A 72,089-nucleotide genomic window follows, 5' to 3' on the forward strand; every position below is an offset into this window, starting at 1 on the left:
AAAATGTCAAATGGATGGTGCCTCATGTTGAATAACCACTTTTTAAACCCTCACCGTGACCAACATTGCCATTTTTACAGAGTTTTCCTTATTCAAAAGATTCAATTTTGACCAATTTCAGGCACAGAAATGACTTCAAACACTATTATTTTAGTTGAAAAAGTCATAATTCACATCCAACAGTCATTTACAGTCCAAAAATTAAATGTTAAAATTTCATCCATATTGACCATTTTGGGAACGTTCGACAGGTCAGGAGTCATCGTTTTTCATCAGAAAAATGATTTTTTGGACTGTTCCAAAAAAGATTCAAAATGTCAATTGGATCGTGCCTCATGTTGAATAACAACTTTTTAAACCCTCACAGTGACCAAAATTGCCATTTGTACAGGGTTGTGCTTACTCAAAAGCTTAAATTTTGACCAATTTCAGGCACAGAAATGACTTTAAACACACTTATTATAGTTGAAAAAGTCATAATTCGCACCCAACAGTCATTTAGATTCAAAATATTAAATGTTAAAATTTTAACCATATTGACCATTTTGGGAACGTTCGACAGGTCCGGAGTCATTGTTTTTCATCAGAAAATTGAGTTTTTTGGACTGTACCAAAAATGATTCAAAATGTCAATTGGATCGTCCCTATTGTTGAATAATGACAGCAGGCAAGAGGTGGTGAGAAGCATTATTGTAAGTCATTTGGACTACTGTAATGCCCTTTTTCTCGGAGCACCAGCTACCCTGATAGGAAAATTGCAACGGGTGCAAAATCTTGCAGCCAAATTAGCGCTAGACCGTCGTCGTTTTGACTCCTCATCCCAGGCACTAAGGGACCTCCACTGGTTACCGGTCCTTCAGCGGATTGATTATAAATCGTTATGTATTGTATTCAGGGCTCTTCATGGACAAGGCCCAATGCCATTACAGAATATGTTTCATTGGTATACTCCGTCCAGATCCCTTCGCTCGGCTTCTGCCTACCTTGCTGTGGTGCCTAAAGTTCTGAGATCACGATTGGGTGGCCGATCTTGTAGCTTTACGGCAGCTAGGCTATGGAATGCTCTTCCACTGGGATTGAGAAGCACGAATGATCTCAATTCTTTTAAGAAAAACTTAAAAACCCATCTGTTTCCTAAGGCTGCGATACATTAGTTTCTTTTAATCAGCACGATGTGAAGCAGGTTCCTTTAAGTCAAAGCGCCAGGATACCCGTTGGGTGACAGACACCACTATAAAAGTATACCAATACCAATACATAACCACTTTTTAAACCCTCACAGTGACCAAAATTTCCATTTTACAGAGTTTTGCTTACTCAAAAGCTTCAATTTTGACCAATTTCAGGCACAGAAATGACTTTAAACACACTTATTTTAGTTGAAAAAGTCATAATTCACATCCAATTGTCATTTAGAGTCAAAAGATTAAATGTAAAAATGTCATCCATATTGACCATTTTGGGAACGTTCGACAGGTCCGAAGTCATCGTTTTTCATCAGAAAATAGATTTTTTGGACTGTATCAAAAATGATTCAAAATGTCAATTGGATCGTGCCTCATGTTGAATAACCACATTTAAACCCTCACAGTGACAAAAATTGCCATTTTAGAGGGTTGTGCTTACTCAAAAGCTTCAATTTTGACCAATTTCAGGCACAGAAATGACTTTAAACACACTTATTTTAGTTGAAAAAGTCATCATTTGCACCAACAGTCATTTACAGTCAAAAAAATTAATGTTAAAATTTTATCCATATTGACCATTTTGGGAACGTTCGACAGGTCCGGAGTCATCGTTTTTCATCAGAAAAATGATTTTTTGGACTGTACGAAAAATTATTCAAAATGTAAATTGGATCGTGCCTCATGTTGAATAACCACTTTTTAAACGCTCACAGTGACCAAAATTGCCATTTTTACAGAGTTTTGCTTACTCAAAAGCTTCAATTTTGACCAATTTCAGGCACAGAAATGACTTTAAACACACTTATTTTAGTTGAAAAAGTCATAATTTGCACCCAACAGTCATTTAGAGTCAAAAAATTAAATGTTAAAATTTCATCCATATTGACCATTTTGGGAACGTTCGACAGGTCCGGAGTCATCGTTTTTCATCAGAAAATTGATTTTTTGGACTGTACCAAAAATGATTCAAAATGTCAATTGGATTGTGCCTCATGTTGAATAACCACTTTTTAAACCCTCACCGTGACCAAAATTGCCATTTTTACAGAGTTTTCCTTATTCAAAAGCTTCAATTTTGACCAATTTCAGGCACAGAAATGACTTTAAACACACTTTTTTAGTTGAAAAAGTCATAATTTGCACCCAACAGTCATTTACAGTCCAAAAATTAAATGTTAAAATTAAATCCTTATTGACCATTTTGGGAACGTTCGACAGGTCCGGAGTCATCGTTTTTCATCAGAAATAGATTTTTGGGACTGTATCAAAAATGAATCAAAATGTAAATTGGATCGTGCCTCATGTTGAATAACCATTTTTTAAATGCTCACAGTGACCAAAATTGCCATTTTTACAGAGTTTTGCTTACTCAAAAGCTTCAATTTTGACCAATTTCAGGCACTGAAATGACCTTAAACACACTTATTTCAGTTGAAAAAGTTATTATGCGGATCAAACAGTCATTTACAGTCAAAAAAATTAATGTTAAAATTTTATCCATATTGACCATTTTGGGAACGTTCGACAGGTCCGGAGTCATCGTTTTTCATCAGAAAAAGGATTTTTTGGACTGTACGAAAAATTATTCAAAATGTAAATTGGATCGTGCCTTATGTTGAATAACCACTTTTTAAACGCTCACAGTGACCAAAATTGCCATTTTTACAGAGTTTTGCTTACTCAAAAGCTTCAATTTTGACCAATTTCAGGCACAGAAATGACTTTAAACACACTTATTTTAGTTGAAAAAGTCATAATTTGCACCCAACAGTCATTTAGAGTCAAAAAATTAAATGTTAAAATTTCATCCATATTGACCATTTTGGGAACGTTCGACAGGTCCGGAGTCATCGTTTTTCATCAGAAAATTGATTTTTTGGACTGTACCAAAAATGATTCAAAATGTAAATTGGGTCGTGCCTCATGTTGAATAACCACTTTTTAAACCCTCACAGTGACCAAAATTGCCATTTGTACAGAGTTGTGCTTCAATTTTGACCAATTTCAGGCACAAAAATGACTTTAAACACACTTTTTTAGTTGAAAAAGTCATAATTTGCACCCAACAGTCATTTACAGTCCAAAAATTAAATGTTAAAATTTCATCCATATTGACCATTTTGGGAACGTTCGACTGGTCCGGAGTCATCGTTTTTCATCAGAAAATTGATTTTTTGGACTGTACCAAAAATTAATCAAAATATCAATTGGATCGTACCTCATGTTGAATAACTACTTTTTAAACCTTCACACTGACCAAAATTTCCAATTTTTACAGAGTTGTCTTTACTCAAAAGCTTCAATTTCGACAAATTTCAGGCACAGAAATGACTTCAAACACACTTATTTTAGCTGAAAAAGTCATAATTTACACCCAACAGTCATTTACAGTTCAAAAATTAATTGTTAACATTTCATCCATATTGACCATTTTGGGAACGTTCGACAGATCCGGAGTCATCGTTTTTCATCAGAAAATTGATTTTTTGGACTGTACCAAAAATGATTCAAAATGTCAATTGGATCGTGCCTCGTGTTGAATAACCACTTTTTAAACCCTCACAGTGACCAAAATTGCCATTTTTACAGAGTTGTCCTTCCTCAAAAGCTTTAATTATGACCAATTTCAGGCACAGAAATGACTTTAAACACACTTTTTTAGTTGAAAAAGTCATAATTCACATCCAACAGTCATTTACAGTCCAAAAATTAAATGTTAAAATTAAATCCTTATTGACCATTTTGGGAACGTTCCACAGGTCAGGAGTCATCGTTTTTCATCTGAAATTGATTTTTGGGACTGTATAAAAAATGATTCAAAATGTAAATTGGATCGTGCCTCATGTTGAATAACCACTTTTTAAACGCTCACAGTGACCAAAATTGCCATTTTTACAGAGTTTTGCTTACTCAAAAGCTTCAATTTTGACCAATTTCAGGCACTGAAATGACTTTAAACACACGTATTTCAGTTGAAAAAGTTATAATTCGGATCAAACAGTCATTTACAGTCAAAAAAATTAATGTTAAAATGTTATCCATATTGACCATTTTGGGAACGTTCGACAGGTCCGGAGTCATCGTTTTTCATCAGAAAAATGATTTTTTGGACTGTACCAAAAATGATTCAAAATGTAAATTGGATCGTGCCTCATGTTGAATAACCACATTTTAAACCCTCACAGTGACACAAATTGACATTTTACAGGGTTGTGCTTACTCAAAAGCTTCAATTTTGACCAATTTCAGACACAGAAATGACTTTAAACACACTTATTTTAGTTGAAAAAGTCATAATTCACATCCAACAGTCATTTACAGTCCAAAAATTAAATGTTAAAATTTCATCCATATTGACCATTTTGGGAAAATTTGACAGGTCAGGAGTCCTCGTTTTTCATCAGAAAATTGATTTTTTTGGACTGTACGAAAAATGATTCAAAATGTAAATTGGATCGTGCCTCATGTTGAATAACCACTTTTTAAACGCTCACAGTGACCCCAATTGCCATTTTTACAGAGTTTTGCTTACTCAAAAGCTTCAATTTTGACCAATTTCAGGCACTGAAATGACTTTAAACACACTTATTTTAGTTGAAAAAGTTATAATTCGGATCCAACAGTCATTTACAGTCAAAAAATTAAATGTTAAAATTTCATCCATATTGACCATTTTGGGAACGTTCGACAGGTCCGGAGTCATCGTTTTTCATCAGAAAAATGATTTTTTGGACTGTACCAAAAATGATTCAAAATGTCAATTGGATCGTGCCTTATGTTGAATAACCACTTTTTAAACCCTCACAGTGACCAAAATTGCCATTTTTACAGAGTTGTCCTTACTCAAAAGCTTCAATTTCGACCAATTTCAGGCACAGAAATGACTTTAAACACACTTATTTTAGTTGAAAAAGTCATAATTCGCATCCAACAGTCATTTAGAGTCAAAAGATTAAATGTTAGAATTTCAACCATATTGACCATTTTGGGAACGTTCGACAGGTCCGGAGTCATCGTTTTTCATCAGAAAATTTATTTTTTTGGACTGTACCAAAAATGATTCAAAATGTCAAATGGATGGTGCCTCATGTTGAATAACCACTTTTTAAACCCTCACCGTGACCAAAATTGCCATTTTTACAGAGTTTTCCTTATTCAAAAGATTCAATTTTGACCAATTTCAGGCACAGAAATGACTTCAAACACTATTATTTTAGTTGAAAAAGTCATAATTCACATCCAACAGTCATTTACAGTCCAAAAATTAAATGTTAAAATTTCATCCATATTGACCATTTTGGGAACGTTCGACAGGTCAGGAGTCATCGTTTTTCATCAGAAAAATGATTTTTTGGACTGTTCCAAAAAAGATTCAAAATGTCAATTGGATCGTGCCTCATGTTGAATAACAACTTTTTAAACCCTCACAGTGACCAAAATTGCCATTTGTACAGGGTTGTGCTTACTCAAAAGCTTAAATTTTGACCAATTTCAGGCACAGAAATGACTTTAAACACACTTATTATAGTTGAAAAAGTCATAATTCGCACCCAACAGTCATTTAGATTCAAAATATTAAATGTTAAAATTTTAACCATATTGACCATTTTGGGAACGTTCGACAGGTCCGGAGTCATTGTTTTTCATCAGAAAATTGAGTTTTTTGGACTGTACCAAAAATGATTCAAAATGTCAATTGGATCGTCCCTATTGTTGAATAATGACAGCAGGCAAGAGGTGGTGAGAAGCATTATTGTAAGTCATTTGGACTACTGTAATGCCCTTTTTCTCGGAGCACCAGCTACCCTGATAGGAAAATTGCAACGGGTGCAAAATCTTGCAGCCAAATTAGCGCTAGACCGTCGTCGTTTTGACTCCTCATCCCAGGCACTAAGGGACCTCCACTGGTTACCGGTCCTTCAGCGGATTGATTATAAATCGTTATGTATTGTATTCAGGGCTCTTCATGGACAAGGCCCAATGCCATTACAGAATATGTTTCATTGGTATACTCCGTCCAGATCCCTTCGCTCGGCTTCTGCCTACCTTGCTGTGGTGCCTAAAGTTCTGAGATCACGATTGGGTGGCCGATCTTTTAGCTTTACGGCAGCTAGGCTATGGAATGCTCTTCCACTGGGATTGAGAAGCACGAATGATCTCAATTCTTTTAAGAAAAACTTAAAAACCCATCTGTTTCCTAAGGCTGCGATACATTAGTTTCTTTTAATCAGCACGATGTGAAGCAGGTTCCTTTAAGTCAAAGCGCCAGGATACCCGTTGGGTGACAGACACCACTATAAAAGTATACCAATACCAATACATAACCACTTTTTAAACCCTCACAGTGACCAAAATTTCCATTTTACAGAGTTTTGCTTACTCAAAAGCTTCAATTTTGACCAATTTCAGGCACAGAAATGACTTTAAACACACTTATTTTAGTTGAAAAAGTCATAATTCACATCCAATTGTCATTTAGAGTCAAAAGATTAAATGTAAAAATGTCATCCATATTGACCATTTTGGGAACGTTCGACAGGTCCGAAGTCATCGTTTTTCATCAGAAAATAGATTTTTTGGACTGTATCAAAAATGATTCAAAATGTCAATTGGATCGTGCCTCATGTTGAATAACCACATTTAAACCCTCACAGTGACAAAAATTGCCATTTTAGAGGGTTGTGCTTACTCAAAAGCTTCAATTTTGACCAATTTCAGGCACAGAAATGACTTTAAACACACTTATTTTAGTTGAAAAAGTCATCATTTGCACCAACAGTCATTTACAGTCAAAAAAATTAATGTTAAAATTTTATCCATATTGACCATTTTGGGAACGTTCGACAGGTCCGGAGTCATCGTTTTTCATCAGAAAAATGATTTTTTGGACTGTACGAAAAATTATTCAAAATGTAAATTGGATCGTGCCTCATGTTGAATAACCACTTTTTAAACGCTCACAGTGACCAAAATTGCCATTTTTACAGAGTTTTGCTTACTCAAAAGCTTCAATTTTGACCAATTTCAGGCACAGAAATGACTTTAAACACACTTATTTTAGTTGAAAAAGTCATAATTTGCACCCAACAGTCATTTAGAGTCAAAAAATTAAATGTTAAAATTTCATCCATATTGACCATTTTGGGAACGTTCGACAGGTCCGGAGTCATCGTTTTTCATCAGAAAATTGATTTTTTGGACTGTACCAAAAATGATTCAAAATGTCAATTGGATTGTGCCTCATGTTGAATAACCACTTTTTAAACCCTCACCGTGACCAAAATTGCCATTTTTACAGAGTTTTCCTTATTCAAAAGCTTCAATTTTGACCAATTTCAGGCACAGAAATGACTTTAAACACACTTTTTTAGTTGAAAAAGTCATAATTTGCACCCAACAGTCATTTACAGTCCAAAAATTAAATGTTAAAATTAAATCCTTATTGACCATTTTGGGAACGTTCGACAGGTCCGGAGTCATCGTTTTTCATCAGAAATTGATTTTTGGGACTGTATCAAAAATGAATCAAAATGTAAATTGGATCGTGCCTCATGTTGAATAACGATTTTTTAAATGCTCACAGTGACCAAAATTGCCATTTTTACAGAGTTTTGCTTACTCAAAAGCTTCAATTTTGACCAATTTCAGGCACTGAAATGACCTTAAACACACTTATTTCAGTTGAAAAAGTTATTATGCGGATCAAACAGTCATTTACAGTCAAAAAAATTAATGTTAAAATTTTATCCATATTGACCATTTTGGGAACGTTCGACAGGTCCGGAGTCATCGTTTTTCATCAGAAAAAGGATTTTTTGGACTGTACGAAAAATTATTCAAAATGTAAATTGGATCGTGCCTTATGTTGAATAACCACTTTTTAAACGCTCACAGTGACCAAAATTGCCATTTTTACAGAGTTTTGCTTACTCAAAAGCTTCAATTTTGACCAATTTCAGGCACAGAAATGACTTTAAACACACTTATTTTAGTTGAAAAAGTCATAATTTGCACCCAACAGTCATTTAGAGTCAAAAAATTAAATGTTAAAATTTCATCCATATTGACCATTTTGGGAACGTTCGACAGGTCCGGAGTCATCGTTTTTCATCAGAAAATTGATTTTTTGGACTGTACCAAAAATGATTCAAAATGTAAATTGGGTCGTGCCTCATGTTGAATAACCACTTTTTAAACCCTCACAGTGACCAAAATTGCCATTTGTACAGAGTTGTGCTTCAATTTTGACCAATTTCAGGCACAAAAATGACTTTAAACACACTTTTTTAGTTGAAAAAGTCATAATTTGCACCCAACAGTCATTTACAGTCCAAAAATTAAATGTTAAAATTTCATCCATATTGACCATTTTGGGAACGTTCGACTGGTCCGGAGTCATCGTTTTTCATCAGAAAATTGATTTTTTGGACTGTACCAAAAATTAATCAAAATATCAATTGGATCGTACCTCATGTTGAATAACTACTTTTTAAACCTTCACAGTGACCAAAATTTCCAATTTTTACAGAGTTGTCTTTACTCAAAAGCTTCAATTTCGACAAATTTCAGGCACAGAAATGACTTCAAACACACTTATTTTAGCTGAAAAAGTCATAATTTACACCCAACAGTCATTTACAGTTCAAAAATTAATTGTTAACATTTCATCCATATTGACCATTTTGGGAACGTTCGACAGATCCGGAGTCATCGTTTTTCATCAGAAAATTGATTTTTTGGACTGTACCAAAAATGATTCAAAATGTCAATTGGATCGTGCCTCGTGTTGAATAACCACTTTTTAAACCCTCACAGTGACCAAAATTGCCATTTTTACAGAGTTGTCCTTCCTCAAAAGCTTTAATTATGACCAATTTCAGGCACAGAAATGACTTTAAACACACTTTTTTAGTTGAAAAAGTCATAATTCACATCCAACAGTCATTTACAGTCCAAAAATTAAATGTTAAAATTAAATCCTTATTGACCATTTTGGGAACGTTCCACAGGTCAGGAGTCATCGTTTTTCATCTGAAATTGATTTTTGGGACTGTATAAAAAATGATTCAAAATGTAAATTGGATCGTGCCTCATGTTGAATAACCACTTTTTAAACGCTCACAGTGACCAAAATTGCCATTTTTACAGAGTTTTGCTTACTCAAAAGCTTCAATTTTGACCAATTTCAGGCACTGAAATGACTTTAAACACACGTATTTCAGTTGAAAAAGTTATAATTCGGATCAAACAGTCATTTACAGTCAAAAAAATTAATGTTAAAATGTTATCCATATTGACCATTTTGGGAACGTTCGACAGGTCCGGAGTCATCGTTTTTCATCAGAAAAATGATTTTTTGGACTGTACCAAAAATGATTCAAAATGTAAATTGGATCGTGCCTCATGTTGAATAACCACATTTTAAACCCTCACAGTGACACAAATTGACATTTTACAGGGTTGTGCTTACTCAAAAGCTTCAATTTTGACCAATTTCAGACACAGAAATGACTTTAAACACACTTATTTTAGTTGAAAAAGTCATAATTCACATCCAACAGTCATTTACAGTCCAAAAATTAAATGTTAAAATTTCATCCATATTGACCATTTTGGGAAAATTTGACAGGTCAGGAGTCCTCGTTTTTCATCAGAAAATTGATTTTTTTGGACTGTACGAAAAATGATTCAAAATGTAAATTGGATCGTGCCTCATGTTGAATAACCACTTTTTAAACGCTCACAGTGACCCCAATTGCCATTTTTACAGAGTTTTGCTTACTCAAAAGCTTCAATTTTGACCAATTTCAGGCACTGAAATGACTTTAAACACACTTATTTTAGTTGAAAAAGTTATAATTCGGATCCAACAGTCATTTACAGTCAAAAAATTAAATGTTAAAATTTCATCCATATCGACCATTTTGGGAACGTTCGACAGGTCCGGAGTCATCGTTTTTCATCAGAAAATTTATTTTTTGGACTGTACCAAAAATGATTCAAAATGTCAATTGGATCGTGCCTTATGTTGAATAACCACTTTTTAAACCCTCACAGTGACCAAAATTGCCATTTTTACAGAGTTGTCCTTACTCAAAAGCTTCAATTTCGACCAATTTCAGGCACAGAAATGACTTTAAACACACTTATTTTAGTTGAAAAAGTCATAATTCGCATCCAACAGTCATTTACAGTCCAAAAATTAAATGTTAAAATTTCATCCATATTGACCATTTTGGGAACGTTCGACAGGTCAGGAGTCATCGTTTTTCATCAGAAAAATGATTTTTTGGACTGTTCCAAAAAAGATTCAAAATGTCAATTGGATCGTGCCTCATGTTGAATAACAACTTTTTAAACCCTCACAGTGACCAAAATTGCCATTTGTACAGGGTTGTGCTTACTCAAAAGCTTAAATGTTGACCAATTTCAGGCACAGAAATGACTTTAAACACACTTATTATAGTTGAAAAAGTCATAATTCGCACCCAACAGTCATTTAGATTCAAAATATTAAATGTTAAAATTTTAACCATATTGACCATTTTGGGAACGTTCGACAGGTCCGGAGTCATTGTTTTTCATCAGAAAATTGAGTTTTTTGGACTGTACCAAAAATGATTCAAAATGTCAATTGGATCGTCCCTATTGTTGAATAATGACAGCAGGCCAGAGGTGGTGAGAAGCATTATTGTAAGTCATTTGGACTACTGTAATGCCCTTTTTCTCGGAGCACCAGCTACCCTGATAGGAAAATTGCAACGGGTGCAAAATCTTGCAGCCAAATTAGCGCTAGACCGTCGTCGTTTTGACTCCTCATCCCAGGCACTAAGGGACCTCCACTGGTTACCGGTCCTTCAGCGGATTGATTATAAATCGTTATGTATTGTATTCAGGGCTCTTCATGGACAAGGCCCAATGCCATTACAGAATATGTTTCATTGGTATACTCCGTCCAGATCCCTTCGCTCGGCTTCTGCCTACCTTGCTGTGGTGCCTAAAGTTCTGAGATCACGATTGGGTGGCCGATCTTTTAGCTTTACGGCAGCTAGGCTATGGAATGCTCTTCCACTGGGATTGAGAAGCACGAATAATCTCAATTCTTTTAAGAAAAACTTAAAAACCCATCTGTTTCCTAAGGCTGCGATACATTAGTTTCTTTTAATCAGCACGATGTGAAGCAGGTTCCTTTAAGTCAAAGCGCCAGGATACCCGTTGGGTGACAGACACCGCTATAAAATTATACCAATACCAATACATAACCACTTTTTAAACCCTCACAGTGACCAAAATTTCCATTTTACAGAGTTTTGCTTACTCAAAAGCTTCAATTTTGACCAATTTCAGGCACAGAAATGACTTTAAACACACTTATTTTAGTTGAAAAAGTCATAATTCACATCCAATTGTCATTTAGAGTCAAAAGATTAAATGTAAAAATGTCATCCATATTGACCATTTTGGGAACGTTCGACAGGTCCGGAGTCATCGTTTTTCATCAGAAAATAGATTTTTTGGACTGTATCAAAAATGATTAAAAATGTCAATTGGATCGTGCCTCATGTTGAATAACCACTTTTTAAACCCTCACAGTGACAAAAATTGCCATTTTAGAGGGTTGTGCTTACTCAAAAGCTTCAATTTTGACCAATTTCAGGCACAGAAATGACTTTAAACACACTTATTTTAGTTGAAAAAGTCATCATTTGCACCAACAGTCATTTACAGTCAAAAAAATTAATGTTAAAATTTTATCCATATTGACCATTTTGGGAACGTTCGACAGGTCCGGAGTCATCGTTTTTCATCAGAAAAATGATTTTTTGGACTGTACGAAAAATTATTCAAAATGTAAATTGGATCGTGCCTCATGTTGAATAACCACTTTTTAAACGCTCACAGTGACCAAAATTGCCATTTTTACAGAGTTTTGCTTACTCAAAAGCTTCAATTTTGACCAATTTCAGGCACAGAAATGACTTTAAACACACTTATTTTAGTTGAAAAAGTCATAATTTGCACCCAACAGTCATTTAGAGTCAAAAAATTAAATGTTAAAATTTCATCCATATTGACCATTTTGGGAACGTTCGACAGGTCCAGAGTCATCGTTTTTCATCAGAAAATTGATTTTTTGGACTGTACCAAAAATGATTCAAAATGTCAATTGGATTGTGCCTCATGTTGAATAACCACTTTTTAAACCCTCACCGTGACCAAAATTGCCTTTTTGACAGAGTTTTCCTTATTCAAAAGCTTCAATTTTGACCAATTTCAGGCACAGAAATGACTTTAAACACACTTTTTCAGTTGAAAAAGTCATAATTTGCACCCAACAGTCATTTACAGTCCAAAAATTAAATGTTAAAATTAATTCCTTATTGACCATTTTGGGAACGTTCGACAGGTCCAGAGTCATCGTTTTTCATCAGAAATTGATTTTTGGGACTGTATCAAAAATGAATCAAAATGTAAATTGGATCGTGCCTCATGTTGAATAACCATTTTTTAAATGCTCACAGTGACCAAAATTGCCATTTTTACAGAGTTTTGCTTACTCAAAAGCTTCAATTTTGACCAATTTCAGGCACTGAAATGACCTTAAACACACTTATTTCAGTTGAAAAAGTTATTATTCGGATCAAACAGTCATTTACAGTCAAAAAAATTAATGTTAAAATTGTATCCATATTGACCATTTTGGGAACGTTCGACAGGTCCGGAGTCATCGTTTTTCATCAGAAAAAGGATTTTTTGGACTGTACGAAAAATTATTCAAAATGTAAATTGGATCGTGCCTCATGTTGAATAATCACTTTTTAAACGCTCACAGTGACCAAAATTGCCATTTTTACAGAGTTTTGCTTACTCAAAAGCTTCAATTTTGACCAATTTCAGGCACAGAAATGACTTTAAACACACTTATTTTAGTTGAAAAAGTCATAATTTGCACCCAACAGTCATTTAGAGTCAAAAAATTAAATGTTAAAATTTCATCCATATTGACCATTTTGGGAACGTTCGACAGGTCCGGAGTCATCGTTTTTCATCAGAAAATAGATTTTTTGGACTGTACCAAAAATGATTCAAAATGTCAATTGGATCGTGTCTATTGTTGAATAATGACAGCAGGCCAGAGGTGGTGAGAAGCATTATTGTAAGTCATTTGGACTACTGTAATGCCCTTTTTCTCGGAGCACCAGCTACCCTGATAGGAAAATTGCAACGGGTGCAAAATCTTGCAGCCAAATTAGCGCTAGACCGTCGTCGTTTTGACTCCTCATCCCAGGCACTAAGGGACCTCCACTGGTTACCGGTCCTTCAGCGGATTGATTTTAAATCGTTATGTATTGTATTCAGGGCTCTTCATGGACAAGGCCCAATGCCATTACAGAATATGTTTCATTGGTATACTCCGTCCAGATCCCTTCGCTCGGCTTCTGCCTACCTTGCTGTGGTGCCTAAAGTTCTGAGATCACGATTGGGTGGCCGATCTTTTAGCTTTACGGCAGCTAGGCTATGGAATGCTCTTCCACTGGGATTGAGAAGCACGAATGATCTCAATTCTTTTAAGAAAAACTTAAAAACCCATCTGTTTCCTAAGGCTGGGATACATTGGTTTCTTTTAATCAGCACGATGTGAAGCAGGTTCCTTTTAGTCAAAGCGCCAGGATACCCGTTGGGTGACAGACATGCGCTATAAAAGTATACCAATACCAATACATAACCACATTTTAAACCCTCACAGTGACCAAAATTTCCATTTTACAGAGTTTTGCTTACTCAAAAGCGTCAATTTTGAACAATTTCAGGCACAGAAATGACTTTAAACACAGTTATTTTAGTTGAAAAAGTCATAATTCACATCCACCAGTCATTTAGAGTCAAAAGATTAAATGTTAAAATTTCACCCATATTGACCATTTTGGGAACTTCGACAGGTCCGGAGTCATCGTTTTTTATCAGAAAATTGATTTTTTGGACTGTACCAAAAATGATTTAAAATGTAAATTGGATCGTGCCTCATGTTGATTAACCACTTTTTAAACCCTCACAGTGACAAAAATTGCCATTTTACAGGGTTGTGCTTACTCAAAAGCTTCAATTTTGACCAATTTCAGACACATAATTGACTTTAAACACACTTATTTTAGTTGAAAAAGTCATAATTCACATCCAACAGTCATTTACAGTCCAAACATTAAATGTTAAAATTTCATCCATATTGACCATTTTAAGAACGTTCGACAGGTCAGGAGTCATCGTTTTTCATCAGAAAATTGATTTTTTTGGACTGCACGACAAATGATTCAAAATGTAAATTGGATCATGCCTCATGTTGAATAACCACTTTTTAAACGCTCACAGTGACCAAAATTGCCATTTTTACAGAGTTTTGCTTACTCAAAAGCTTCAATTTTGACAAATTTCAGGCACTGAAATGACTTTAAACACACTTATTTTAGTTGAAAAAGTTATAATTCGGATCCAACAGTCATTTACAGTCAAAAAATTAAATGTTAAAATTTCATCCATATTGACCATTTTGGGAACGTTCGACAGGTCCGGAGTCATCGTTTTTCATCAGAAAAATGATTTTTTTGAATGTTTCGAAAAAGATTCAAAATGTCAATTGGATCGTGCCTCATTTTGAATAACCACTTTTTCAAATCTCACAGTAACCAAAATTGCCAAGTTTTTACAGAGTTATCCTTACTCAAAAGCTTCAATTTTGACCAATTTCAGGCACAGAAATGACTTTAAACACACTTATTTTAGTTAAAAAAGTCATAATTTGCACCCAACAGTCATTTACAGTCAAAAAATTAAATGTTAAAATTTCATCCATATTGACCATTTTGGGAACGTTCGACAGGTCCGGAGTCATCGTTTTTCATCAGAAAATTGATTTTTTGGACTGTACCAAAAATGATTCAAAATGTAAATTGGGTCATGCCTCATGTTGAATAACCACTTTTTAAACCCTCACAGTGACCAAAATTGCCATTTGTACAGGGTTGTGCTTACTCAAAAGCTTCAATTTTGACCAATTTCAGGCACAGAAATGACTTTAAACACACTTATTTTAGTTGAAAAAGTCATAATTCACATCCAACTGTCATTTAGAGTCAAAAGATTAAATGTAAAAATGTCATCCATATTGACCATTTTGGGAACGTTCGACAGGTCCGGAGTCATCGTTTTTCATCAGAAAATAGATTTTTTGGACTGTACCAAAAATTATTCAAAATGTAAATTGGATCGTGCCTCATGTTGAATAAACACTTTTTAAACCCTCACAGTGACCAAAATTGCCATTTTTACAGAGTTGTGCTTACTCAAAAGCTTCAATTTTGACCAATTTCAGGCACAGAAATGAATTTTAAAACACTTATTTTAGTTGAAAAAGTCATAATTCACATCCAACAGTCATTTACAGTCAAAAAATTAAATGTTAAAATTTCATCCATATTGACCATTTTGGGAACGTTCGGCAGATCCGGAGTCATCGTTTTTCATCAGAAAATTGATTTTTTGGACTGTACCAAAAATTATTCAAAATGTCAATTGGATCGTGCCTCATGTTAAATAACCACTTTTTTAACCCTCACAGTGACCAAAATTGCCATTTTTACAGAGTTGTGCTTACTCAAACGCTTCAATTTTGACCAATTTCAGGCACAGAAATGACTTTAAACACACTTATTTTAGTTGAAAAAGTCATAATTCGCATCCAACAGTCATTTAGAGTCAAAAGATTAAATGTTAAAATTTCACCCATATTGACCATTTTGGGAACGTTCGACAGGTCCGGAGTCATTGTTTTTCATCAGAAAATTTATTTTTTTGGACTGTACCAAAAATGATTCAAAATGTTAATTGGATCGTGCCTCATGTTGAATAACCACTTTTTAAACCCTCACCCTGACCAAAATTGCCATTTTTACAGAGTTTTGCTTACTCAAAAGCTTCCATTTTGACCAATTTCAGGCACAGAAATGTCTTTAAACACATTTATTTTAGTTGAGAAAGTCATAATTCACATCCAACAGTCATTTAGAGTCAAAAGATTAAATGTTAAAATTTCAACCATATTGACCATTTTGGGAACGTTCTAAAGGTCCGGAGTCATCGTTTTTCATCAGAAAATTGATTTTTTGGACTGTACCAAAAATGATTCAAAATGTCAATTGGATTGTGCCTCATGTTGAATAACCACTTTTTAAACCCTCACAGTGACCAAAATTTCCATTTTTACAGAGTTTTGCTTACTCAAAAGCTTCAATTTTGACCAATTTCAGACACAGAAATGACTTTAAACACACTTATTTTAGTTGAAAAAGTCATAATTCACATCCAACAGTCATTTAGAGTCAAAAGATCAAATGTTAAAATTTCATCCATATTGACCATTTTGGGAACGTTCGAGAGGTCCGAAGTCATCGTTTTTCATCAGAAAATTGATTTTTTGGACTGTACCAAAAATGATTCAAAATGTCAATTGGATCGTGCCTCATGTTGAATAACCACTTTTTAAACCCTCACAGTGACCAAAATTGCCATTTTTACAGAGTTGTCCTTACTCAAAAGCTTCAATTTTGACCAATTTCAGGCACAGAAATGACTTCAAACACTCTTATTGTAGTTGAAAAAGTCATAATTGGCATCCAACAGTCATTTACAGTCAAAAAATAAAATGCTAAAATTTCATCCATATTGACCATTTTGGGAACGTTCGACAGGTCCGGAGTCATCGTTTTTCATCAGAGAATTGATTTTTTGGACTGTACCAAAAAGGATTCAAAATGTCAATTGGATCGTGCCTCATGTTGAATAACCACTTTTTAAACCCTCACAGTGACCAAAATTGCCATTTTTACAGAGTTGTCCTTACTCAAAAGCTTCAATTTTGACCAATTTCAGGCACAGAAATGACTTTAAACACACTTATTTTAGTTGACAAAGTCATAATTCGCATCCAACAGTCATTTACAGTCAAAAAATTAAATGTAAAAATTTCATCGATATTGATCATTTTGGGAACGTTGGACAGGTCCGGAGTCATCGTTTTTCATCAGAAAATTGATTTTTTGGACTGTACCAAAAATGATTCAAAATGTAAATTGGATCGTGCCTCATGTTGAATAACCACTTTTTAAACCCTCACAGTAACCAAAATTGCCATTTTTACAGAGTTTTGCTTACTCAAAAGCGTCAATTTTGAACAATTTCAGGCACAGAAATGACTTTAAACACAGTTATTTTAGTTGAAAAAGTCATAATTCACATCCAACAGTCATTTAGAGTCAAAAGATTAAATGTTAAAATTTCACCCATATTGACCATTTTGAGAACTTCGACAGGTCCGGAGTCATCGTTTTTCATCAGAAAATTGATTTTTTTGGACTGTCCCAAAAATGATTCAAAATGTCAAATGGATTGTGCCTCATGTTGAATAACCACTTTTTAAACCCTCACGTGACCAAAATTGCCATTTTTACAGAGTTTTGCTTACTCAAAAGCTTCAATTTTGACCAATTTCAGGCACAGAAATGACTTCAAACACTCTTATTTTAGTTGAAAAAGTCATAATTCGCATCCAACAGTCATTTACAGTCAAAAAATAAAATGCTAAAATTGTATCCATATTGACCATTTTGGGAACGTTCGACAGGTCCGGAGTCATCGTTTTTTATCAGAAAATTGATTTTTTGGACTGTATCAAAAATGATTCAAAATGTCAATTGGATCGTGCCTCATGTTGAATAACCACTTTTTAAACCCTCACATGACCAAAATTGCCATTTTTACAGAGTTTTGCTTAGTCAAAAGCTTCCATTTTGACCAATTTCAGGCACAGAAATGACTATAAACACACTTATTTTAGTTGAAAAAGTCATAATTCACATCCAACAGTCATTTACAGTCAAAAAATTAAATGTTAAAATTTCATCCATATTGACCATTTTGGGAACGTTCGACAGATCCGGAGTCATGGTTTTTCATCAGAAAATTGATTTTTTGGACTGTACCAAAAATTATTCAAAATGTCAATTGGATCGTGCCTCATGTTAAATAACCACTTTTTTAACCCTCACAGTGACCAAAATTGCCATTTTTACAGAGTTGTGCTTACTCAAAAGCTTCAATTTTGACCAATTTCAGGCACAGAAATGACTTTAAACACACTTATTTTAGTTGAAAAAGTCATAATTCGCATCCAACAGTCATTTAGAGTCAAAAGATTAAATGTTAAAATTTCACCCATATTGACCATTTTGGGAACGTTCGACAGGTCCGGAGTCATTGTTTTTCATCAGAAAATTTATTTTTTTGGACTGTACCAAAAATGATTCAAAATGTTAATTGGATCGTGCCTCATGTTGAATAACCACTTTTTAAACCCTCACCCTGAACAAAATTGCCATTTTTACAGAGTTTTGCTTACTCAAAAGCTTCCATTTTGACCAATTTCAGGCACAGAAATGTCTTTAAACACACTTATTTTAGTTGAGAAAGTCATAATTCACATCCAACAGTCATTTAGAGTCAAAAGATTAAATGTTAAAATTTCAACCATATTGACCATTTTGGAACGTTCTAAAGGTCCGGAGTCATCGTTTTTCATCAGAAAATTGATTTTTTGGACTGTACCAAAAATGATTCAAAATGTCAATTGGATTGTGCCTCATGTTGAATAACCACTTTTTAAACCCTCACAGTGACCAAAATTTCCATTTTTACAGAGTTTTGCTTACTCAAAAGCTTCAATTTTGACCAATTTCAGACACAGAAATGACTTTAAACACACTTATTTTAGTTGAAAAAGTCATAATTCACATCCAACAGTCATTTAGAGTCAAAAGATCAAATGGTAAAATTTCATCCATATTGACCATTTTGGGAACGTTCGAGAGGTCCGGAGTCATCGTTTTTCATCAGAAAATGGATTTTTTGGACTGTACCAAAAATGATTCAAAATGTCAATTGAATCGTGCCTCATGTTGAATAACCACTTTTTAAACCCTCACAGTGACCAAAATTGCCATTTTTACAGAGTTGTCCTTACTCAAAAGCTTCAATTTTGACCAATTTCAGGCACAGAAATGACTTCAAACACTCTTATTGTAGTTGAAAAAGTCATAATTCGCATCCAACAGTCATTTACAGTCAAAAAATAAAATGCTAAAATTTCATCCATATTGACCATTTTGGGAACGTTCGACAGGTCCGAGTCATCGTTTTTCATCAGAGAATTGATTTTTTGGACTGTACCAAAAAGAATTCAAAATGTCAATTGGATCGTGCCTCATGTTGAATAACCACTTTTTAAACCCTCACAGTGACCAAAATTGCCATTTTTACAGAGTTGACCTTACTCAAAAGCTTCAATTTTGACCAATTTCAGGCACAGAAATGACTTTAAACACAGTTATTTTAGTTGAAAAAGTCATTATTCACATCCAACAGTCATTTAGAGTCAAAAGATTAAATGTTAAAATTTCACCCATATTGACCATTTTGGGAACTTCGACAGGTCCGGAGTCATCGTTTTTCATCAGAAAATTGATTTTTTTGGACTGTCCCAAAAATGATTCAAAATGTCAAATGGATTGTGCCTCATGTTGAATAACCACTTTTTAAACCCTCACGTGACCAAAATTGCCATTTTTACAGAGTTTTGCTTACTCAAAAGCTTCAATTTTGACCAATTTCAGGCACAGAAATGACTTCAAACACTCTTATTTTAGTTGAAAAAGTCATAATTCGCATCCAACAGTCATTTACAGTCAAAAAATAAAATGTTAAAATTGTATCCATATTGACCATTTTGGGAACGTTCGACAGGTCCGGAGTCATCGTTTTTTATCAGAAAATTGATTTTTTGGACTGTATCAAAAATGATTCAAAATGTCAATTGGATCCTGCCTCATGTTAAATAACCACTTTTTAAACCCTCACATGACCAAAATTGCCATTTTTACAGAGTATTGCTTACTCAAAAGCTTCAATTTTGACCAATTTCAGGCACAGAAATGACTTTAAACACACTTATTTTAGTTGAAAAATTCATAATTCACACCCAACAGTCATTTACAGTCAAAAAATTAAATGTTAAAATTTCATCCATATTGACCATTTTGGGAACGTTCGACAGGTCCGGAGTCATCATTTTTCATCAGAAAAAAGATTTTTTTTGACTGTTTCAAAAAAGATTCAAAATGTCAATTGGATCGTGCCTCATTTTGAATAACCACTTTTTCAAATCTCACAGTAACCAAAATTGCCAATTTTTACAGAGTTATCCTTACTCAAAAGCTTTAATTTTGACCAATTTCAGGCACAGAAATGACATTAAACACACTTATTTTAGTTAAAAAAGTCATAATTTGCACCCAACAGTCATTTACAGTCAAAAAATTAAATGTTAAAATTTCATCCATATTGACCATTTTGGGAACGTTCGACAGGTCCGGAGTCATCGTTTTTCATCAGAAAATTGATTTTTTGGACTGTACCAAAAATGATTCAAAATGTAAATTGGGTCATGCCTCATGTTGAATAACCACTTTTTAAACCCTCACAGTGACCAAAATTGCCATTTGTACAGGGTTGTGCTTACTCAAAAGCTTCAATTTTGACCAATTTCAGGCACAGAAATGACTTTAAACACACTTATTTTAGTTGAAAAAGTCATAATTCACATCCAACTGTCATTTAGAGTCAAAAGATTAAATGTAAAAATGTCATCCATATTGACCATTTTGGGAACGTTCGACAGGTCCGGAGTCATCGTTTTTCATCAGTAAATAGATTTTTTGGACTGTACCAAAAATTATTAAAAATTTAAATTGGATCGTGCCTCATGTTGAATAACCACTTTTTAAACCCTCACAGTGACCAAAATTGCCATTTTTACAGAGTTGTGCTTACTCAAAAGCTTCAATTTTGACCAATTTCAGGCACAGAAATGACTTTAAACACACTTTTTTAGTTGAAAAAGTCATAATTTGCACCCAACAGTCATTTACAGTCCAAAAATTAAATGTTAAAATTTCATCCATATTGACCATTTTGGGAACGTTCGACAGGTCCGGAGTCATCGTTTTTCATCAGAAATTGATTTTTTCGGACTGTATCAAAAATGATTCAAAATGTAAATTGGATCGTGCCTCATGTTGAATAACCACTTTTTAAACCCTCACAGTAACCGAAATTGCCATTTTTACAGAGTTTTGCTTACTCAAAAGCGTCAATTTTGAACAATTTCAGGCACAGTAATGACTTTAAACACAGTTATTGTAGTTGAAAAAGTCTTAATTCACATCCACCAGTCATTTACAGTGCAAAAATTAAATGTTAAAATTTCATCCATATTGACCATTTTGGGAATGTTCGACAGGTCCGGAGTCATCGTTTTTCATCAGAAATTGATTTTTTCGGACTGTATCAAAAATGATTCAAAATGTAAATTGGATCGTGCCTCATGTTGAATAACCACTTTTTAAACCCTCACAGTAACCAAAATTGCCATTTTTACAGAGTTTTGCTTACTCAAAAGCTTCAATTTTGAACAATTTCAGGCACAGAAATGACTTTAAACACAGTTATTTTAGTTGAAAAAGTCATAATTCACATCCAACAGTCATTTAGAGTCAAAAGATTAAATGTAAAAATGTCACCCATATTGACCATTTTGGGAACTTCGACAGGTCCGGAGTCATCGTTTTTCATCAGAAAATTGATTTTTTGGTACTGTACCAAAAATGATTCAAAATGTCAAATGGATTGTGCCTCATGTTGAATAACCACTTTTTAAACCCTCACAGTAACCGATATTGCCATTTTTACAGAGTTTTGCTTACTCAAAAGCTTCAATTTTGACCAATTTCAGGCACAGACATGACTTTAAACACACTTTTTTAGTTGAAAAAGTCATAATTTGCACCCAACAGTCATTTACAGTCCAAAAATTAAATGTTAAAATGTCATCCTTATTGACCATTTTGGGAACGTTCGACAGGTCCGGAGTCATCGTTTTTCATCAGAAATTGATTTTTTGGACTGTATCAAAAATGATTCAAAATGTCAATTGGATCGTGCCTCATGTTGAATAACCACTTTTTAAACCCTCACAGTGACCAAAATTGCCATTTTTACAGAGTTGTCCTCACTCAAAAGCTTCAATTTTGACCAATTTCAGGCACAGAAATGACTTTAAACACACTTTTTTTGTTGAAAAAGTCATAATTTGCACCCAACAGTCATTTACAGTCCGAAAATTAAATGTTAACATTTCATCCATATTGACCATTTTGGGAATGTTCGACAGGTCCGGAGTCATCGTTTTTCATCAGAAATTGATTTTTTGGACTGTATCAAAAATGATTCAAAATGTAAATTGGATCGTGCCTCATGTTGAATAACCACTTTTTAAACCCTCACAGTAACCGAAATTGCCATTTTTACAGAGTTTTGCTTACTCAAAAGCGTCAATTTTGAACAATTTCAGGCACAGTAATGACTTTAAACACAGTTATTTTAGTTGAAAAAGTCATAATTCACATCCACCAGTCATTTACAGTGCAAAAATTAAATGTTAAAATTTCATCCGTATTGACCATTTTGGGAATGTTCGACAGGTCCGGAGTCATCGTTTTTCATCAGAAAATTGATTTTTTGGACTGTACAAAAAATGATACAAAATGTAAATTGGATCGTGCCTCATGTTGAATAACCACTTTTTAAACCCTCACAGTAACCGAAATTGCCATTTTTACAGAGTTTTGCTTACTCAAAAGCTTCAATTTTGAACAATTTCAGGCACAGAAATGACTTTAAACACAGTTTTTTTAGTTGAAAAAGTCATAATTCACATCCAACAGTCATTTAGAGTCAAAAGATTAAATGTTAAAATTTCACCCATATTGACCATTTTGGGAACTTCGACAGGTCCGGAGTCATCGTTTTTCATCAGAAAATTGATTTTTTGGTACTGTACCAAAAATGATTCAAAATGTCAAATGGATTGTGCCTCATGTTGAATAACCACTTTTTAAACCCTCACGTGACCAAAATTGCCATTTTTACAGAGTTTTCCTTATTCAAAAGATTCAATTTTGACCAATTTCAGGCACAGAAATGACTTCAAACACTATTATTTTAGTTGAAATAGTCATAATTTGCATCCAACAGTCATTTACAGTCAAAAAATAAAATGCTAAAATGTCATCCATATTGACCATTTTGGGAACGTTCGACAGGTCCGGAGTCATCGTTTTTTATCAGAAAATTTATTTTTTGGACTGTATCAAAAATGATTCAAAATGTCAATTGGATTGTGCCTCATGTTGAATAACCACTTTTTAAACCCTCACATGACCAAAATTTCCATTTTTACAGAGTTTTGCTTACTCAAAAGCTTCAATTTTGACCAATTTCAGGCACAGAAATGACTTTAAACACACTTATTTTAGTTGAAAAATTCATAATTCACACCCAACAGTCATTTACAGTCGAAAAATTAAATGTTAAAATTTCTTCCATATTGACCATTTTGGGAACGTTCAACAGGTCCAAAGTCCTCGTTTTTCATCAGAAAATTGATTTTTTGGACTGTACCAAAAATGATTTAAAATGTAAATTGGATCGTGCCTCATGTTGATTAACCACTTTTTAAACCCTCACAGTGACAAAAATTGCCATTTTACAGGGTTGTGCTTACTCAAAAGCTTCAATTTTGACCAATTTCAGACACAGAAATGACTTTAAACACACTTATTTTAGTTGACAAAGTCATAATTCGCATCCAACAGTCATTTACAGTCAAAAAATTAAATGTAAAAATTTCATCGATATTGATCATTTTGGGAACGTTGGACAGGTCCCGAGTCATCGCTTTTCATCAGAAAATTGATTTTTTGGACTGTACCAAAAATGATTCAAAATGTAAATTGGATCGTGCCTAATGTTGAATAACCACTTTTTAAACCCTCACAGTAACCGAAATTGCCATTTTTACAGAGTTTTGCTTACTCAAAAGCGTCAATTTTGAACAATTTCAGGCACAGAAATGACTTTAAACACAGTTATTTTAGTTGAAAAAGTCATAATTCACATCCAACAGTCATTTAGAGTCAAAAGATTAAATGGTAAAATTTCACCCATATTGACCATTTTGGGAACTTCGACAGGTAAGGAGTCATCGTTTTTCATCAGAAAATTGATTTTTTTGGACTGTACCAAAAATGATTCAAAATGTCAAATGGATTGTGCCTCATGTTGAATAACCACTTTTTAAACCCTCACGTGACCAAAATTGCCATTTTTACAGAGTTTTCCTTATTCAAAAGATTCAATTTTGACCAATTTCAGGCACAGAAATGACTTTAAACACAGTTATTCTAGTTGAAAAAGTCATAATTCGCATCCAACAGTCATTTACAGTCAAAAAATAAAATGCTAAAATTTCATCCATATTGACCATTTTGGGAACGTTCGACAGGTCCGGAGTCATCGTTTTTTTATCAGAAAATTGATTTTTTGGACTGTATCAAAAATGATTCAAAATGTCAATTGGATCGTGCCTCATGTTGAATAACCACTTTTTAAACCCTCACATGACCAAAATTGCCATTTTTACAGAGTTTTGCTTACTCAAAAGCTTCAATTTTGACCAATTTCAGGCACAGAAATGACTTCAAACACTCTTATTTTAGTTGAAAAAGTCATAATTCGCATCCAACAGTCATTTACAGTCAAAAAATAAAATGCTAAAATTTCATCCATATTGACCATTTTGGGAACGTTCGACAGGTCCGGAGTCATCGTTTTTTATCAGAAAATTGATTTTTTGGACTGTATCAAAAATTATTCAAAATGTCAATTGGATCGTGCCTCATGTTGAATAACCACTTTTTAAACCCTCACATGACCAAAATTGCCATTTTTACAGAGTTTTGCTTACTCAAAAGCTTCAATTTTGACCAATTTCAGGCAAAGAAATGACTTTAAACACACTTATTTTAGTTGAAAAATTCATAATTCACACCCAACAGTCATTTACAGTCAAAAAATTAAATGTTAAAATTTCATCCATATTGACCATTTTGGGAACGTTCGACAGGTCCGGAGTCATCATTTTTCATCAGAAAAAAGATTTTTTTTGACTGTTTCAAAAAAGATTCAAAATGTCAATTGGATCGTGCCTCATTTTGAATAACCACTTTTTCAAATCTCACAGTAACCAAAATTGCCAATTTTTACAGAGTTATCCTTACTCAAAAGCTTTAATTTTGACCAATTTCAGGCACAGAAATGACATTAAACACACTTATTTTAGTTAAAAAAGTCATAATTTGCACCCAACAGTCATTTACAGTCAAAAAATTAAATGTTAAAATTTCATCCATATTGACCATTTTGGGAACGTTCGACAGGTCCGGAGTCATCGTTTTTCATCAGAAAATTGATTTTTTGGACTGTACCAAAAATGATTCAAAATGTAAATTGGGTCATGCCTCATGTTGAATAACCACTTTTTAAACCCTCACAGTGACCAAAATTGCCATTTGTACAGGGTTGTGCTTACTCAAAAGCTTCAATTTTGACCAATTTCAGGCACAGAAATGACTTTAAACACACTTATTTTAGTTGAAAAAGTCATAATTCACATCCAACTGTCATTTAGAGTCAAAAGATTAAATGTAAAAATGTCATCCATATTGACCATTTTGGGAACGTTCGACAGGTCCGGAGTCATCGTTTTTCATCAGTAAATAGATTTTTTGGACTGTACCAAAAATTATTAAAAATGTAAATTGGATCGTGCCTCATGTTGAATAACCACTTTTTAAACCCTCACAGTGACCAAAATTGCCATTTTTACAGAGTTGTGCTTACTCAAAAGCTTCAATTTTGACCAATTTCAGGCACAGAAATGACTTTAAACACACTTTTTTAGTTGAAAAAGTCATAATTTGCACCCAACAGTCATTTACAGTCCAAAAATTAAATGTTAAAATTTCATCCATATTGACCATTTTGGGAACGTACGACAGGTCCGGAGTCATCGTTTTTCATCAGAAATTGATTTTTTCGGACTGTATCAAAAATGATTCAAAATGTAAATTGGATCGTGCCTCATGTTGAATAACCACTTTTTAAACCCTCACAGTAACCGAAATTGCCATTTTTACAGAGTTTTGCTTACTCAAAAGCGTCAATTTTGAACAATTTCAGGCACAGTAATGACTTTAAACACAGTTATTGTAGTTGAAAAAGTCTTAATTCACATCCACCAGTCATTTAGAGTCAAAAGATTAAATGTAAAAATTTCACCCATATTGACCATTTTGGGAACTTCGACAGGTCCGGAGTCATCGTTTTTCATCAGAAAATTGATTTTTTGGTACTGTACCAAAAATGATTCAAAATGTCAAATGGATTGTGCCTCATGTTGAATAACCACTTTTTAAACCCTCACAGTAACCGATATTGCCATTTTTACAGAGTTTTGCTTACTCAAAAGCTTCAATTTTGACCAATTTCAGGCACAGACATGACTTTAAACACACTTTTTTAGTTGAAAAAGTCATAATTTGCACCCAACAGTCATTTACAGTCCAAAAATTAAATGTTAAAATGTCATCCTTATTGACCATTTTGGGAACGTTCGACAGGTCCGGAGTCATCGTTTTTCATCAGAAATTGATTTTTTGGACTGTATCAAAAATGATTCAAAATGTCAATTGGATCGTGCCTCATGTTGAATAACCACTTTTTAAACCCTCACAGTGACCAAAATTGCCATTTTTACAGAGTTGTCCTCACTCAAAAGCTTCAATTTTGACCAATTTCAGGCACAGAAATGACTTTAAACACACTTTTTTTGTTGAAAAAGTCATAATTTGCACCCAACAGTCATTTACAGTCCGAAAATTAAATGTTAACATTTCATCCATATTGACCATTTTGGGAATGTTCGACAGGTCCGGAGTCATCGTTTTTCATCAGAAATTGATTTTTTGGACTGTATCAAAAATGATTCAAAATGTAAATTGGATCGTGCCTCATGTTGAATAACCACTTTTTAAACCCTCACAGTAACCGAAATTGCCATTTTTACAGAGTTTTGCTTACTCAAAAGCGTCAATTTTGAACAATTTCAGGCACAGTAATGACTTTAAACACAGTTATTTTAGTTGAAAAAGTCATAATTCACATCCACCAGTCATTTACAGTGCAAAAATTAAAGGTTAAAATTTCATCCGTATTGACCATTTTGGGAATGTTCGACAGGTCCGGAGTCATCGTTTTTCATCAGAAAATTGATTTTTTGGACTGTACAAAAAATGATACAAAATGTAAATTGGATCGTGCCTCATGTTGAATAACCACTTTTTAAACCCTCACAGTAACCGAAATTGCCATTTTTACAGAGTTTTGCTTACTCAAAAGCTTCAATTTTGACCAATTTCAGGCACAGAAATGACTTTAAACACACTTATTTTAGTTGAAAAATTCATAATTCACACCCAACAGTCATTTACAGTCGAAAAATTAAATGTTAAAATTTCTTCCATATTGACCATTTTGGGAACGTTCAACAGGTCCAAAGTCCTCGTTTTTCATCAGAAAATTGATTTTTTGGACTGTACCAAAAATGATTTAAAATGTAAATTGGATCGTGCCTCATGTTGATTAACCACTTTTTAAACCCTCACAGTGACAAAAATTGCCATTTTACAGGGTTGTGCTTACTCAAAAGCTTCAATTTTGACCAATTTCAGACACAGAAATGACTTTAAACACACTTATTTTAGTTGACAAAGTCATAATTCGCATCCAACAGTCATTTACAGTCAAAAAATTAAATGTAAAAATTTCATCGATATTGATCATTTTGGGAACGTTGGACAGGTCCCGAGTCATCGCTTTTCATCAGAAAATTGATTTTTTGGACTGTACCAAAAATGATTCAAAATGTAAATTGGATCGTGCCTAATGTTGAATAACCACTTTTTAAACCCTCACAGTAACCGAAATTGCCATTTTTACAGAGTTTTGCTTACTCAAAAGCGTCAATTTTGAACAATTTCAGGCACAGAAATGACTTTAAACACAGTTATTTTAGTTGAAAAAGTCATAATTCACATCCAACAGTCATTTAGAGTCAAAAGATTAAATGGTAAAATTTCACCCATATTGACCATTTTGGGAACTTCGACAGGTAAGGAGTCATCGTTTTTCATCAGAAAATTGATTTTTTTGGACTGTACCAAAAATGATTCAAAATGTCAAATGGATTGTGCCTCATGTTGAATAACCACTTTTTAAACCCTCACGTGACCAAAATTGCCATTTTTACAGAGTTTTCCTTATTCAAAAGATTCAATTTTGACCAATTTCAGGCACAGAAATGACTTTAAACACAGTTATTTTAGTTGAAAAAGTCATAATTCGCATCCAACAGTCATTTACAGTCAAAAAATAAAATGCTAAAATTTCATCCATATTGACCATTTTGGGAACGTTCGACAGGTCCGGAGTCATCGTTTTTTTATCAGAAAATTGATTTTTTGGACTGTATCAAAAATGATTCAAAATGTCAATTGGATCGTGCCTCATGTTGAATAACCACTTTTTAAACCCTCACATGACCAAAATTGCCATTTTTACAGAGTTTTGCTTACTCAAAAGCTTCAATTTTGACCAATTTCAGGCACAGAAATGACTTCAAACACTCTTATTTTAGTTGAAAAAGTCATAATTCGCATCCAACAGTCATTTACAGTCAAAAAATAAAATGCTAAAATTTCATCCATATTGACCATTTTGGGAACGTTCGACAGGTCCGGAGTCATCGTTTTTTATCAGAAAATTGATTTTTTGGACTGTATCAAAAATTATTCAAAATGTCAATTGGATCGTGCCTCATGTTGAATAACCACTTTTTAAACCCTCACATGACCAAAATTGCCATTTTTACAGAGTTTTGCTTACTCAAAAGCTTCAATTTTGACCAATTTCAGGCACAGAAATGACTTCAAACACTCTTATTTTAGTTGAAAAAGTCATAATTCGCATCCAACAGTCATTTACAGTCAAAAAATAAAATGTTAAAATTGTATCCATATTGACCATTTTGGGAACGTTCGACAGGTCCGGAGTCATCGTTTTTTATCAGAAAATTGATTTTTTGGACTGTATCAAAAATGATTCAAAATGTCAATTGGATCCTGCCTCATGTTGAATAACCACTTTTTAAACCCTCACATGACCAAAATTGCCATTTTTACAGAATTTTGCTTACTCAAAAGCTTCAATTTTGACCAATTTCAGGCACAGAAATGACTTTAAACACACTTATTTTAGTTGAAAAATTCATAATTCACACCCAACAGTCATTTACAGTCAAAAAATTAAATGTTAAAATTTCATCCATATTGACCATTTTGGGAACGTTCGACAGGTCCGGAGTCATCATTTTTCATCAGAAAAAAGATTTTTTTTGACTGTTTCAAAAAAGATTCAAAATGTCAATTGGATCGTGCCTCATTTTGAATAACCACTTTTTCAAATCTCACAGTAACCAAAATTGCCAATTTTTACAGAGTTATCCTTACTCAAAAGCTTTAATTTTGACCAATTTCAGGCACAGAAATGACATTAAACACACTTATTTTAGTTAAAAAAGTCATAATTTGCACCCAACAGTCATTTACAGTCAAAAAATTAAATGTTAAAATTTCATCCATATTGACCATTTTGGGAACGTTCGACAGGTCCGGAGTCATCGTTTTTCATCAGAAAATTGATTTTTTGGACTGTACCAAAAATGATTCAAAATGTAAATTGGGTCATGCCTCATGTTGAATAACCACTTTTTAAACCCTCACAGTGACCAAAATTGCCATTTGTACAGGGTTGTGCTTACTCAAAAGCTTCAATTTTGACCAATTTCAGGCACAGAAATGACTTTAAACACACTTATTTTAGTTGAAAAAGTCATAATTCACATCCAACTGTCATTTAGAGTCAAAAGATTAAATGTAAAAATGTCATCCATATTGACCATTTTGGGAACGTTCGACAGGTCCGGAGTCATCGTTTTTCATCAGTAAATTGATTTTTTGGACTGTATCAAAAATTATTCAAAATGTCAATTGGATCGTGCCTCATGTTGAATAACCACTTTTTAAACCCTCACATGACCAAAATTGCCATTTTTACAGACTTTTGCTTACTCAAAAGCTTCAATTTTGACCAATTTCAGGCACAGAAATGACTTTAAACACACTTATTTTAGTTGAAAAATTCATAATTCACACCCAACAGTCATTTACAGTCAAAAAATTAAATGTTAAAATTTCATCCATATTGACCATTTTGGGAACGTTCGACAGGTCCGGAGTCATCGTTTTTTATCAGAAAATTGATTTTTTGGACTGTATCAAAAATGATTCAAAATGTCAATTGGATCGTGCCTCATGTTGAATAACCACTTTTTAAACCCTCACATGACCAAAATTGCCATTTTTACAGAGTTTTGCTTACTCAAAAGCTTCAATTTTGACCAATTTCAGGCATAGAAATGACTTCAAACACTCTTATTTTAGTTGAAAAAGGCATAATTCGCATCCAACAGTCATTTACAGTCAAAAAATAAAATGCTAAAATTTCATCCATATTGACCATTTTGGGAACGTTCGACAGGTCCGGAGTCATCGTTTTTTATCAGAAAATTGATTTTTTGGACTGTATCAAAAATGATTCAAAATGTCAATTGGGTCGTGCCTCATGTTGAATAACCACTTTTTAAACCCTCACATGACCAAAATTGCCATTTTTACAGAGTTTTGCTTACTCAAATCTTCAATTTTGACCAATTTCAGGCACAGAAATGACTTTAAACACACTTATTTTAGTTGAAAAAGTCATAATTCACATCCAACTGTCATTTAGAGTCAAAAGATTAAATGTGAAAATGTCATCCATATTGACCATTTTGGGAACGTTCGACTGGTCCGGAGTCATCGTTTTTCATCAGAAAATAGATTTTTTGGACTGTACCAAAAATTATTAAAAATGTAAATTGGATCGTGCCTCATGTTGAATAACCACTTTTTAAACCCTCACAGTGACCAAAATTGCCATTTTTACAGAGTTGTGCTTACTCAAAAGCTTCAATTTTGACCAATTTCAGGCACAGAAATGACTTTAAACACACTTTTTTAGTTGAAAAAGTCATAATTTGCACCCAACAGTCATTTACAGTCCAAAAATTAAATGTAAAAATTTCATCCATATTGACCATTTTGGGAACGTTCGACAGGTCCGGAGTCATCATTTTTCATCAGAAATTGATTTTTTCGGACTGTATCAAAAATGATTCAAAATGTAAATTGGATCGTGCCTCATGTTGAATAACCACTTTTTAAACCCTCACAGTAACCGAAATTGCCATTTTTTCAGAGTTTTGCGTACTCAAAAGCGTCAATTTTGAACAATTTCAGGCACAGTAATGACTTTAAACACAGTTATTGTAGTTGAAAAAGTCTTAATTGACATCCACCAGTCATTTACAGTGCAAAAATTAAATGTTAAAATTTCATCCATATTGACCATTTTGGGAATGTTCGACAGGTCCGGAGTCATCGTTTTTCATCAGAAAATTGATTTTTTGGACTGTACCAAAAATGATACAAAATGTAAATTGGATCGTGCCTCATGTTGAATAACCACTTTTTAAACCCTCACAGTAACCGAAATTGCCATTTTTACAGAGTTTTGCTTACTCAAAAGCGTCAATTTTGAACAATTTCAGGCACAGAAATGACTTTAAACACAGTTATTTTAGTTGAAAAAGTCATAATTCACATCCAACAGTCATTTAGAGTCAAAAGATTAAATGTTAAAATTTCACCCATATTGACCATTTTGGGAACTTTGACAGGTCCGGAGTCATCGTTTTTCATCAGAAAATTGATTTTTTTGGACTGTACCAAAAATGATTCAAAATGTCAAATGGATTGTGCCTCATGTTGAATAACCACTTTTTAAACCCTCACGTGACCAAAATTGCCATTTTTACAGAGTTTTCCTTATTCAAAAGATTCAATTTTGACCAATTTCAGGCACAGAAATGACTTCAAACACTCTTATTTTAGTTGAAAAAGTCATAATTCGCATCCAACAGTCATTTACAGTCAAAAAATAAAATGCTAAAATTTCATCCATATTGACCGTTTTGGGAACGTTCGACAGGTCCGGAGTCATCGTTTTTCATCAGAAATTGATTTTTTGGACTGTATCAAAAATGATTCAAAATGTCAATTGGATCGTGCCTCATGTTGAATAACCACTTTTTAAACCCTCACAGTGACCAAAATTGCCATTTTTACAGAGTTGTCCTCACTCAAAATCTTCAATTTTGACCAATTTCAGGCACAGAAATGACTTTAAACACACTTTTTTAGTTGAAAAAGTCATAATTTGCACCCAACAGTCATTTACAGTCCAAAAATTAAATGTTAAAATTTCATCCATATTGACCATTTTGGGAATGTTCGACAGGTCCGGAGTCATCGTTTTTCATCAGAAATTGATTTTTTGGACTGTATCAAAAATGATTCAAAATGTAAATTGGATCGTGCCTCATGTTGAATAACCACTTTTTAAACCCTCACAGTAACCGAAATTGCCATTTTTACAGAGTTTTGCTTACTCAAAAGCGTCAATTTTGAACAATTTCAGGCACAGTAATGACTTTAAACACAGTTATTTTAGTTGAAAAAGTCATAATTCACATCCACCAGTCATTTACAGTCCAAAAATTAAATGTTAAAATTTCATCCATATTGACCATTTTGGGAACGTTCGACAGGTCCAAAGTCATCGTTTTTCATCAGAAAATTGATTTTTTGGACTGTACCAAAAATAATTTAAAATGTAAATTGGATCGTGCCTCATGTTGATTAACCACTTTTTAAACCCTCACAGTGACAAAAATTGCCATTTTACAGGGTTGTGCTTACTCAAAAGCTTCAATTTTGACCAATTTCAGACACAGAAATGACTTTAAACACACTTATTTTAGTTGAAAAAGTCATAATTTGCACCCAACAGTCATTTACAGTCCAAAAATTAAATGTTAAAATTTCATCCATATTGACCATTTTGGGAACGTTCGACCGGAGTCATCGTTTTTCATCAGAAATTGATTTTTTCGGACTGTATCAAAAATCATTCAAAATGTAAATTGGATCGTGCCTCATGTTGAATAACCACTTTTTAAACCCTCACAGTGACAAAAATTGCCATTTTACAGGGTTGTGCTTACAAAAAAGCTTCAATTTTGACCAATTTCAGGCACAGAAATGACTTCAAACACTCTTATTTTAGTTGAAAAAGTCATAATTCGCATCCAACAGTCATTTACAGTCAAAAAATAAAATGCTAAAATTTCATCCATATTGACCATTTTGGGAACGTTCGACAGGTCCGGAGTCATCGTTTTTTATCAGAAAATTGATTTTTTGGACTGTATCAAAAATTATTCAAAATGTCAATTGGATCGTGCCTCATGTTGAATAACCACTTTTTAAACCCTCACATGACCAAAATTGCCATTTTTACAGAGTTTTGCTTACTCAAAAGCTTCAATTTTGACCAATTTCAGGCACAGAAATGACTTTAAACACACTTATTTTAGTTGAAAAATTCATAATTCACACCCAACAGTCATTTACAGTCAAAAAATTAAATGTTAAAATTTCATCCATATTGACCATTTTGGGAACGTTCGACAGGTCCGGAGTCATCGTTTTTTATCAGAAAATTGATTTTTTGGACTGTATCAAAAATTATTCAAAATGTCAATTGGATCGTGCCTCATGTTGAATAACCACTTTTTAAACCCTCACATGACCAAAATTGCCATTTTTACAGAGTTTTGCTTACTCAAAAGCTTCAATTTTGACCAATTTCAGGCACAGAAATGACTTTAAACACACTTATTTTAGTTGAAAAATTCATAATTCACACCCAACAGTCATTTACAGTCAAAAAATTAAATGTTAAAATTTCATCCATATTGACCATTTTGGGAACGTTCGACAGGTCCGGAGTCATCGTTTTTTATCAGAAAATTGATTTTTTGGACTGTATCAAAAATGATTCAAAATGTCAATTGGATCGTGCCTCATGTTGAATAACCACTTTTTAAACCCTCACATGACCAAAATTGCCATTTTTACAGAGTTTTGCTTACTCAAAAGCTTCAATTTTGACCAATTTCAGGCATAGAAATGACTTCAAACACTCTTATTTTAGTTGAAAAAGGCATAATTCGCATCCAACAGTCATTTACAGTCAAAAAATAAAATGCTAAAATTTCATCCATATTGACCATTTTGGGAACGTTCGACAGGTCCGGAGTCATCGTTTTTTATCAGAAAATTGATTTTTTGGACTGTATCAAAAATGATTCAAAATGTCAATTGGGTCGTGCCTCATGTTGAATAACCACTTTTTAAACCCTCACATGACCAAAATTGCCATTTTTACAGAGTTTTGCTTACTCAAAAGCTTCAATTTTGACCAATTTCAGGCACAGAAATGACTTTAAACACACTTATTTTAGTTGAAAAAGTCATAATTCACATCCAACTGTCATTTAGAGTCAAAAGATTAAATGTGAAAATGTCATCCATATTGACCATTTTGGGAACGTTCGACTGGTCCGGAGTCATCGTTTTTCATCAGAAAATAGATTTTTTGGACTGTACCAAAAATTATTAAAAATGTAAATTGGATCGTGCCTCATGTTGAATAACCACTTTTTAAACCCTCACAGTGACCAAAATTGCCATTTTTACAGAGTTGTGCTTACTCAAAAGCTTCAATTTTGACCAATTTCAGGCACAGAAATGACTTTAAACACACTTTTTTAGTTGAAAAAGTCATAATTTGCACCCAACAGTCATTTACAGTCCAAAAATTAAATGTAAAAATTTCATCCATATTGACCATTTTGGGAACGTTCGACAGGTCCGGAGTCATCATTTTTCATCAGAAATTGATTTTTTCGGACTGTATCAAAAATGATTCAAAATGTAAATTGGATCGTGCCTCATGTTGAATAACCACTTTTTAAACCCTCACAGTAACCGAAATTGCCATTTTTTCAGAGTTTTGCGTACTCAAAAGCGTCAATTTTGAACAATTTCAGGCACAGTAATGACTTTAAACACAGTTATTGTAGTTGAAAAAGTCTTAATTGACATCCACCAGTCATTTACAGTGCAAAAATTAAATGTTAAAATTTCATCCATATTGACCATTTTGGGAATGTTCGACAGGTCCGGAGTCATCGTTTTTCATCAGAAAATTGATTTTTTGGACTGTACCAAAAATGATACAAAATGTAAATTGGATCGTGCCTCATGTTGAATAACCACTTTTTAAACCCTCACAGTAACCGAAATTGCCATTTTTACAGAGTTTTGCTTACTCAAAAGCGTCAATTTTGAACAATTTCAGGCACAGAAATGACTTTAAACACAGTTATTTTAGTTGAAAAAGTCATAATTCACATCCAACAGTCATTTAGAGTCAAAAGATTAAATGTTAAAATTTCACCCATATTGACCATTTTGGGAACTTTGACAGGTCCGGAGTCATCGTTATTCATCAGAAAATTGATTTTTTTGGACTGTACCAAAAATGATTCAAAATGTCAAATGGATTGTGCCTCATGTTGAATAACCACTTTTTAAACCCTCACGTGACCAAAATTGCCATTTTTACAGAGTTTTCCTTATTCAAAAGATTCAATTTTGACCAATTTCAGGCACAAAAATGACTTCAAACACTCTTATTTTAGTTGAAAAAGTCATAATTCGCATCCAACAGTCATTTACAGTCAAAAAATAAAATGCTAAAATTTCATCCATATTGACCGTTTTGGGAACGTTCGACAGGTCCGGAGTCATCGTTTTTCATCAGAAATTGATTTTTTGGACTGTATCAAAAATGATTCAAAATGTCAATTGGATCGTGCCTCATGTTGAATAACCACTTTTTAAACCCTCACAGTGACCAAAATTGCCATTTTTACAGAGTTGTCCTCACTCAAAATCTTCAATTTTGACCAATTTCAGGCACAGAAATGACTTTAAACACACTTTTTTAGTTGAAAAAGTCATAATTTGCACCCAACAGTCATTTACAGTCCAAAAATTAAATGTTAAAATTTCATCCATATTGACCATTTTGGGAATGTTCGACAGGTCCGGAGTCATCGTTTTTCATCAGAAATTGATTTTTTGGACTGTATCAAAAATGATTCAAAATGTAAATTGGATCGTGCCTCATGTTGAATAACCACTTTTTAAACCCTCACAGTAACCGAAATTGCCATTTTTACAGAGTTTTGCTTACTCAAAAGCGTCAATTTTGAACAATTTCAGGCACAGTAATGACTTTAAACACAGTTATTTTAGTTGAAAAAGTCATAATTCACATCCACCAGTCATTTACAGTCCAAAAATTAAATGTTAAAATTTCATCCATATTGACCATTTTGGGAACGTTCGACAGGTCCAAAGTCATCGTTTTTCATCAGAAAATTGATTTTTTGGACTGTACCAAAAATAATTTAAAATGTAAATTGGATCGTGCCTCATGTTGATTAACCACTTTTTAAAACCTCACAGTGACAAAAATTGCCATTTTACAGGGTTGTGCTTACTCAAAAGCTTCAATTTTGACCAATTTCAGACACAGAAATGACTTTAAACACACTTATTTTAGTTGAAAAAGTCATAATTTGCACCCAACAGTCATTTACAGTCCAAAAATTAAATGTTAAAATTTCATCCATATTGACCATTTTGGGAACGTTCGACCGGAGTCATCGTTTTTCATCAGAAATTGATTTTTTCGGACTGTATCAAAAATCATTCAAAATGTAAATTGGATCGTGCCTCATGTTGAATAACCACTTTTTAAACCCTCACAGTAACCGAAATTGCCATTTTTACAGAGTTTTGCTTACTCAAAAGCGTCAATTTTGAACAATTTCAGGCACAGTAATGACTTTAAACACAGTTATTGTAGTTGAAAAAGTCTTAATTCACATCCACCAGTCATTTACAGTGCAAAAATTAAATGTTAAAATTTCATCCATATTGACCATTTTGGGAATGTTCGACAGGTCCGGAGTCATCGTTTTTCATCAGAAAATTGATTTTTTGGACTGTACCAAAAATGATACAAAATGTAAATTGGATCGTGCCTCATGTTGAATAACCACTTTTTAAACCCTCACAGTGACCAAAATTGCCATTTTTACAGAGTTGTCCTTACACAAAAGCTTCAATTTTGACCAATTTCAGGCACAGAAATGACTTTAAACACACTTTTTTAGTTGAAAAAGTCATAATTTGCACCCAACAGTCATTTACAGTCCAAAAATGAAATGTTAAAATTTCATCCTTATTGACCATTTTGGGAACGTTCGACAGGTCCGGAGTCATCGTTTTTCATCAGAAATTGATTTTTTGGACTGTATCAAAAATGATTCAAAATGTCAATTGGATCGTGCCTCATGTTGAATAACCACTTTTTAAACCCTCACAGTGACCAAAATTGCCATTTTTACAGAGTTGTCCTCACTCAAAATCTTCAATTTTGACCAATTTCAGGCACAGAAATGACTTTAAACACACTTTTTTAGTTGAAAAAGTCATAATTTGCACCCAACAGTCATTTACAGTCCAAAAATTAAATGTTAAAATTTCATCCATATTGACCATTTTGGGAATGTTCGACAGGTCCGGAGTCATCGTTTTTCATCAGAAATTGATTTTTTGGACTGTATCAAAAATGATTCAAAATGTAAATTGGATCGTGCCTCATGTTGAATAACCACTTTTTAAACCCTCACAGTAACCGAAATTGCCATTTTTACAGAGTTTTGCTTACTCAAAAGCGTCAATTTTGAACAATTTCAGGCACAGTAATGACTTTAAACACAGTTATTTTAGTTGAAAAAGTCATAATTCACATCCACCAGTCATTTACAGTCCAAAAATTAAATGTTAAAATTTCATCCATATTGACCATTTTGGGAACGTTCGACAGGTCCAAAGTCATCGTTTTTCATCAGAAAATTGATTTTTTGGACTGTACCAAAAATGATTTAAAATGTAAATTGGATCGTGCCTCATGTTGATTAACCACTTTTTAAACCCTCACAGTGACAAAAATTGCCATTTTACAGGGTTGTGCTTACTCAAAAGCTTCAATTTTGACCAATTTCAGACACAGAAATGACTTTAAACACACTTATTTTAGTTGAAAAAGTCATAATTTGCACCCAACAGTCATTTACAGTCCAAAAATTAAATGTTAAAATTTCATCCATATTGACCATTTTGGGAATGTTCGACAGGTCCGGAGTCATCGTTTTTCATCAGAAAATTGATTTTTTGGACTGTACCAAAAATGATTTAAAATGTAAATTGGATCGTGCCTCATGTTGATTAACCACTTTTTAAACCCTCACAGTGACAAAAATTGCCATTTTACAGGGTTGTGCTTACTCAAAAGCTTCAATTTTGACCAATTTCAGACACAGAAATGACTTTAAACACACTTATTTTAGTTGACAAAGTCATAATTCGCATCCAACAGTCATTTACAGTCAAAAAATTAAATGTAAAAATTTCATCGATATTGATCATTTTGGGAACGTTGGACAGGTCCCGAGTCATCGCTTTTCATCAGAAAATTGATTTTTTGGACTGTACCAAAAATGATTCAAAATGTAAATTGGATCGTGCCTAATGTTGAATAACCACTTTTTAAACCCTCACAGTAACCGAAATTGCCATTTTTACAGAGTTTTGCTTACTCAAAAGCGTCAATTTTGAACAATTTCAGGCACAGAAATGAATTTAAACACAGTTATTTTAGTTGAAAAAGTCATAATTCACATCCAACAGTCATTTAGAGTCAAAAGATTAAATGTTAAAATTTCACCCATATTGACCATTTTGGGAACTTCGACAAGTCCGGAGTCATCGTTTTTCATCAGAAAATTGATTTTTTTGGACTGTACCAAAAATGATTCAAAATGTCAAATGGATTGTGCCTCATGTTGAATAACCACTTTTTAAACCCTCACGTGACCAAAATTGCCATTTTTACAGAGTTTTCCTTATTCAAAAGATTCAATTTTGACCAATTTCAAGCACAGAAATGACTTCAAACACTCTTATTTTAGTTGAAAATGTCATAATTCGCATCCAACAGTCATTTACAGTCAAAAAATAAAATGCTAAAATTTCATCCATATTGACCATTTTGGGAACGTTCGACAGGTCCGGAGTCATCGTTTTTTATCAGAAAATTGATTTTTTGGACTGTATCAAAAATGATTCAAAATGTCAATTGGATCGTGCCTCATGTTGAATAACCACTTTTTAAACCCTCACATGACCAAAATTGACATTTTTACAGAGTTTTGCTTACTCAAAAGCTTCAATTTTGACCAATTTCAGGCACAGAAATGACTTTGAACACACTTATTTTAGTTGAAAAAGTCATAATTCACATCCAACTGTCATTTAGAGTCAAAAGATTAAATGTAAAAATTTCATCCATATTGACCGTTTTGGGAACGTTCGACAGGTCCGGAGTCATCGTTTTTCATCAGAAAATTGATTTTTTGGACTGTATCAAAAATGATTCAAAATGTCAATTGGATCGTGCCTCATGTTGAATAACCACTTTTTAAACCCTCACAGTGACCAAAATTGCCATTTTTACAGAGTTGTCCTTACACAAAAGCTTCAATTTTGACCAATTTCAGGCACAGAAATGACTTTAAACACACTTTTTTAGTTGAAAAAGTCATAATTTGCACCCAACAGTCATTTACAGTCCAAAAATTAAATGTTAAAATTTCATCCATATTGACCATTTTGGGAACATTCGACAGGTCAGGAGTCATCGTTTTTCATCAGAAAATTGATTTTTTGGGACTGTATGAAAAATGATTCAAAATGTAAATTGGATCGTGCCTCATGTTGAATAACCACTTTTTAAACGCTCACAGTGACCAAAATTGCCATTTTTACAGAGTTGTCCTTACACAAAAGCTTCAATTTTGACCAATTTCAGGCACAGAAATGACTTTAAACACACTTATTTTAGTTGAAAAAGTCATAATTCGCATCCAACAGTCATTTAGAGTCAAAAGATTAAATGTTAGAATTTCAACCATATTGACCATTTTGGGAACTTCGACAAGTCCGGAGTCATCGTTTTTCATCAGAAAATTGATTTTTTTGGACTGTACCAAAAATGATTCAAAATGTCAAATGGATTGTGCCTCATGTTGAATAACCACTTTTTAAACCCTCACGTGACCAAAATTGCCATTTTTACAGAGTTTTCCTTATTCAAAAGATTCAATTTTGACCAATTTCAAGCACAGAAATGACTTCAAACACTCTTATTTTAGTTGAAAATGTCATAATTCGCATCCAACAGTCATTTACAGTCAAAAAATAAAATGCTAAAATTTCATCCATATTGACCATTTTGGGAACGTTCGACAGGTCCGGAGTCATCGTTTTTTATCAGAAAATTGATTTTTTGGACTGTATCAAAAATGATTCAAAATGTCAATTGGATCGTGCCTCATGTTGAATAACCACTTTTTAAACCCTCACATGACCAAAATTGACATTTTTACAGAGTTTTGCTTACTCAAAAGCTTCAATTTTGACCAATTTCAGGCACAGAAATGACTTTGAACACACTTATTTTAGTTGAAAAAGTCATAATTCACATCCAACTGTCATTTAGAGTCAAAAGATTAAATGTAAAAATTTCATCCATATTGACCGTTTTGGGAACGTTCGACAGGTCCGGAGTCATCGTTTTTCATCAGAAAATTGATTTTTTGGACTGTACCAAAAATGATTCAAAATGTCAATTGGATCGTGCCTCATGTTGAATAACCACTTTTTAAACCCTCACAGTGACCAAAATTGCCATTTTTACAGAGTTGTCCTTACACAAAAACTTCAATTTTGACCAATTTCAGGCACAGAAATGACTTTAAACACACTTTTTTAGTTGAAAAAGTCATAATTTGCACCCAACAGTCATTTACAGTCCAAAAATTAAATGTTAAAATTTCATCCATATTGACCATTTTGGGAACATTCGACAGGTCAGGAGTCATCGTTTTTCATCAGAAAATTGATTTTTTGGGACTGTATGAAAAATGATTCAAAATGTAAATTGGATCGTGCCTCATGTTGAATAACCACTTTTTAAACGCTCACAGTGACCAAAATTGCCATTTTTACAGAGTTGTCCTTACACAAAAGCTTCAATTTTGACCAATTTCAGGCACAGAAATGACTTTAAACACACTTTTTTAGTTGAAAAAGTCATAATTTGCACCCAACAGTCATTTACAGTCCAAAAATGAAATGTTAAAATTTCATCCTTATTGACCATTTTGGGAACGTTCGACAGGTCCGGAGTCATCGTTTTTCATCAGAAATTGATTTTTTGGACTGTATCAAAAATGATTCAAAATGTCAATTGGATCGTGCCTCATGTTGAATAACCACTTTTTAAACCCTCACAGTGACCAAAATTGCCATTTTTACAGAGTTGTCCTCACTCAAAATCTTCAATTTTGACCAATTTCAGGCACAGAAATGACTTTAAACACACTTTTTTAGTTGAAAAAGTCATAATTTGCACCCAACAGTCATTTACAGTCCAAAAATTAAATGTTAAAATTTCATCCATATTGACCATTTTGGGAATGTTCGACAGGTCCTGAGTCATCGTTTTTCATCAGAAATTGATTTTTTGGACTGTATCAAAAATGATTCAAAATGTAAATTGGATCGTGCCTCATGTTGAATAACCACTTTTTAAACCCTCACAGTAACCGAAATTGCCATTTTTACAGAGTTTTGCTTACTCAAAAGCGTCAATTTTGAACAATTTCAGGCACAGTAATGACTTTAAACACAGTTATTTTAGTTGAAAAAGTCATAATTCACATCCACCAGTCATTTACAGTCCAAAAATTAAATGTTAAAATTTCATCCATATTGACCATTTTGGGAACGTTCGACAGGTCCAAAGTCATCGTTTTTCATCAGAAAATTGATTTTTTGGACTGTACCAAAAATGATTTAAAATGTAAATTGGATCGTGCCTCATGTTGATTAACCACTTTTTAAACCCTCACAGTGACAAAAATTGCCATTTTACAGGGTTGTGCTTACTCAAAAGCTTCAATTTTGACCAATTTCAGACACAGAAATGACTTTAAACACACTTATTTTAGTTGAAAAAGTCATAATTTGCACCCAACAGTCATTTACAGTCCAAAAATTTAATGTTAAAATTTCATCCATATTGACCATTTTGGGAACGTTCGACAGGTCCGGAGTCATAGTTTTTCATCAGAAATTGATTTTTTCGGACTGTATCAAAAATCATTCAAAATGTAAATTGGATCGTGCCTCATGTCGAATAACCACTTTTTAAACCCTCACAGTAACCGAAATTGCCATTTTTAGAGTTTTGCTTACTCAAAAGCGTCAATTTTGAACAATTTCAGGCACAGAAATGACTTTAAACACAGTTATTTTAGTTGAAAAAGTCATAATTCACATCCAACAGTCATTTAGAGTCAAAAGATTAAATGTTAAAATTTCACCCATATTGACCATTTTGGGAACTTCGACAGGTCCGGAGTCATCGTTTTTCATCAGAAAATTGATTTTTTTGGACTGTACCAAAAATGATTCAAAATGTCAAATGGATTGTGCCTCATGTTGAATAACCACTTTTTAAACCCTCACGTGACCAAAATTGCCATTTTTACAGAGTTTTCCTTATTCAAAAGATTCAATTTTGACCAATTTCAAGCACAGAAATGACTTCAAACACTCTTATTTTAGTTGAAAATGTCATAATTCGCATCCAACAGTCATTTACAGTCAAAAAATAAAATGCTAAAATTTCATCCATATTGACCATTTTGGGAACGTTCGACAGGTCCGGAGTCATCGTTTTTTATCAGAAAATTGATTTTTTGGACTGTATCAAAAATGATTCAAAATGTCAATTGGATCGTGCCTCATGTTGAATAACCACTTTTTAAACCCTCACATGACCAAAATTGACATTTTTACAGAGTTTTGCTTACTCAAAAGCTTCAATTTTGACCAATTTCAGGCACAGAAATGACTTCAAACACTCTTATTTTAGTTGAAAAAGTCATAATTCGCATCCAACAGTCATTTACAGTCAAAAAATAAAATGCTAAAATTTCATCCATATTGACCATTTTGGGAACGTTCGACAGGTCCGGAGTCATCGTTTTTTATCAGAAAATTGATTTTTTGGACTGTATCAAAAATGATTCAAAATGTCAATTGGATCGTGCCTCATGTTGAATAACCACTTTTTAAACCCTCACATGACCAAAATTGCCATTTTTACAGAGTTTTGCTTACTCAAAAGCTTCAATTTTGACCAATTTCAGGCACAGAAATGACTTTAAACACACTTATTTTAGTTGAAAAATTCATAATTCACACCCAACAGTCATTTACAGTCAAAAAATTAAATGTTAAAATTTCATCCATATTGACCATTTTGGGAACGTTCGACAGGTCCGGAGTCATCGTTTTTTATCAGAAAATTGATTTTTTGGACTGTATCAAAAATGATTCAAAATGTCAATTGGATCGTGCCTCATGTTGAATAACCACTTTTTAAACCCTCACATGACCAAAATTGCCATTTTTACAGAGTTTTGCTTACTCAAAAGCTTCAATTTTGACCAATTTCAGGCACAGAAATGACTTCAAACACTCTTATTTTAGTTGAAAAAGTCATAATTCGCATCGAACAGTCATTTACAGTCAAAAAATAAAATGCTAAAATTTCATCCATATTGACCATTTTGGGAACGTTCGACAGGTCCGGAGTCATCGTTTTTTATCAGAAAATTGATTTTTTGGACTGTATCAAAAATGATTCAAAATGTCAATTGGATCGTGCCTCATGTTGAATAACCACTTTTTAAACCCTCACATGACCAAAATTGCCATTTTTACAGAGTTTTGCTTACTCAAAAGCTTCAATTTTGACCAATTTCAGGCACAGAAATGACTTTAAACACACTTATTTTAGTTGAAAAATTCATAATTCACACCCAACAGTCATTTACAGTCAAAAAATTAAATGTTAAAATTTCATCCATATTGACCATTTTGGGAACGTTCGACAGGTCCGGAGTCATCGTTTTTCATCAGAAAAAAGATTTTTTTTGACTGTTTCAAAAAAGATTCAAAATGTCAATTGGATCGTGCCTCATTTTGAATAACCACTTTTTCAAATCTCACAGTAACCAAAATTGCCAATTTTTACAGAGTTATCCTTACTCAAAAGCTTTAATTTTGACCAATTTCAGGCACAGAAATGACTTTAAACACACTTATTTTAGTTAAAAAAGTCATAATTTGCACCCAACAGTCATTTACAGTCAAAAAACTTAAATGTTAAAATTTCATCCATATTGACCATTTTGGGAACGTTCGACAGGTCTGGAGTCATCGTTTTTCATCAGAAAATTGATTTTTTGGACTGTACCAAAAATGATTCAAAATGTAAATTGGGTTATGCCTCATGTTGAATAACCACTTTTTAAACCCTCACAGTGACCAAAATTGCCATTTGTACAGGGTTGTGCTTACTCAAAAGCTTCAATTTTGACCAATTTCAGGCACAGAAATGACTTTAAACACACTTATTTTAGTTGAAAAAGTCATAATTCACATCCAACTGTCATTTAGAGTCAAAAGATTAAATGTGAAAATGTCATCCATATTGACCATTTTGGGAACGTTCGACTGGTCCGGAGTCATCGTTTTTCATCAGAAAATAGATTTTTTGGACTGTACCAAAAATTATTAAAAATGTAAATTGGATCGTGCCTCATGTTGAATAACCACTTTTTAAACCCTCACAGTGACCAAAATTGCCATTTTTACAGAGTTGTGCTTACTCAAAAGCTTCAATTTTGACCAATTTCAGGCACAGAAATGACTTTAAACACACTTTTTTAGTTGAAAAAGTCATAATTCACATCCAACAGTCCTTTAGAGTCAAAAGATTAAATGTTAAAATTTCACCCATATTGACCATTTTGGGAACTTTGACAGGTCCGGAGTCATCGTTTTTCATCAGAAAATTGATTTTTTTGGACTGTACCAAAAATGATTCAAAATGTCAAATGGATTGTGCCTCATGTTGAATAACCACTTTTTAAACCCTCACGTGACCAAAATTGCCATTTTTACAGAGTTTTCCTTATTCAAAAGATTCAATTTTGACCAATTTCAGGCACAGAAATGACTTCAAACACTCTTATTTTAGTTGAAAAAGTCATAATTCGCATCCAACAGTCATTTACAGTCAAAAAATAAAATGCTAAAATTTCATCCATATTGACCATTTTGGGAACGTTCGACAGGTCCGGAGTCATCGTTTTTTATCAGAAAATTGATTTTTTGGACTGTATCAAAAATGATTCAAAATGTCAATTGGATCGTGCCTCATGTTGAATAACCACTTTTTAAACCCTCACATGACCAAAATTGCCATTTTTACAGAGTTTTGCTTACTCAAAAGCTTAAATTTTGACCAATTTCAGGCACAGAAATGACTTTGAACACACTTATTTTAGTTGAAAAAGTCATAATTTTCACCCAACAGTCATTTACAGTCCAAAAATTAAATGTTAAAATTTCATCCATATTGACCATTTTGGGAATGTTCGACAGGTCCGGAGTCATCGTTTTTCATCAGAAATTGATTTTTTGGACTGTATCAAAAATGATTCAAAATGTAAATTGGATCGTGCCTCATGTTGAATAACCACTTTTTAAACCCTCACGTGACCAAAATTGCCATTTTTACAGAGTTTTCCTTATTCAAAAGATTCAATTTTGACCAATTTCAGACACAGAAATGACTTTAAACACACTTATTTTAGTTGAAAAAGTCATAATTTGCACCCAACAGTCATTTACAGTCCAAAAATTAAATGTTAAAATTTCATCCATATTGACCATTTTGGGAACGTTCGACCGGAGTCATCGTTTTTCATCAGAAATTGATTTTTTCGGACTGTATCAAAAATCATTCAAAATGTAAATTGGATCGTGCCTCATGTTGAATAACCACTTTTTAAACCCTCACAGTAACCGAAATTGCCATTTTTACAGAGTTTTGCTTACTCAAAAGCGTCAATTTTGAACAATTTCAGGCACAGTAATGACTTTAAACACAGTTATTGTAGTTGAAAAAGTCTTAATTCACATCCACCAGTCATTTACAGTGCAAAAATTAAATGTTAAAATTTCATCCATATTGACCATTTTGGGAATGTTCGACAGGTCCGGAGTCATCGTTTTTCATCAGAAAATTGATTTTTTGGACTGTACCAAAAATGATACAAAATGTAAATTGGATCGTGCCTCATGTTGAATAACCACTTTTTAAACCCTCACAGTGACCAAAATTGCCATTTTTACAGAGTTGTCCTTACACAAAAGCTTCAATTTTGACCAATTTCAGGCACAGAAATGACTTTAAACACACTTTTTTAGTTGAAAAAGTGATAATTTGCACCCAACAGTCATTTACAGTCCAAAAATGAAATGTTAAAATTTCATCCTTATTGACCATTTTGGGAACGTTCGACAGGTCCGGAGTCATCGTTTTTCATCAGAAATTGATTTTTTGGACTGTATCAAAAATGATTCAAAATGTCAATTGGATCGTGCCTCATGTTGAATAACCACTTTTTAAACCCTCACAGTGACCAAAATTGCCATTTTTACAGAGTTGTCCTCACTCAAAATCTTCAATTTTGACCAATTTCAGGCACAGAAATGACTTTAAACACACTTTTTTAGTTGAAAAAGTCATAATTTGCACCCAACAGTCATTTACAGTCCAAAAATTAAATGTTAAAATTTCATCCATATTGACCATTTTGGGAATGTTCGACAGGTCCGGAGTCATCGTTTTTCATCAGAAATTGATTTTTTGGACTGTATCAAAAATGATTCAAAATGTAAATTGGATCGTGCCTCATGTTGAATAACCACTTTTTAAACCCTCACAGTAACCGAAATTGCCATTTTTACAGAGTTTTGCTTACTCAAAAGCGTCAATTTTGAACAATTTCAGGCACAGTAATGACTTTAAACACAGTTATTTTAGTTGAAAAAGTCATAATTCACATCCACCAGTCATTTACAGTCCAAAAATTAAATGTTAAAATTTCATCCATATTGACCATTTTGGGAACGTTCGACAGGTCCAAAGTCATCGTCTTTCATCAGAAAATTGATTTTTTGGACTGTACCAAAAATGATTTAAAATGTAAATTGGATCGTGCCTCATGTTGATTAACCACTTTTTAAACCCTCACAGTGACAAAAATTGCCATTTTACAGGGTTGTGCTTACTCAAAAGCTTCAATTTTGACCAATTTCAGACACAGAAATGACTTTAAACACACTTATTTTAGTTGAAAAAGTCATAATTTGCACCCAACAGTCATTTACAGTCCAAAAATTAAATGTTAAAATTTCATCCATATTGACCATTTTGGGAATGTTCGACAGGTCCGGAGTCATCGTTTTTCATCAGAAAATTGATTTTTTGGACTGTACCAAAAATGATTTAAAATGTAAATTGGATCGTGCCTCATGTTGATTAACCACTTTTTAAACCCTCACAGTGACAAAAATTGCCATTTTACAGGGTTGTGCTTACTCAAAAGCTTCAATTTTGACCAATTTCAGACACAGAAATGACTTTAAACACACTTATTTTAGTTGACAAAGTCATAATTCGCATCCAACAGTCATTTACAGTCAAAAAATTAAATGTAAAAATTTCATCGATATTGATCATTTTGGGAACGTTGGACAGGTCCCGAGTCATCGCTTTTCATCAGAAAATTGATTTTTTGGACTGTACCAAAAATGATTCAAAATGTAAATTGGATCGTGCCTAATGTTGAATAACCACTTTTTAAACCCTCACAGTAACCGAAATTGCCATTTTTACAGAGTTTTGCTTACTCAAAAGCGTCAATTTTGAACAATTTCAGGCACAGAAATGACTTTAAACACAGTTATTTTAGTTGAAAAAGTCATAATTCACATCCAACAGTCATTTAGAGTCAAAAGATTAAATGTTAAAATTTCACCCATATTGACCATTTTGGGAACTTCGACAAGTCCGGAGTCATCGTTTTTCATCAGAAAATTGATTTTTTTGGACTGTACCAAAAATGATTCAAAATGTCAAATGGATTGTGCCTCATGTTGAATAACCACTTTTTAAACCCTCACGTGACCAAAATTGCCATTTTTACAGAGTTTTCCTTATTCAAAAGATTCAATTTTGACCAATTTCAAGCACAGAAATGACTTCAAACACTCTTATTTTAGTTGAAAATGTCATAATTCGCATCCAACAGTCATTTACAGTCAAAAAATAAAATGCTAAAATTTCATCCATATTGACCATTTTGGGAACGTTCGACAGGTCCGGAGTCATCGTTTTTTATCAGAAAATTGATTTTTTGGACTGTATCAAAAATGATTCAAAATGTCAATTGGATCGTGCCTCATGTTGAATAACCACTTTTTAAACCCTCACATGACCAAAATTGACATTTTTACAGAGTTTTGCTTACTCAAAAGCTTCAATTTTGACCAATTTCAGGCACAGAAATGACTTTGAACACACTTATTTTTGTTGAAAAAGTCATAATTCACATCCAACTGTCATTTAGAGTCAAAAGATTAAATGTAAAAATTTCATCCATATTGACCGTTTTGGGAACGTTCGACAGGTCCGGAGTCATCGTTTTTCATCAGAAAATTGATTTTTTGGACTGTATCAAAAATGATTCAAAATGTCAATTGGATCGTGCCTCATGTTGAATAACCACTTTTTAAACCCTCACAGTGACCAAAATTGCCATTTTTACAGAGTTGTCCTTACACAAAAGCTTCAATTTTGACCAATTTCAGGCACAGAAATGACTTTAAACACACTTTTTTAGTTGAAAAAGTCATAATTTGCACCCAACAGTCATTTACAGTCCAAAAATTAAATGTTAAAATTTCATCCATATTGACCATTTTGGGAACATTCGACAGGTCAGGAGTCATCGTTTTTCATCAGAAAATTGATTTTTTGGGACTGTATGAAAAATGATTCAAAATGTAAATTGGATCGTGCCTCATGTTGAATAACCACTTTTTAAACGCTCACAGTGACCAAAATTGCCATTTTTACAGAGTTGTCCTTACACAAAAGCTTCAATTTTGACCAATTTCAGGCACAGAAATGACTTTAAACACACTTTCTTAGTTGAAAAAGTCATAATTTGCACCCAACAGTCATTTACAGTCCAAAAATGAAATGTTAAAATTTCATCCTTATTGACCATTTTGGGAACGTTCGACAGGTCCGGAGTCATCGTTTTTCATCAGAAATTGATTTTTTGGACTGTATCAAAAATGATTCAAAATGTCAATTGGATCGTGCCTCATGTTGAATAACCACTTTTTAAACCCTCACAGTGACCAAAATTGCCATTTTTACAGAGTTGTCCTCACTCAAAATCTTCAATTTTGACCAATTTCAGGCACAGAAATGACTTTAAACACACTTTTTTAGTTGAAAAAGTCATAATTTGCACCCAACAGTCATTTACAGTCCAAAAATTAAATGTTAAAATTTCATCCATATTGACCATTTTGGGAATGTTCGACAGGTCCTGAGTCATCGTTTTTCATCAGAAATAGATTTTTTGGACTGTATCAAAAATGATTCAAAATGTAAATTGGATCGTGCCTCATGTTGAATAACCACTTTTTAAACCCTCACAGTAACCGAAATTGCCATTTTTACAGAGTTTTGCTTACTCAAAAGCGTCAATTTTGAACAATTTCAGGCACAGTAATGACTTTAAACACAGTTATTTTAGTTGAAAAAGTCATAATTCACATCCACCAGTCATTTACAGTCCAAAAATTAAATGTTAAAATTTCATCCATATTGACCATTTTGGGAACGTTCGACAGGTCCAAAGTCATCGTTTTTCATCAGAAAATTGATTTTTTGGACTGTACCAAAAATGATTCAAAATGTAAATTGGATCGTGCCTCATGTTGATTAACCACTTTTTAAACCCTCACAGTGACAAAAATTGCCATTTTACAGGGTTGTGCTTACTCAAAAGCTTCAATTTTGACCAATTTCAGACACAGAAATGACTTTAAACACACTTATTTTAGTTGAAAAAGTCATAATTTGCACCCAACAGTCATTTACAGTCCAAAAATTAAATGTTAAAATTTCATCCATATTGACCATTTTGGGAACGTTCGACAGGTCCGGAGTCATCGTTTTTCATCAGAAATTGATTTTTTCGGACTGTATCAAAAATCATTCAAAATGTAAATTTTATCGTGCCTCATGTTGAATAACCACTTTTTAAACCCTCACAGTAACCGAAATTGCCATTTTTACAGAGTTTTGCTTACTCAAAAGCGTCAATTTTGAACAATTTCAGGCACAGTAATGACTTTAAACACAGTTATTGTAGTTGAAAAAGTCTTAATTCACATCCAACAGTCATTTACAGTCAAAAAATAAAATGCTAAAATTTCATCCATATTGACCATTTTGGGAACGTTCGACAGGTCCGGAGTCATCGTTTTTTATCAGAAAATTGATTTTTTGGACTGTATCAAAAATGATTCAAAATGTCAATTGGATCGTGCCTCATGTTGAATAACCACTTTTTAAACCCTCACATGACCAAAATTGCCATTTTTACAGAGTTTTGCTTACTCAAAAGCTTCAATTTTGACCAATTTCAGGCACAGAAATGACTTTAAACACACTTATTTTAGTTGAAAAATTCATAATTCACACCCAACAGTCATTTACAGTCAAAAAATTAAATGTTAAAATTTTATCCATATTGACCATTTTGGGAACGTTCGACAGGTCCGGAGTCATCGTTTTTCATCAGAAAAAAGATTTTTTTTGACTATTTCAAAAAAGATTCAAAATGTCAATTGGATCGTGCCTCATTTTGAATAACCACTTTTTCAAATCTCACAGTAACCAAAATTGCCAATTTTTACAGAGTTATCCTTACTCAAAAGCTTTAATTTTGACCAATTTCAGGCACAGAAATGACTTTAAACACACTTATTTTAGTTAAAAAAGTCATAATTTGCACCCAACAGTCATTTACAGTCAAAAAACTTAAATGTTAAAATTTCATCCATATTGACCATTTTGGGAACGTTCGACAGGTCCGGAGTCATCGTTTTTCATCAGAAAATTGATTTTTTGGACTGTACCAAAAATGATTCAAAATGTAAATTGGGTTATGCCTCGTGTTGAATAACCACTTTTTAAACCCTCACAGTGACCAAAATTGCCATTTGTACAGGGTTGTGCTTACTCAAAAGCTTCAATTTTGACCAATTTCAGGCACAGAAATGACTTTAAACACACTTATTTTAGTTGAAAAAGTCATAATTCACATCCAACTGTCATTTAGAGTCAAAAGATTAAATGTGAAAATGTCATCCATATTGTCCATTTTGGGAACGTTCGACTGGTCCGGAGTCATCGTTTTTCATCAGAAAATAGATTTTTTGGACTGTACCAAAAATTATTAAAAATGTAAATTGGATCGTGCCTCATGTTGAATAACCACTTTTTAAACCCTCACAGTGACCAAAATTGCCATTTTTACAGAGTTGTGCTTACTCAAAAGCTTCAATTTTGACCAATTTCAGGCACAGAAATGACTTTAAACACACTTTTTTAGTTGAAAAAGTCATAATTTGCACCCAACAGTCATTTACAGTCCAAAAATTAAATGTAAAAATTTCATCCATATTGACCATTTTGGGAACGTTCGACAGGTCCGGAGTCATCGTTTTTCATCAGAAATTGATTTTTTCGGACTGTATCAAAAATGATTCAAAATGTAAATTGGATCGTGCCTCATGTTGAATAACCACTTTTTAAACCCTCACAGTAACCGAAATTGGCATTTTTACAGAGTTTTGCGTACTCAAAAGCGTCAATTTTGAACAATTTCAGGCACAGTAATGACTTTAAACACAGTTATTGTAGTTGAAAAAGTCTTAATTGACATCCACCAGTCATTTACAGTGCAAAAATTAAATGTTAAAATTTCATCCATATTGACCATTTTGGGAATGTTCGACAGGTCCGGAGTCATCGTTTTTCATCAGAAAATTGATTTTTTGGACTGTACCAAAAATTATACAAAATGTAAATTGGATCGTGCCTCATGTTGAATAACCACTTTTTAAACCCTCACAGTAACCGAAATTGCCATTTTTACAGAGTTTTGCTTACTCAAAAGCGTCAATTTTGAACAATTTCAGGCACAGAAATGACTTTAAACACAGTTATTTTAGTTGAAAAAGTCATAATTCACATCCAACAGTCCTTTAGAGTCAAAAGATTAAATGTTAAAATTTCACCCATATTGACCATTTTGGGAACTTCGACAGGTCCGGAGTCATCGTTTTTCATCAGAAAATTGATTTTTTTGGACTGTACCAAAAATGATTCAAAATGTCAAATGGATTGTGCCTCATGTTGAAAAACCACTTTTTAAACCCTCACGTGACCAAAATTGCCATTTTTACAGAGTTTTCCTTATTCAAAAGATTCAATTTTGACCAATTTCAGGCACAGAAATGACTTCAAACACTCTTATTTTAGTTGAAAAAGTCATAATTCGCATCCAACAGTCATTTACAGTCAAAAAATAAAATGCTAAAATTTCATCCATATTGACCATTTTGGGAACGTTCGACAGGTCCGGAGTCATCGTTTTTTTATCAGAAAATTGATTTTTTGGACTGTATCAAAAATGATTCAAAATGTCAATTGGATCGTGCCTCATGTTGAATAACCACTTTTTAAACCCTCACATGACCAAAATTGCCATTTTTACAGAGTTTTGCTTACTCAAAAGCTTAAATTTTGACCAATTTCAGGCACAGAAATGACTTTGAACACACTTATTTTAGTTGAAAAAGTCATAATTTGCACCCAACAGTCATTTACAGTCCAAAAATTAAATGTTAAAATTTCATCCATATTGACCATTTTGGGAATGTTCGACAGGTCCGGAGTCATCGTTTTTCATCAGAAATTGATTTTTTGGACTGTATCAAAAATGATTCAAAATGTAAATTGGATCGTGCCTCATGTTGAATAACCACTTTTTAAACCCTCACGTGACCAAAATTGCCATTTTTACAGAGTTTTCCTTATTCAAAAGATTCAATTTTGACCAATTTCAGGCACAGAAATGACTTCAAACACTCTTATTTTAGTTGAAAAAGTCATAATTCGCATCCAACAGTCATTTACAGTCAAAAAATAAAATGCTAAAATTTCATCCATATTGACCGTTTTGGGAACGTTCGACAGGTCCGGAGTCATCGTTTTTCATCAGAAAATTGATTTTTTGGACTGTACCAAAAATGATTCAAAATGTCAATTGGATCGTGCCTCATGTTGAATAACCACTTTTTAAACCCTCACAGTGACCAAAATTGCCATTTTTACAGAGTTGTCCTTACACAAAAGCTTCAATTTTGACCAATTTCAGGCACAGAAATGACTTTAAACACACTTTTTTAGTTGAAAAAGTCATAATTTGCACCCAACAGTCATTTACAGTCCAAAAATTAAATGTTAAAATTTCATCCTTATTGACCATTTTGGGAACGTTCGACAGGTCCGGAGTCATCGTTTTTCATCAGAAATTGATTTTTTGGACTGTATCAAAAATGATTCAAAATGTCAATTGGATCAGGCCTCATGTTGAATAACCACTTTTTAAACCCTCACAGTGACCAAAATTGCCATTTTTACAGAGTTGTCCTCACTCAAAATCTTCAATTTTGACCAATTTCAGGCACAGAAATGACTTTAAACACACTTTTTTAGTTGAAAAAGTCATAATTTGCACCCAACAGTCATTTACAGTCCAAAAATTAAATGTTAAAATTTCATCCATATTGACCATTTTGGGAATGTTCGACAGGTCCGGAGTCATCGTTTTTCATCAGAAATTGATTTTTTGGACTGTATCAAAAATCATTCAAAATGTAAATTGGATCGTGCCTCATGTTGAATAACCACTTTTTAAACCCTCACAGTAACCGAAATTGCCATTTTTACAGAGTTTTGCTTACTCAAAAGCGTCAATTTTGAACAATTTCAGGCACAGTAATGACTTTAAACACAGTTATTTTAGTTGAAAAAGTCATAATTCACATCCACCAGTCATTTACAGTCCAAAAATTAAATGTTAAAATTTCATCCATATTGACCATTTTGGGAACGTTCGACAGGTCCAAAGTCATCGTTTTTCATCAGAAAATTGATTTTTTGGACTGTACCAAAAATAATTAAAAATGTAAATTGGATCGTGCCTCATGTTGATTAACCACTTTTTAAACCCTCACAGTGACAAAAATTGCCATTTTACAGAGTTTTCCTTATTCAAAAGATTCAATTTTGACCAATTTCAAGCACAGAAATGACTTCAAACACTCTTATTTTAGTTGAAAATGTCATAATTCGCATCCAACAGTCATTTACAGTCAAAAAATAAAATGCTAAAATTTCATCCATATTGACCATTTTGGGAACGTTCGACAGGTCCGGAGTCATCGTTTTTTATCAGAAAATTGATTTTTTGGACTGTATCAAAAATGATTCAAAATGTCAATTGGATCGTGCCTCATGTTGAATAACCACTTTTTAAACCCTCACATGACCAAAATTGACATTTTTACAGAGTTTTGCTTACTCAAAAGCTTCAATTTTGACCAATTTCAGGCACAGAAATGACTTTGAACACACTTATTTTAGTTGAAAAAGTCATAATTCACATCCAACTGTCATTTAGAGTCAAAAGATTAAATGTAAAAATTTCATCCATATTGACCGTTTTGGGAACGTTCGACAGGTCCGGAGTCATCGTTTTTCATCAGAAAATTGATTTTTTGGGACTGTATGAAAAATGATTCAAAATGTAAATTGGATCGTGCCTCATGTTGAATAACCACTTTTTAAACGCTCACAGTGACCAAAATTGCCATTTTTACAGAGTTGTCCTTACACAAAAGCTTCAATTTTGACCAATTTCAGGCACAGAAATGACTTTAAACACACTTTTTTAGTTGAAAAAGTCATAATTTGCACCCAACAGTCATTTACAGTCCAAAAATGAAATGTTAAAATTTCATCCTTATTGACCATTTTGGGAACGTTCGACAGGTCCGGAGTCATCGTTTTTCATCAGAAATTTATTTTTTGGACTGTATCAAAAATGATTCAAAATGTCAATTGGATCGTGCCTCATGTTGAATAACCACTTTTTAAACCCTCACAGTGACCAAAATTGCCATTTTTACAGAGTTGTCCTCACTCAAAATCTTCAATTTTGACCAATTTCAGGCACAGAAATGACTTTAAACACACTTTTTTAGTTGAAAAAGTCATAATTTGCACCCAACAGTCATTTACAGTCCAAAAATTAAATGTTAAAATTTCATCCATATTGACCATTTTGGGAATGTTCGACAGGTCCTGAGTCATCGTTTTTCATCAGAAATTGATTTTTTGGACTGTATCAAAAATGATTCAAAATGTAAATTGGATCGTGCCTCATGTTGAATAACCACTTTTTAAACCCTCACAGTGACAAAAATTGCCATTTTACAGGGTTGTGCTTACTCAAAAGCTTCAATTTTGACCAATTTCAGACACAGAAATGACTTTAAACACACTTATTTTAGTTGAAAAAGTCATAATTTGCACCCAACAGTCATTTACAGTCCAAAAATTAAATGTTAAAATTTCATCCATATTGACCATTTTGGGAACGTTCGACAGGTCCAAAGTCATCGTTTTTCATCAGAAAATTGATTTTTTGGACTGTACCAAAAATGATTTAAAATGTAAATTGGATCGTGCCTCATGTTGATTAACCACTTTTTAAACCCTCATAGTGACAAAAATTGCCATTTTACAGGGTTGTGCTTACTCAAAAGCTTCAATTTTGACCAATTTCAGACACAGAAATGACTTTAAACACACTTATTTTAGTTGAAAAAGTCATAATTTGCACCCAACAGTCATTTACAGTCCAAAAATTAAATGTTAAAATTTCATCCATATTGACCATTTTGGGAATGTTCGACAGGTCCGGAGTCATCGTTTTTCATCAGAAATTGATTTTTTCGGACTGTATCAAAAATCATTCAAAATGTAAATTGGATCGTGCCTCATGTTGAATAACCACTTTTTAAACCCTCACAGTAACCGAAATTGCCATTTTTACAGAGTTTTGCTTACTCAAAAGCGTCAATTTTGAACAATTTCAGGCACAGTAATGACTTTAAACACAGTTATTGTAGTTGAAAAAGTCTTAATTCACATCCACCAGTCATTTACAGTGCAAAAATTAAATGTTAAAATTTCATCCATATTGACCATTTTGGGAATGTTCGACAGGTCCGGAGTCATCGTTTTTCATCAGAAAATTGATTTTTTGGACTGTACCAAAAATGATACAAAATGTAAATTGGATCGTGCCTCATGTTGAATAACCACTTTTTAAACCCTCACAGTAACCGAAATTGCCATTTTTACAGAGTTTTGCTTACTCAAAAGCGTCAATTTTGAACAATTTCAGGCACAGAAATGACTTTAAACACAGTTATTTTAGTTGAAAAAGTCATAATTCACATCCAACAGTCATTTAGAGTCAAAAGATTAAATGTTAAAATTTCACCCATATTGACCATTTTGGGAACTTCGACAGGTCCGGAGTCATCGTTTTTCATCAGAAAATTGATTTTTTTGGACTGTACCAAAAATGATTCAAAATGTCAAATGGATTGTGCCTCATGTTGAATAACCACTTTTTAAACCCTCACGTGACCAAAATTGCCATTTTTACAGAGTTTTCCTTATTCAAAAGATTCAATTTTGACCAATTTCAAGCACAGAAATGACTTCAAACACTCTTATTTTAGTTGAAAATGTCATAATTCGCATCCAACAGTCATTTACAGTAAAAAAATAAAATGCTAAAATTTCATCCATATTGACCATTTTGGGAACGTTCGACAGGTCCGGAGTCATCGTTTTTTATCAGAAAATTGATTTTTTGGACTGTATCAAAAATGATTCAAAATGTCAATTGGATCGTGCCTCATGTTGAATAACCACTTTTTAAACCCTCACATGACCAAAATTGACATTTTTACAGAGTTTTGCTTACTCAAAAGCTTCAATTTTGACCAATTTCAGGCACAGAAATGACTTTGAACACACTTATTTTAGTTGAAAAAGTCATAATTCACATCCAACTGTCATTTAGAGTCAAAAGATTAAATGTAAAAATTTCATCCATATTGACCGTTTTGGGAACGTTCGACAGGTCCGGAGTCATCGTTTTTCATCAGAAAATAGATTTTTTGGACTGTACCAAAAATGATTCAAAATGTCAATTGGATCGTGCCTCATGTTGAATAACCACTTTTTAAACCCTCACAGTGACCAAAATTGCCATTTTTACAGAGTTTTGCTTACTCAAAAGCGTCAATTTTGAACAATTTCAGGCACAGAAATGACTTTAAACACACTTATTTTAGTTGAAAAAGTCATAATTTGCACCCAACAGTCATTTACAGTCCAAAAATTAAATGTTAAAATTTAATCCATATTGACCATTTTGGGAACGTTCGACAGGTCCGGAGTCATCGTTTTTCATCAGAAATGGATTTTTTCGGACTGTATCAAAAATCATTCAAAATGTCAATTGGATCGTGCCTCATGTTGAATAACCACTTTTTAAACCCTCACAGTAACCGAAATTGCCATTTTTACAGAGTTTTGCTTACTCAAAAGCGTCAATTTTGAACAATTTCAGGCACAGTAATGACTTTAAACACAGTTATTGTAGTTGAAAAAGTCTTAATTCACATCCACCAGTCATTTACAGTGCAAAAATTAAATGTTAAAATTTCATCCATATTGACCATTTTGGGAATGTTTGACAGGTCCGGAGTCATCGTTTTTCATCAGAAATTGATTTTTTGGACTGTATCAAAAATGATTCAAAATGTCAATTGGATCGTGCCTCATGTTGAATAACCACTTTTTAAACCCTCACAGTAACCAAAATTGCCATTTTTACAGAGTTTTGCTTACTCAAAATCTTCAATTTTGACCAATTTCAGGCACAGAAATGACTTTAAACACACTTTTTTAGTTGAAAAAGTCATAATTTGCACCCAACAGTCATTTACAGTCCAAAAATTAAATGTTAAAATTTCATCCATATTGACCATTTTGGGAATGTTCGACAGGTCCGGAGTCATCGTTTTTCATCAGAAATTGATTTTTTGGACTGTATCAAAAATCATTCAAAATGTAAATTGGATCGTGCCTCATGTTGAATAACCACTTTTTAAACCCTCACAGTAACCGAAATTGCCATTTTTACAGAGTTTTGCTTACTCAAAAGCGTCAATTTTGAACAATTTCAGGCACAGTAATGACTTTAAACACAGTTATTTTAGTTGAAAAAGTCATAATTCACATCCACCAGTCATTTACAGTCCAAAAATTAAATGTTAAAATTTCATCCATATTGACCATTTTGGGAACGTTCGACAGGTCCAAAGTCATCGTTTTTCATCAGAAAATTGATTTTTTGGACTGTACCAAAAATAATTAAAAATGTAAATTGGATCGTGCCTCATGTTGATTAACCACTTTTTAAACCCTCACAGTGACAAAAATTGCCATTTTACAGAGTTTTCCTTATTCAAAAGATTCAATTTTGACCAATTTCAAGCACAGAAATGACTTCAAACACTCTTATTTTAGTTGAAAATGTCATAATTCGCATCCAACAGTCATTTACAGTCAAAAAATAAAATGCTAAAATTTCATCCATATTGACCATTTTGGGAACGTTCGACAGGTCCGGAGTCATCGTTTTTTATCAGAAAATTGATTTTTTGGACTGTATCAAAAATGATTCAAAATGTCAATTGGATCGTGCCTCATGTTGAATAACCACTTTTTAAACCCTCACATGACCAAAATTGACATTTTTACAGAGTTTTGCTTACTCAAAAGCTTCAATTTTGACCAATTTCAGGCACAGAAATGACTTTGAACACACTTATTTTAGTTGAAAAAGTCATAATTCACATCCAACTGTCATTTAGAGTCAAAAGATTAAATGTAAAAATTTCATCCATATTGACCGTTTTGGGAACGTTCGACAGGTCCGGAGTCATCGTTTTTCATCAGAAAATTGATTTTTTGGGACTGTATGAAAAATGATTCAAAATGTAAATTGGATCGTGCCTCATGTTGAATAACCACTTTTTAAACGCTCACAGTGACCAAAATTGCCATTTTTACAGAGTTGTCCTTACACAAAAGCTTCAATTTTGACCAATTTCAGGCACAGAAATGACTTTAAACACACTTTTTTAGTTGAAAAAGTCATAATTTGCACCCAACAGTCATTTACAGTCCAAAAATGAAATGTTAAAATTTCATCCTTATTGACCATTTTGGGAACGTTCGACAGGTCCGGAGTCATCGTTTTTCATCAGAAATTTATTTTTTGGACTGTATCAAAAATGATTCAAAATGTCAATTGGATCGTGCCTCATGTTGAATAACCACTTTTTAAACCCTCACAGTGACCAAAATTGCCATTTTTACAGAGTTGTCCTCACTCAAAATCTTCAATTTTGACCAATTTCAGGCACAGAAATGACTTTAAACACACTTTTTTAGTTGAAAAAGTCATAATTTGCACCCAACAGTCATTTACAGTCCAAAAATTAAATGTTAAAATTTCATCCATATTGACCATTTTGGGAATGTTCGACAGGTCCTGAGTCATCGTTTTTCATCAGAAATTGATTTTTTGGACTGTATCAAAAATGATTCAAAATGTAAATTGGATCGTGCCTCATGTTGAATAACCACTTTTTAAACCCTCACAGTGACAAAAATTGCCATTTTACAGGGTTGTGCTTACTCAAAAGCTTCAATTTTGACCAATTTCAGACACAGAAATGACTTTAAACACACTTATTTTAGTTGAAAAAGTCATAATTTGCACCCAACAGTCATTTACAGTCCAAAAATTAAATGTTAAAATTTCATCCATATTGACCATTTTGGGAACGTTCGACAGGTCCAAAGTCATCGTTTTTCATCAGAAAATTGATTTTTTGGACTGTACCAAAAATGATTTAAAATGTAAATTGGATCGTGCCTCATGTTGATTAACCACTTTTTAAACCCTCATAGTGACAAAAATTGCCATTTTACAGGGTTGTGCTTACTCAAAAGCTTCAATTTTGACCAATTTCAGACACAGAAATGACTTTAAACACACTTATTTTAGTTGAAAAAGTCATAATTTGCACCCAACAGTCATTTACAGTCCAAAAATTAAATGTTAAAATTTCATCCATATTGACCATTTTGGGAATGTTCGACAGGTCCGGAGTCATCGTTTTTCATCAGAAATTGATTTTTTCGGACTGTATCAAAAATCATTCAAAATGTAAATTGGATCGTGCCTCATGTTGAATAACCACTTTTTAAACCCTCACAGTAACCGAAATTGCCATTTTTACAGAGTTTTGCTTACTCAAAAGCGTCAATTTTGAACAATTTCAGGCACAGTAATGACTTTAAACACAGTTATTGTAGTTGAAAAAGTCTTAATTCACATCCACCAGTCATTTACAGTGCAAAAATTAAATGTTAAAATTTCATCCATATTGACCATTTTGGGAATGTTCGACAGGTCCGGAGTCATCGTTTTTCATCAGAAAATTGATTTTTTGGACTGTACCAAAAATGATACAAAATGTAAATTGGATCGTGCCTCATGTTGAATAACCACTTTTTAAACCCTCACAGTAACCGAAATTGCCATTTTTACAGAGTTTTGCTTACTCAAAAGCGTCAATTTTGAACAATTTCAGGCACAGAAATGACTTTAAACACAGTTATTTTAGTTGAAAAAGTCATAATTCACATCCAACAGTCATTTAGAGTCAAAAGATTAAATGTTAAAATTTCACCCATATTGACCATTTTGGGAACTTCGACAGGTCCGGAGTCATCGTTTTTCATCAGAAAATTGATTTTTTTGGACTGTACCAAAAATGATTCAAAATGTCAAATGGATTGTGCCTCATGTTGAATAACCACTTTTTAAACCCTCACGTGACCAAAATTGCCATTTTTACAGAGTTTTCCTTATTCAAAAGATTCAATTTTGACCAATTTCAAGCACAGAAATGACTTCAAACACTCTTATTTTAGTTGAAAATGTCATAATTCGCATCCAACAGTCATTTACAGTAAAAAAATAAAATGCTAAAATTTCATCCATATTGACCATTTTGGGAACGTTCGACAGGTCCGGAGTCATCGTTTTTTATCAGAAAATTGATTTTTTGGACTGTATCAAAAATGATTCAAAATGTCAATTGGATCGTGCCTCATGTTGAATAACCACTTTTTAAACCCTCACATGACCAAAATTGACATTTTTACAGAGTTTTGCTTACTCAAAAGCTTCAATTTTGACCAATTTCAGGCACAGAAATGACTTTGAACACACTTATTTTAGTTGAAAAAGTCATAATTCACATCCAACTGTCATTTAGAGTCAAAAGATTAAATGTAAAAATTTCATCCATATTGACCGTTTTGGGAACGTTCGACAGGTCCGGAGTCATCGTTTTTCATCAGAAAATAGATTTTTTGGACTGTACCAAAAATGATTCAAAATGTCAATTGGATCGTGCCTCATGTTGAATAACCACTTTTTAAACCCTCACAGTGACCAAAATTGCCATTTTTACAGAGTTTTGCTTACTCAAAAGCGTCAATTTTGAACAATTTCAGGCACAGAAATGACTTTAAACACACTTATTTTAGTTGAAAAAGTCATAATTTGCACCCAACAGTCATTTACAGTCCAAAAATTAAATGTTAAAATTTAATCCATATTGACCATTTTGGGAACGTTCGACAGGTCCGGAGTCATCGTTTTTCATCAGAAATGGATTTTTTCGGACTGTATCAAAAATCATTCAAAATGTAAATTGGATCGTGCCTCATGTTGAATAACCACTTTTTAAACCCTCACAGTAACCGAAATTGCCATTTTTACAGAGTTTTGCTTACTCAAAAGCGTCAATTTTGAACAATTTCAGGCACAGTAATGACTTTAAACACAGTTATTGTAGTTGAAAAAGTCTTAATTCACATCCACCAGTCATTTACAGTGCAAAAATTAAATGTTAAAATTTCATCCATATTGACCATTTTGGGAATGTTTGACAGGTCCGGAGTCATCGTTTTTCATCAGAAAATTGATTTTTTGGACTGTACCAAAAATGATACAAAATGTAAATTGGATCGTGCCTCATGTTGAATAACCACTTTTTAAACCCTCACAGTAACCGAAATTGCCATTTTTACAGAGTTTTGCTTACTCAAAAGCGTCAATTTTGAACAATTTCAGGCACAGAAATGACTTTAAACACAGTTATTTTAGTTGAAAAAGTCATAATTCACATCCAACAGTCATTTAGAGTCAAAAGATTAAATGTTAAAATTTCACCCATATTGACCATTTTGGGAACTTCGACAGGTCCGGAGTCATCGTTTTTCATCAGAAAATTGATTTTTTTGGACTGTACCAAAAATGATTCAAAATGTCAAATGGATTGTGCCTCATGTTGAATAACCACTTTTTAAACCCTCACGTGACCAAAATTGCCATTTTTACAGAGTTTTCCTTATTCAAAAGATTCAATTTTGACCAATTTCAAGCACAGAAATGACTTCAAACACTCTTATTTTAGTTGAAAATGTCATAATTCGCATCCAACAGTCATTTACAGTAAAAAAATAAAATGCTAAAATTTCATCCATATTGACCATTTTGGGAACGTTCGACAGGTCCGGAGTCATCGTTTTTTATCAGAAAATTGATTTTTTGGACTGTATCAAAAATGATTCAAAATGTCAATTGGATCGTGCCTCATGTTGAATAACCACTTTTTAAACCCTCACATGACCAAAATTGACATTTTTACAGAGTTTTGCTTACTCAAAAGCTTCAATTTTGACCAATTTCAGGCACAGAAATGACTTTGAACACACTTATTTTAGTTGAAAAAGTCATAATTCACATCCAACTGTCATTTAGAGTCAAAAGATTAAATGTAAAAATTTCATCCATATTGACCGTTTTGGGAACGTTCGACAGGTCCGGAGTCATCGTTTTTCATCAGAAAATAGATTTTTTGGACTGTACCAAAAATGATTCAAAATGTCAATTGGATCGTGCCTCATGTTGAATAACCACTTTTTAAACCCTCACAGTGACCAAAATTGCCATTTTTACAGAGTTTTGCTTACTCAAAAGCGTCAATTTTGAACAATTTCAGGCACAGAAATGACTTTAAACACACTTATTTTAGTTGAAAAAGTCATAATTTGCACCCAACAGTCATTTACAGTCCAAAAATTAAATGTTAAAATTTCATCCATATTGACCATTTTGGGAACGTTCGACAGGTCCGGAGTCATCGTTTTTCATCAGAAATTGATTTTTTCGGACTGTATCAAAAATCATTCAAAATGTAAATTGGATCGTGCCTCATGTTGAATAACCACTTTTTAAACCCTCACAGTAACCGAAATTGCCATTTTTACAGAGTTTTGCTTACTCAAAAGCGTCAATTTTGAACAATTTCAGGCACAGTAATGACTTTAAACACAGTTATTGTAGTTGAAAAAGTCTTAATTCACATCCACCAGTCATTTACAGTGCAAAAATTAAATGTTAAAATTTCATCCATATTGACCATTTTGGGAATGTTTGACAGGTCCGGAGTCATCGTTTTTCATCAGAAAATTGATTTTTTGGACTGTACCAAAAATGATACAAAATGTAAATTGGATCGTGCCTCATGTTGAATAACCACTTTTTAAACCCTCACAGTAACCGAAATTGCCATTTTTACAGAGTTTTGCTTACTCAAAAGCGTCAATTTTGAACAATTTCAGGCACAGAAATGACTTTAAACACAGTTATTTTAGTTGAAAAAGTCATAATTCACATCCAACAGTCATTTAGAGTCAAAAGATTAAATGTTAAAATTTCACCCATATTGACCATTTTGGGAACTTCGACAGGTCCGGAGTCATCGTTTTTCATCAGAAAATTGATTTTTTTGGACTGTACCAAAAATGATTCAAAATGTCAAATGGATTGTGCCTCATGTTGAATAACCACTTTTTAAACCCTCACGTGACAAAAATTGCCATTTTTACAGAGTTTTCCTTATTCAAAAGATTCAATTTTGACCAATTTCAAGCACAGAAATGACTTCAAACACTCTTATTTTAGTTGAAAATGTCATAATTTGCATCCAACAGTCATTTACAGTCAAAAAATAAAATGCTAAAATTTCATCCATATTGACCATTTTGGGAACGTTCGACAGGTCCGGAGTCATCGTTTTTTATCAGAAAATTTATTTTTTGGACTGTATCAAAAATGATTCAAAATGTCAATTGGATCGTGCCTCATGTTGAATAACCACTTTTTAAACCCTCACATTACCAAAATTGCCATTTTTACAGAGTTTTGCTTACTCAAAAGCTTCAATTTTGACCAATTTCAGGCACAGAAATGACTTTGAACACACTTATTTTAGTTGAAAAAGTCATAATTCACATCCAACTGTCATTTAGAGTCAAAAGATTAAATGTAAAAATTTCATCCATATTGACCGTTTTGGGAACGTTCGACAGGTCCGGAGTCATCGTTTTTCATCAGAAAATTGATTTTTTGGACTGTACCAAAAATGATTCAAAATGTCAATTGGATCGTGCCTCATGTTGAATAACCACTTTTTAAACCCTCACAGTGACCAAAATTGCCATTTTTACAGAGTTGTCCTTACACAAAAGCTTCAATTTTGACCAATTTCAGGCACAGAAATGACTTTAAACACACTTTTTTAGTTGAAAAAGTCATAATTCGCACCCAACAGTCATTTACAGTCCAAAAATTAAATGTTAAAATTTCATCCATATTGACCATTTTGGGAACGTTCGACAGGTCCGGAGTCATCGTTTTTCATCAGAAATTGATTTTTTGGACTGTATCAAAAATGATTCAAAATGTAAATTGGATCATGCCTCATGTTGAATAACCACTTTTTAAACCCTCACAGTAACCGAAATTGCCATTTTTACAGAGTTTTGCTTACTCAAAAGCGTCAATTTTGAACAATTTCAGGCACAGTAATGACTTTAAACACAGTTATTTTAGTTGAAAAAGTCATAATTCACATCCACCAGTCATTTACAGTGCAAAAATTAAATGTTTAAATTTCATCCGTATTGACCATTTTGGGAATGTTCGACAGGTCCGGAGTCATCGTTTTTCATCAGAAAATTGATTTTTTGGACTGTACCAAAAATGATACAAAATGTAAATTGGATCGTGCCTCATGTTGAATAACCACTTTTTAAACCCTCACAGTAACCGAAATTGCCATTTTTACAGAGTTTTGCTTACTCAAAAGCTTCAATTTTGAACAATTTCAGGCACAGAAATGACTTTAAACACAGATATTTTAGTTGAAAAAGTCATAATTCACATCCAACAGTCATTTAGAGTCAAAAGATTAAATGTTAAAATTTCACCCATATTGACCATTTTGGGAACTTCGACAGGTCCGGAGTCATCGTTTTTCATCAGAAATTGATTTTTTGGACTGTACCAAAAATGATACAAAATGTAAATTGGATCGTGCCTCATGTTGAATAACCACTTTTTAAACCCTCACGTGACCAAAATTGCCATTTTTACAGAGTTTTCCTTATTCAAAAGATTCAATTTTGACCAATTTCAGGCACAGAAATGACTTCAAACACTCTTATTTTAGTTGAAAAAGTCATAATTCGCATCCAACAGTCATTTACAGTCAAAAAATAAAATGCTAAAATTTCATCCATATTGACCATTTTGGGAACGTTCGACAGGTCCGGAGTCATCGTTTTTTATCAGAAAATTTATTTTTTGGACTGTATCAAAAATGATTCAAAATGTCAATTGGATTGTGCCTCATGTTGAATAACCACTTTTTAAACCCTCACATGACCAAAATTGCCATTTTTACAGAGTTTTGCTTACTCAAAAGCTTAAATTTTGACCAATTTCAGGCACAGAAATGACTTTAAACACACTTATTTTAGTTGAAAAATTCATAATTCACACCCTACAGTCATTTACAGTCCAAAAATTAAATGTTAAAATTTCATCCATATTGACCATTTTGGGAACGTTCGACAGGTCCAAAGTCATCGTTTTTCATCAGAAAATTGATTTTTTGGACTGTACCAAAAATGATTTAAAATGTAAATTGGATCGTGCCTCATGTTGATTAACCACTTTTTAAACCCTCACAGTGACAAAAATTGCCATTTTACAGGGTTGTGCTAACTCAAAAGCTTCAATTTTGACCAATTTCAGGCACAGAAATGACTTCAAACACTCTTATTGTAGTTGACAAATTCATAATTCACATCCAACAGTCATTTACAGTCCAAAAATTAAATGTTAAAATTTCATCCATATTGACCATTTTGGGAACGTTCGACAGGTCAGGAGTCATCGTTTTTCATCAGAAAATTGATTTTTTTGGACTGTACGACAAATGATTCAAAATGTAAATTGGATCATGCCTCATGTTGAATAACCACTTTTTAAACGCTCACAGTGACCAAAATTGCCATTTTTACAGAGTTTTGCTTACTCAAAAGCTTCAATTTTGACAAATTTCAGGCACTGAAATGACTTTAAACACACTTATTTTAGTTGAAAAAGTTATAATTCAGATCCAACAGTCATTTACAGTCAAAAAATTAAATGTTAAAATTTCATCCATATTGACCATTTTGGGAACGTTCGACAGGTCGTTTTTCATCAGAAAAATGATTTTTTTGAATGTTTCACAAAAGATTCAAAATGTCAATTGGATCGTGCCTCATTTTGAATAACCACTTTTTCAAATCTCACAGTAACCAAAATTGCCAATTTTTACAGAGTTATCCTTACTCAAAAGCTTCAATTTTGACCAATTTCAGGCACAGAAATGACTTTAAACACACTTATTTTAGTTAAAAAAGTCATAATTTGCACCCAACAGTCATTTACAGTCAAAAAATTAAATGTTAAAATTTCATCCATATTGACCATTTTGGGAACGTTCGACAGGTCCGGAGTCATCGTTTTTCATCAGAAAATTGATTTTTTGGACTGTACCAAAAATGATTCAAAATGTAAATTGGGTCATGCCTCATGTTGAATAACCACTTTTTAAACCCTCACAGTGACCAAAATTGCCATTTGTACAGGGTTGTGCTTACTCAAAAGCTTCAATTTTGACCAATTTCAGGCACAGAAATGACTTTAAACACACTTATTTTAGTTGAAAAAGTCATAATTCACATCCAACTGTCATTTAGAGTCAAAAGATTAAATGTAAAAATGTCATCCATATTGACCATTTTGGGAACGTTCGACAGGTCCGGAGTCATCGTTTTTCATCAGAAAATAGATTTTTTGGACTGTACCAAAAATTATTAAAAATGTAAATTGGATCGTGCCTCATGTTGAATAACCACTTTTTAAACCCTCACAGTGACCAAAATTGCCATTTTTACAGAGTTGTGCTTACTCAAAAGCTTCAATTTTGACCAATGTCAGGCACAGAAATGAATTTTAACACACTTATTTTAGTTGAAAAAGTCATAATTCACATCCAACAGTCATTTACAGTCAAAAAATTAAATGTTAAAATTTCATCCATATTGACCATTTTGGGAACGTTCGACAGATCCGGAGTCATCGTTTTTCATCAGAAAATTGATTTTTTGGACTGTACCAAAAATTATTCAAAATGTCAATTGGATCGTGCCTCATGTTAAATAACCACTTTTTTAACCCTCACAGTGACCAAAATTGCCATTTTTACAGAGTTGTGCTTACTCAAAAGCTTCAATTTTGACCAATTTCAGGCACAGAAATGACTTTAAACACACTTATTTTAGTTGAAAAAGTCATAATTCGCATCCAACAGTCATTTAGAGTCAAAAGATTAAATGTAAAAATTTCACCCATATTGACCATTTTGGGAACGTACGACAGGTCCGGAGTCATTGTTTTTCATCAGAAAATTTATTTTTTTGGACTGTACCAAAAATGATTCAAAATGTTAATTGGATCGTGCCTCATGTTGAATAACCACTTTTTAAACCCTCACCCTGACCAAAATTGCCATTTTTACAGAGTTTTGCTTACTCAAAAGCTTCAATTTTGACCAATTTCAGGCACAGAAATGTCTTTAAACACACTTATTTTAGTTGAGAAAGTCATAATTCGCATCCAACAGTCATTTAGAGCAAAAGATTAAATGTTAAAATTTCAACCATATTGACCATTTTGGGAACGTTCTAAAGGTCCGGAGTCATCGTTTTTCATCAGAAAATTGATTTTTTGGACTGTACCAAAAATGATTCAAAATGTCAATTGGATTGTGCCTCATGTTGAATAACCACTTTTTAAACCCTCACAGTGACCAAAATTTCCATTTTTACAGAGTTTTGCTTACTCAAAAGCTTCAGCTTTGACCAATTCCAGGCACAGAAATGACTTCAAACACTCTTATTGTAGTTGAAAAAGTCATAATTCGCATCCAACAGTCATTTACAGTCAAAAAATAAAATGTTAACATTTCATCGATATTGACCATTTTGGGAACGTTCGACAGGTCCGGAGTCATCGTTTTTCATCAGAGAATTGATGTTTAGGACTGTACCAAAAATTATTCAAAATGTAAATTTATCGTGCCTCATGTTGAATAACCTCTTTTTAAACCCTCACAGTGACCAAAATTGCCATTTTTACAGAGATTTGCTTACTCAAAAGCTTCAATTTTGACCAATTTCAGGCACAGTAATGACTTTAAACACAGTTATTGTAGTTGAAAAAGTCTTAATTCACATCCACCAGTCATTTACAGTGCAAAAATTAAATGTTAAAATTTCATCCATATTGACCATTTTGGGAATGTTCGACAGGTCCGGAGTCATCGTTTTTCATCAGAAAATTGATTTTTTGGACTGTACCAAAAATGATACAAAATGTAAATTGGATCGTGCCTCATGTTGAATAACCACTTTTTAAACCCTCACAGTAACCGAAATTGCCATTTTTACAGAGTTTTGCTTACTCAAAAGCGTCAATTTTGAACAATTTCAGGCACAGAAATGACTTTAAACACAGTTATTTTAGTTGAAAAAGTCATAATTCACATCCAACAGTCATTTAGAGTCAAAAGATTAAATGTTAAAATTTCACCCATATTGACCATTTTGGGAACTTCGACAGGTCCGGAGTCATCGTTTTTCATCAGAAAATTGATTTTTTTGGACTGTACCAAAAATGATTCAAAATGTCAAATGGATTGTGCCTCATGTTGAATAACCACTTTTTAAACCCTCACGTGACAAAAATTGCCATTTTTACAGAGTTTTCCTTATTCAAAAGATTCAATTTTGACCAATTTCAAGCACAGAAATGACTTCAAACACTCTTATTTTAGTTGAAAATGTCATAATTTGCATCCAACAGTCATTTACAGTCAAAAAATAAAATGCTAAAATTTCATCCATATTGACCATTTTGGGAACGTTCGACAGGTCCGGAGTCATCGTTTTTTATCAGAAAATTTATTTTTTGGACTGTATCAAAAATGATTCAAAATGTCAATTGGATCGTGCCTCATGTTGAATAACCACTTTTTAAACCCTCACATTACCAAAATTGCCATTTTTACAGAGTTTTGCTTACTCAAAAGCTTCAATTTTGACCAATTTCAGGCACAGAAATGACTTTGAACACACTTATTTTAGTTGAAAAAGTCATAATTCACATCCAACTGTCATTTAGAGTCAAAAGATTAAATGTAAAAATTTCATCCATATTGACCGTTTTGGGAACGTTCGACAGGTCCGGAGTCATCGTTTTTCATCAGAAAATTGATTTTTTGGACTGTACCAAAAATGATTCAAAATGTCAATTGGATCGTGCCTCATGTTGAATAACCACTTTTTAAACCCTCACAGTGACCAAAATTGCCATTTTTACAGAGTTGTCCTTACACAAAAGCTTCAATTTTGACCAATTTCAGGCACAGAAATGACTTTAAACACACTTTTTTAGTTGAAAAAGTCATAATTCGCACCCAACAGTCATTTACAGTCCAAAAATTAAATGTTAAAATTTCATCCATATTGACCATTTTGGGAACGTTCGACAGGTCCGGAGTCATCGTTTTTCATCAGAAATTGATTTTTTGGACTGTATCAAAAATGATTCAAAATGTAAATTGGATCATGCCTCATGTTGAATAACCACTTTTTAAACCCTCACAGTAACCGAAATTGCCATTTTTACAGAGTTTTGCTTACTCAAAAGCGTCAATTTTGAACAATTTCAGGCACAGTAATGACTTTAAACACAGTTATTTTAGTTGAAAAAGTCATAATTCACATCCACCAGTCATTTACAGTGCAAAAATTAAATGTTTAAATTTCATCCGTATTGACCATTTTGGGAATGTTCGACAGGTCCGGAGTCATCGTTTTTCATCAGAAAATTGATTTTTTGGACTGTACCAAAAATGATACAAAATGTAAATTGGATCGTGCCTCATGTTGAATAACCACTTTTTAAACCCTCACAGTAACCGAAATTGCCATTTTTACAGAGTTTTGCTTACTCAAAAGCTTCAATTTTGAACAATTTCAGGCACAGAAATGACTTTAAACACAGATATTTTAGTTGAAAAAGTCATAATTCACATCCAACAGTCATTTAGAGTCAAAAGATTAAATGTTAAAATTTCACCCATATTGACCATTTTGGGAACTTCGACAGGTCCGGAGTCATCGTTTTTCATCAGAAATTGATTTTTTGGACTGTACCAAAAATGATACAAAATGTAAATTGGATCGTGCCTCATGTTGAATAACCACTTTTTAAACCCTCACGTGACCAAAATTGCCATTTTTACAGAGTTTTCCTTATTCAAAAGATTCAATTTTGACCAATTTCAGGCACAGAAATGACTTCAAACACTCTTATTTTAGTTGAAAAAGTCATAATTCGCATCCAACAGTCATTTACAGTCAAAAAATAAAATGCTAAAATTTCATCCATATTGACCATTTTGGGAACGTTCGACAGGTCCGGAGTCATCGTTTTTTATCAGAAAATTTATTTTTTGGACTGTATCAAAAATGATTCAAAATGTCAATTGGATTGTGCCTCATGTTGAATAACCACTTTTTAAACCCTCACATGACCAAAATTGCCATTTTTACAGAGTTTTGCTTACTCAAAAGCTTAAATTTTGACCAATTTCAGGCACAGAAATGACTTTAAACACACTTATTTTAGTTGAAAAATTCATAATTCACACCCTACAGTCATTTACAGTCCAA

This window comes from Lissotriton helveticus, chromosome 6, assembly GCF_964261635.1.
Source record: "Lissotriton helveticus chromosome 6, aLisHel1.1, whole genome shotgun sequence".
Lineage (NCBI taxonomy): Eukaryota > Metazoa > Chordata > Amphibia > Caudata > Salamandridae > Lissotriton > Lissotriton helveticus.